Source organism: Salvelinus namaycush, chromosome 13, assembly GCF_016432855.1.
Source record: "Salvelinus namaycush isolate Seneca chromosome 13, SaNama_1.0, whole genome shotgun sequence".
NCBI classification, from domain to species: Eukaryota; Metazoa; Chordata; class Actinopteri; order Salmoniformes; family Salmonidae; genus Salvelinus; species Salvelinus namaycush.
In genome coordinates, this window is record NC_052319.1 from 17,341,910 (window position 1) to 17,413,998 (window position 72,089).

Below are 72,089 nucleotides of genomic sequence, written 5' to 3' on the forward strand. Positions count from 1 at the left end.
ACCACGCACCAGGCCTATAGTGCGCCTCGAGAGTCCAGTGTGCCCTGTTCCTGCTCCCCGCACTCGCCCTGAGGTGCGTGCCCTCAGCCCGGTACCTCCAGTTCCGGTACCACGCACCAGGCCTACTGTGCGCCTCAGCAGGTCAGAGTCGGCCGTCTGCCCAACGCCGCCTGTACTGCTCGTCTGCCCAGCGCCGTCTGAGCTGCCTGCACTGCTCGTCTGCCCAGCACCGTCTGAGCTGCCTGCACTGCTCGTCTGCCCAGCACCGTCTGAGCTGCCTGTCTGCCCAGCGCCGTCTGAGCCATCCGTCTGCCCAGCGCCGTCTGAGCCATCCGTCTGCCCAGCGCCGTCTGAGCCATCCGTCTGCCCAGCGCCGTCTGAGCCATCCGTCTGCCCAGCGCCGTCTGAGCCATCCGTCTGCCCAGCGCCGTCTGAGCCATCCGTCTGCCCAGCGCCGTCTGAGCCATCTGTCTGCCCAGCGCCGTCTGAGCCATCTGTCTGCCCAGCGCCATCTGAGCCATCCGTCTGCCACGAGCCATTAGAGCCGCCCGTCTGTCCCGAGCCATTAGAGCCGTCCGTCAGTCAGGAGCCGCTAGAGCCGTCCGTCAGTCAGGAGCTGCCAGAGCCGCCAGCCAGTCAGGAGCTGCCAGAGCCGCCAGCCAGTCAGGAGCTGCCAGAGACGCCAGCCAGTCAGGAGCTGCCAGAGACGCCAGCCAGTCAGGAGCTGCCAGAGCCGCCAGCCAGTCAGGAGCTGCCAGAGCCGCCAGCCAGTCAGGAGCTGCCAGAGCCGCCAGCCAGTCAGGAGCTGCCAGAGCCGCCAGCCAGCCAGGAGCTGCCAGAGCCGCCAGCCAGTCAGGAGCTGCCAGAGCTGCCCTACAGTCATGAGCTGCCCTCCAGTCATGAGCTGCCCTACAGTCATGAGCTGCCCTCCAGTCATGAGCTGCCCTCCAGTCATGAGCTGCCCTTCAGTCATGAGCTGCCCTCCAGTCATGAGCTGCCCTCCAGTCATGAGCTGCCCTCCAGTCATGAGCTGCCCTCCAGTCATGAGCTGCCCTCCAGTCATGAGCTGCCCTCCAGTCATGAGCTGCCCTCCAGTCCGGAGCTGCCACTCAGTCCGGAGCTGCCACCCAGTCCGGAGCTGCCACTCAGTCCGGAGCTGCCACTCAGTCCGGAGCTGCCACTCAGTCCGGAGCTGCCACTCAGTCCGGAGCTGCCACTCAGTCCGGAGCTGCCATTAGTCCAGAGTTGTCCCTCTGTCCTAAGCTACCTCTCTGTCCGGAGCGATTTCTCTGTCCTGAGCTACCTCTCTGTCCTGAGCTACCTCTCTGTCCTGAGCTACCTCTCTGTCCTGAGCTACCTCTCTGTCCTGAGCTACCTCTCGGTCCTGAGTTGTCTCCTCTATTTAGGAGGGGCCTTGGTGAAGGTTCCTGGACCATGGTCGGGGGCGAGGGTCGCCACTCAAAGGACGCTAAGGAGGGGGACAAAGACAGTGGTGGAGTGGTGTCCTCGTCCACCGCCGGAGCCGCCACCGCGGACAGATGCCCACCCAGACCCTCCCCTTGAGTTTTAGGGGTGCGCCCGGAGTTCGCACCTTGAGGGGGGGGGGTTCTGTCACGTTCCTGACCTGTTTTCTGTTGTTTTGTATGTGTTTAGTTGGTCAGGGCGTGAGTTGGGGTGGGTATTCTATGTTGTGTGTCTAGTTCGTCTGTTTCTGTGTTCAGCCTAATATGGTTCTCAATCAGAGACAGCTGTCAATCGTTGTCCCTGATTGAGAATCATATATAGGTGGCTTGTTTTGTGTTGGGGATTGTGGGTGGTTGTTTCCTGTCTCTGTGTTTGTGTTCTGCACCAGCTAGGACTGTGACGGTATGTGTTTTTGTTATTTTGTATAGTGTATTGTTTTGTGGTGATTAAATTCATTATGGAAAATTACCACGCTGCGTATTGGTCCTCTGATCCTTCTCGCCTCTCCTCGTCTGAGGAGGAGGACGACTTAGACTGCCGTTACAGGAACCACCAAGACTCTTCCTAGAGGTGGCCGCACGGCCAAACGGAGCAATCAGGGGTGAAGGGCCTTCGTCAGGGAGGTGACCAAGAACCCGATGGTCACTCTGACAGAGCTCCAGAGTTCCTCTGGGGAGATGGGAGAACCTTTCAGAAGGACAATCATCTCTGTAGCACTCCACCAATCAGTCCTTTATGGTGGAGTGGCCAGACAGAAGGCACATGACAGCCCGCTTGGAGTTTGCCAAAAGGCTCTCAGACCATGAGAAACAAGATTCTCTGGTCTGATGAAACCAAAATTGAACACTTTTTGGCCTAAATGCCAAGCATCACATCTGGAGGAAGCCTGGCACCTTCCCTATGGTGAAGCATGGTGGTAGCAGCATCGTGCTGTGGGGATGTTTTTCAGCGGCAGGGACTTGGAGACTAGTCAGGATCAAAGGAAAGATGAACGGAGCAAAGTACAGAGAGATCCTTGATGAAAACCTGCTCCAGAGCACTCAGGACCTCAGACTGGGGGCGAAGGTTCACCTTCCAACAGGACAACGACGCTAAGCACACAGCCAAGACAACGCAGGAGTGACTTCGGGACAAGTCTCTGAATGTCCTTGAGTGGCCCAGCCAGAGCCTGGACTTGAACCTGATCAAACATCTCTGGAGAGACCTGAAAATAGCTGTGCAGCGACGCTCCCCATCCAACCTGACAGAGCTTGAGAGGATCTGCAGAGAAGAATGGGAGAAATTCCCCAAATACAGGTGTGCCAAGCTTGTAGCGTCATACCCAAGAAGAGTCAAGGCTGTAATCGCTGCCAAAGGTGCTTCAACAAAGTACTGAGTAAAGGGTCTGAATACTTATGTAAGTGTGATATTTCTGTTTTTTATTTTGTATAAACGTGCAAAAAATTTAAGAAAACTGTTTTTGCTTTGTCATTATGGGGTATTGTGTGTAGATTGATAATAAAATAAAAACAAGTTAATCGATTTTAGAATAAGGCTGTAACGTAACAAAATGTGGAAAAAGTCAAGCGGTCTGAATACCTTCTGAATGCACTGTATGTGTGCTATCTGGGTACAGCTTTACTCTAGTCTAGCATTCAATTAAAATTGAACGAATATGATTTTTTTAGTTCTTTCTAGTTTGTGATTCTGCTGATGGCTAACCATATGTTTCACTCAACTGTTATAACACAGGCTTAATCTTCACAGCACTCCTGCAAATTCCATTCTATATGCAAGTGCATTTGATTTCACTCATCAAAGGGAACATCACTTTAAAGTGCTGAAATTCTATACAATTATCAGCTGCAGCATACGAGGTCAGTTCTGACTTGTTTCACAGGGATTGATGGAATTGATTTTTTCACGGCGTGTGCACTGCCTGGTTTTCTCTAAAAATGATTTAATCCTGTATATTTTCCCTGGAACAAGTTATGTCAAAGCTACTGCAGTCTCCACTGTGAGCTCATAATAAAGTTGAAAGCGTCTCTGAGCAGTCTCGACTCCAACGTTCTGCTTTAGTTTCCCAAGACTGTGAGCTGCTGACCATTAGAACATGTATTTTATTTAGTAGCTGCTAAAGTTGGCCAAGCGCATGAAAGAACTGCAATGAGAGCAACAACTTTAACACTTCCTCGATGACTTAACTGGCTGGCTAACTGGTTCCAAGTCAGCTTACTGTAAAATAAATTATCAAAGAAACCTCACTGGCACTCGGAATTGTCTAAGACCCAAAACAAACAACTACATGCATGGAACCCACATTAACTAACTTGTTTGAGCGCTCTCTTTCATTCTCTCTCTCTGGAGGCAAGAAGAGACAGTGGCAAGATGATACTTAAGCAACAAAGGAACATTCAATATCTTCTTATTCACACAGCAAATGTAGAAACAGTGAGACTGGCCACCTCAAATTATTCAAACGTTTCTCACCACAGCAAGGCTGTCACTAGAGTACATGTCCTGTACAGTAACTATTGTTGGTCTTACCTCACTATCTTCCTGATGAAAGTTTCAGATGTTATTGAACGGATGACAACAATAGAAAGCTCACAGCAGAGAGCCAGAGATGAGCAGAAAAATGGAAGTGTGTTAATGTACCAGGCAGCCTCTTTGATACCGTATCACTAACCGTGTTTGAAAACAAAGAACGTTCATGTACACTTCAGACAGACATTTTGCATCCTTAGAGATGCTCAACCACCATTCCTCAAGGCTCTACACACACCTGCAATATCATTTACAATGATGGGCGGACAGGGACACAAACACTTCTGAAAATCAGTCAGTATGATTGTGTTTACATGCTCCACTGAATCTGTAGTGTTTGTATGACATAACAGCATTTCTGAATGGTGTTTTAGTGTAACTTCAAAGTGTTGCTGATGTACGATGACTGTCATTCCCTGACTCTCAGCATATCATAACTGATCTGTGGTTTGTCTGTGGATAGGTAGGGAGAAGTGGGGGATGAGATGAATAGAGGAATATTACTTCACTTGGCCCAGCTGGTGATAAAACATCTGCTTGTAGACATAACAGACGGGTTTTGTTGCCGTCTTTTCTCATTTCCTGTCACTTGTCATCTCTTCTGCTGTAAAGCTCTGTTTCTAATGCATATTTATTCAGGCCAATCTCTGTCACTGCGACAGCAGTTTAATTAAAGGAACATTTGTGTGAAGGTTTTATAGATGTTCTATGTCTATGTCTAACCTAATTATGAGCTCAATGTGTTGTATTTACTGTATCAGCTGAGTGTTTAATTAATGTATTATGTGTTAATCTAGACTTCATGTAAGATTTCTGGACAAACCAGTTCAAGGTCTCTATGTTAGCCCCTTGCTAAGCTTCATTCATCTCAGAAACATACAGTATAATTTCAGGAATAGAAAGACATTGAGAAGGCCGAGGTAGCCTAGCCTACTGATTTATCTTCACATCTCTAAATGTATTCTCCCATTCAATAGATAACCATCACCAGAGTAATTTCATTTTAACGACATCGGATAGCCTGGCCCCTGTGTTTGATAGAACAGCAGCCTCAGCTTGATGGGAATGTGCTGACATTCAGTCTGACTCCAAAATGGCACCCTGTTCCTGGCACCCTATTCCCTATATAGTACACTACATTTGACCAGGTCCCTATGGGCCCTGCTGAAAAGTCGTGCACTATATAGGGAACACGGCGCTGGTCAAAAGTAGTGCACTATATAGGGAACAGGGTGCCATTTGTGACGGACCCATAGTGATGATAAAGCTAGTCTGGAAGGCCTGTGATAACTCTGTTAGCCTTGGCATTGATTTACTGGAGGTCTACTCTACAGGATTATTACATTGTCCCATGATTGAACATTTATATTTGGCCTGTCTAGATAGGCTAGCCAACTTTGTCTCAATGTGGAGAGAGAGATGGTGCTTTGTCTCGGTAATGTTGCTACAAATTGAGTGTAGTGGTACTGTAGCATTCATGTGGGTTCGCCCAGCAGTCCAAAAGGCTGACCACTGTGTTGTAATTGACCATACTCCCAGGTTATTCTTGGCAGGATACGAATGGGGTCCATCACAACGGGCCTATCTGATGCTAACTATTATACACTGACAGCTGGCAATCAGCTGGACTGAGAGTGTGGTATGTTAGACTACTATCTGGTACGTCTGGGGATATGACATGTCTGAAATGTGGTGTGTGACCCATACAGAACACTCTGTTGTCATCAAAAATCAAATTAAAAGGGGAACAACCCAGGATTTTACGAATGACAAGGTAGTTCCAGCTCCCTATCAGTAGTAACGTTTATGTTTGATTACCCACAGCAATGGGAGGGAGCGTGATTGGTTGCCATGGAGGCAACTCAAGAGTGAGTTTCTGTCAACCATTTTGTTTCGAGGATTTCTCTCCCTATTGATTTATGACATTATTTTCCCTCTGAGTGACCTGAGGCTGAATCAAGGCTTTGACATGGCAGGACTGGAGCCAATGTCTGCTGTACCATGAGCTCTGACAATGTTTTTTCCCCCTTCAGAATTAGAAATCAGTGGAAAAAGTGAAAAATCCCAATCAAGAATTCATGTCTATCAGTGTGTGACAGAGAATGAGAGAGCAAGAGAACTAAGAGTTTTGCTTAGAGATTCTCTTTCATGGCCTCTGTGGTACAGGATCAAGGCTGAAGGAGCAGCACTGCTGACTAGGAACCTGGCTGTGATCTCTCCTGTCTCCTCAAAGACTGACAAGGTCACAGGGTGCCACTGGAGGTTGTTCATTGACTGGGGTTTGGTGCTGTAATGTTTTGATATAGTGAACTAATTGATTTTCCTGTCAGCATCAAAACATTTACTTCATTGAAGAACGATCCTTCTTATGTGATCATTATTAAGGAGCTTTTCTTCATTCAATTTAAAAAAAAATGAATACTGTGTGACTTTATTCCACAGAATGAGATGGAAGTGAATGGAAGTGACTCCAGATGTGCTGCTATGGTTGAACGGAATTGGCTGAATCATCACCTCATTATCCCATAAATGAGTCAGGGATGAATAGAGCTGTAAAGCTTTCCAGAAATAGAAACATGGCTGTCGTTCGATAGGTAATTACTGCTTGGGGAATTAGAGGAGCAGGTCTGCTGTTTAACCTGAAACCCTGGGTAATAAGTGGATGAAGAAACGACTCCTCGGAGTGTATTCTTTACTCTACTAAGAATGGTGAAGCCGTATTTCAACTAAACAAGTTGTCTCTGCTTCCTGAAAGAAGCAAAAATTATCTGATGTATCTGTTCACACATTTAGATTTGTGTTTACATGTTGTCATTGAAACTGTTGCTTTGCTATTTCACCTTCCAGTGAACAGCTCAGGTTTGCTACTTTTGTGGCACAAAGTACAATGGTTACAGAAAGGGGAAATATACAATTATTATTGCTTAGTATTTCTTTATGAATGCTAATCATGGTTAAGTAGTCCATCAGTGTACAACCAGTACAACATGAGCATTTGCCTAATAACCAAGTGAACTGAGCTGGAAATAACTCTATGCCTTTAATTGGCAACCCTGAATATTAATGAGTTTCAAGGTAAATTGCTCACAAAAGGGAATCCATAATGGTTCATTAGAGTTAGATAAGATTGCAATACCTGAACCAAAAAGAAACAGGAGAAAAAGGGAAAATATTAAGGATGTGAGGATTAACTGTGTGAACATAAACAACAACACGTGCACCTGTGATAACATGAAACAACATTCAAATGCCACAAAACCCCCCCACAAATTCAGACTATCAATCAAAAGAGGTCCACCTCCTGATGATTTTAAGCATTCAGTGTTCATTCCCCTTCCACCAAAATACTCTCTGGCTGTGAATCCACCACAGGGGCACAGGCTTGGGGCACACGAGGTGACAGAAGTTACGCCTGTAAAGTCTCGCTGTGCCCGCCCCCAGCACCTCTACAGTATACTGTGACTTCACAACCTTAACTGGGGCTGAGTGACGGAGATGCAGCCTGACAGCATGGTGGGAATCTTAGAATTGGTGCCCACAGAAATGTCATTTTTCTTTTTCATCCCATTTTTATTTAACTTCCCAGCACAGCCTCGCTTGGGTTGGCCGGCAGCTAGGCTGGTCAGCTGACATAGCGTGCCACTGTGGTGGTGAGGGGTGACAGTGGTGGTTTAACTGTATGACTGTGTGGCAGTCTTTAGAACAAGGTTAAGATCATTGAATGGCATACTGTGAAAATGAAATGATCTGACTATCAGGTCAGGATGTTGTTAATAACTACCTACATTTGCAGTGGTTCCATTTCTCTTTATATATTTTTTTACTCTTACCCCTTTTTTCTCCCCAATTGGTAGTTACAGACTTGTCCCGACACTGCAACTCCCCTACGGACTCAGGAGAGGCCGAAGGTCGAGAGCCATGCATCCTCAGAAACACAACCCTGCCAAGCCTCACTGCTTCTTGACACACTGCTCACTTAACACAGAAGCCAGCTGCACCAATGTGTCAGAGGAAACACCGTCCAGCTGGCAACCGAAGTCAGCTTGCAGGCGCCAGGCCCGCCACAAGGAGTCACTAGAGCACGATGGGACAAGGAAATCCCGGCCGGCCAAACCGTCCCCTAACCCAGACTACGCTGGGCCAATTGCGCACCGCCTCATGAGTCTCCCAGTCAGGGCCGGCTTTGACACAGCCTGGGATCAAACCCGGGTCTGTAGTGACGCCTCAAGCACTGCGATGCAGTGCCTTGGACTGCTGTGCACTCGGGAAGCCCACCTTCTCTCTTTGAATGAGAGAGAAAAAAGGAAAGGCAGAGCGTTGTTCTCCTTTTCTCACAACAGAGTCATTGCATCCAAACACAAGGCAATGTTTAATTCACCAATTAGAATGCATGACCATAAGAACACGTTGCCCCTTAGGTTTGTGAAATGTTGTTTTCATGGTTCTGTAGCTGGGTGAACTCCTGTGGAGCAGTTTGAGCGTCAACAACAACAACAACAAAAAAATCATGGAAATGTATGCACTCGCATAAGTCACTCTGGATGAGAGCGTCTGCTAAATTACTAAAATGTAAATGTAAAATGTGTGGTGTAACATTCTTATTTGTCTGACATTCTTAAATTAAATGCTCTACAACAACTGTAAGAACTTATGAAACCACAGTCCAGTGAGGTTGTGTCCTTGAGGTGTTTCACAAGTCAAATGTAAGCGAGAAAATACACTATGTCAGCTTCCACTGATGTCTCTTCAACACTCTCACACCCCAACACTCTCTGTCAGTACAATAGATGACTGTGAGTTGGGTGTTATACAAGCGCAAGAACACTGTCATGTAAATAATAACTTCTGACTCTTTTCTTTCTTCAACAATATGGCATGAAGAGCTTGCAAAACTTTTGGAAAAAAAGCCATACTTATTTAATTCAAATGAACTTTAAATACACAATTAGCATACATACTGGGTAGGATCCCTTAGTTGGCTGTGACTTTTCGTTTTAAGCCAAACATTTCAAGTCAGTGGAGCCAAACCTTCATTACGAAGTCTGTATTTACCCCCATTCAACAATGCCTGTTGAGGAAAATAAACATGACATTGTACAATCCGAACTGTGATTGTCTGTATCAGAGCAACCCTGCCCAGGGCCATTTCTGTGGAAGTACAAGCTGTATTCAGCATCCAGCATCTCTGCTTGCACACAGGTTAAACAGGAAATCATTGCCGGTATTCTTCTCTTTGTCTGGGAGGGTGTCAGCACAGGCTGCTTTGTATGGACTCAGCTAGGTGCCTGTTGAAGGTGGGTCCCCCACATTGAGCTGCTTCCCAGCCTGGTCCTGGCATCAAACAGAGAACCAAGACAAAAAAGGCTTTGTCCTCAATAGCACCCTATTCCCTGTATAGTGCATTACTTTTGACCAAGGCCCATGGGGCTCTGGTTGGAAGTAGTGCACTACATAGGGAATATAGTGCCATTTGGGCAAAGACAAAGAAAGGATCTCACTCGTCTGAAGAAGTGACTGCTGGGAAATCAACTAAGCAGATACCCGATGCTGCTCACCTGCAAAATCCAAACGGACAGCAGTTTCTTTATGGGAAGAAAGGTCTGCTCACAAAGGAGGCACATGCTCACAATCGACTTTTCCTTTGACATTCTTCTGCCTTTGCGGCTGTATTATTGCAGATTTAGGTGGCTGACATTGGTAGCAGGTCGGCTTTAATACAGGTTGGGAATAATTCCTGGTGCCAGTGTTATCAAAGCCATGTGTATCCGTTGGGCTCCCGAGTGGCGCAGCGGTCTAAGGCACTGCATCTCAGTGCTAGAGGTGTCATTACAGACACCCTGGTTTTATTCCAGGCTGTATCACAACCGGCCGTGATCGGGAGTCCCATAGGGTGGCGCACAACTGGCCCAGCGCTGTCCGGGTTTGGCCGGTGTAGGCCATCATTGTCAATAGGAATGTGTTCTTAACTGTCTTGCCTAGTTAAATTTAAAAAAAATAAAACATTTATCTGTGAGTGAGCAGCCTCTCCCATTGTCACACTTTCAATTGAAAATGGAAAACAGAAAGGTGTTGGGAATAACTCACTCCAGCTGGGAACAAAACCTTTATGAAACTTTGCAAAGTCACACAGATATTCAAAAAGACACAAAACACACTGCATCCCTTAATAAAACACAGAATCCACTGGTTTAGCAACTTTAAAGCAAAATTGTACCATAGCCCACATCATTTTTTTTACAGTTACTATAGAATTCTGCAGTAAACTGTAGTATACTATAAAATACTATAATCCACACTCTAGTAGCCTTAGATTATGTGTAGTACTTGTATAGTAGAATTTTGTAGTATCCCTTGACCGTGTAGTGCTTACTATAGAATCTTGCAGTATACTGTAGAATATTATCCCTTGACCGTGTAGTGCTTACTGTGGAATATATATATTATACAGTGTATACTGTAGAATACTATACTACACACTGTAGTATCCATTGATTATGTAGTGCTTACTATAGAATATTGCAGTATACACTCGAAAAGGCTTCTTCGGCTGTTCCCATAGGATAACCCTTTTTGGTTCCAGGTAGAACTATTTTGGGTTCCATGTAGAACCCTCTGTGTAAAGGGTTCTACATGGAACCAAAAGGGTTCTGCCTAGAACCAAAAAGGTTTATCCTACAGGGACAGCTGAAGAACCCTTTTAGGTTCCAGATAGTACCTTTTACTGTAGAATACTAAACTCCACAATGTAGTATCTCTCAATCGTGTATTGCTTACTATAGCATTTTGTAGTATACTGTAGAATACTATATTATACACTGTAGTATCCCTTGATCATGTAGTGCTTACTATAGGATCTTTCAGTATCCATTCAGTCTGGTCCTACCAACCTACAGGTTATGGAAAATGTGCTATTTTTGTATTTGTCCAGTAGGTTTCCTCAAGGAGAAAGCCCCCACTATGTCCCCCTATGTCAAAGATAATAAAACAAAAACACTACAGTAAATACTACAGTAATGTCAGCAAAACACTACAGTAAATACTATAGTATACAACAGTAATATCCGCAAAAACAGTACAGTAAATACTACACTACAGTCATGTTGCCAAAGACTCCAGCCACCCAATCAATAGACTGTTCACTCTGCTACCGTCTGGCAAACGGTCCCGGAGCATCGGCTATCAGACCAACAGGCTCAGAGACAGCGTCTACCCTCAAGCCATAAGACTGCTAAATAGCCGTAAGACTGCTAAATAGTTCATTAATGGTTACCCGATCTTGCACTGATTCTATGCACAAGACTATATATACACGCTGACACACACACTACACTTGCCCTTGCACTCTCACACAAAACCCATACAGATTCACATACACTACATATGCATACACGCATACACACAGACACACACACACACAGACACACACACACACACAAATATATGCACACACACACACATTATTTTGATGGGGTGTCCACAAACTTTTATAAATATAGTGTACCATGTGACTAACAACATGTAAATGCTTGACTCATTAAAACTGCACTGAATCTGTGTTATTAGAGAGAGAGAGAGTTAGCCATTGTTTCCGTAAACTACAATGGTGTCCTCTATCTTGGTAGGCTACATTTACCCCGAGATGCTGTCTCAAACGGCCACCTTCTAGCTTGGTTACAGATGACAACAAAGACTATTCTGTGTCAGAATCCCTGTGTGTTCCACAGAATGTGTTCCGACCACAATGGAGGCTCTCGGGGAGAAAGAAAATGCAAGAATCTGTAATCGAAAAGTTCAAATTTTTGGCAAGGCATACTATGTAGCCTGACAGAAAAGCAATCAGAGTGTGAAAGAAGCTTGAGTCATAGCTTTCCTCAGAGAAAGAAACAGTTTAACTCACTCTTATCTAGCTGACTGTGCTTGAAGTCACTCCATTACTATGCAAGACCATGTTTCTTTACAGTGAAGACCACCATAGAAAGAAACTATTACAGCATCGGGCCCTTCGCTAACACATTCGCTAATACAGCAACACTCCATCACCACACCAGAATAATGTTATTGAGTGATATTTGTTATTTCGAAATACTGTATTATCATAAAGGACTCATAACATAGCATTATGTAGCTACTGTACACAGTGTACTCTACTGTACTTGCCCTACATGTTGCACTTCTTCAAGGCGAGATATCATCTTTTATACCTGCTACCACAGATACCCCAGCGCTGATTATAATTCCTTTCAGGTCGGGATTAAGATGAGTCTGCTGAGTCTCCTGTTGTGTTTGCTTCAGGACAATATGGGAGCATAGTGAGGGAGGCGCTCCCCTCTCAGCAGGCATGCACAACTTCAGCTGTATTCATCACTCTCAAGGTTATTGATATGCATTGCAGACAAACATCACAGTGGCTTCAGCACTACAGTCAGTGAAAGAAAGTGCAACCCTTCAACCCCTTTAAAGTGGTTATAAACATAAAAAGCAAAGAAATAAAAGTGTTGAGGCTAATCCAGACAGCTCATTCAATGTCCAATGAACACAAATAAAACGAACAGGAATACATTATAAGTTCCAAAGGATCCCAAAGTTATATATATTTTTTTACATTTTAGATTATCCTCTGATTTACTGTAAAAAAACAACAACAAAACATTGCAATTACAATAGGTTCTTTAATATTATTTCTCATAAATGGTGTAAAGTACTTAAGTAAAAATACTTTCAATTAATACTTAAGTAGTTTTTTGGGTATCTGTACTTCACTTTACTATGTATACTTTTGACAACTTTTACTTCACTACATTCCTAAGACAATAATGTACTTTTTACTCCATACATATTCCCTGACACCCAAAAGTACCCATTACATTTTTTTTTAGCTTAGCATGACAGGAAAATGCTCCAATTCACACCTACTGTATTAAGAGAACATCCCTGGTCATCTCTACTGCCTCTGATCTGGAGGACTCACTAAACACAAATGCTTCTTTTGTAAATTATGTCTGAGTGTTGGAGTGTGCCTCTGGCTATCCTTAAATAAAAAACACGAAAATGGTTCCGTCTGGTTTGCTTATTATAAGGAATTTTAAATAATTTATACTTTTACTTTTGATACTTACGTATATTTTAGCAATTACATTTACTTTTGATACTTTAGTATATATCGTCATTTTCTATTAAGGCATCTTTACTTTTACTCAAGTATGACAATTGCGTACTTTTCCCACCACTGCAGCTGCGTTAGCTTCTCATCTGTAATACATGAGAGACTTGGTCTGATGCATAATGGGCTAAATAGCTTACTTGCGCAACGCCCTCCTTGCCTTGAAATAGGAATGACTCTCCTCAAACTCCTTCAAACTTACCCTGTCTGTGGACCGTTGCGTCTCATAACTGGTCTGGAGCTCTCGTATACAGGACTGGCTACGACCCTTGGATGTCACAGTATTTCACTCTCCTAAGGGATCATGTTAATTATTTAAAGGTTTTCTATTTTGACAATTTTTTAATTACTGTGCGGTCGAGACGTTCTCATTTCAGAATAGATTCTTCTGCGCAGCTGACTGATGCAGTCCGCTCATACATTTTGGGAATCATACAACCTTCGGATTTTCTATTGATCCCGACTTCATTCTTCTTTAGGATAATTTATATTTTATGGAAAGAAGGCGAGCCATATCACACACCGTTACAAAATGGATTTAAATCCAAGCATAAAATGTAAAATAGTGGTCGTTGGGGATAGTGAATGTGGGAAAACCGCTCTACTAAATGTGTTTGCAAAAGATTCCTTTCCAGAGGTGAGTTTTATGTGACATATTTTTATATTTATTGGCATGATAATTGCGCGTTATCAATCAGCTCGCAACTTTTTTATATGTCTAAACTGCATTGATGTTGATAATGGATATTGTCTTTCATTTGTAGGGCTACATTCCCACGGTGTTTGAGAATTACACGGCCAGTTTTGAAATCGATACGCAGAGAGTTGAACTCCGTCTGTGGGACACTTCAGGTAAGGACCCTTTGCGCATTATTCGCGTTCTGAAAACGTGCGTCACTATCATTCCTGCTGTAGCTACTAAATACCATGAAAAATCGAGAGTTTTCGACATCAGAAGACAAGCATGAAATCCTGATATGCATTACTGGCCACATTATATGCTTTACAGTAACTTTCAGCCACTCTGAGGAGAACAGTCCGATGCTGCCTCTCTGGAATGTGAGGGAGAGGGTTAGATAGGGAGTCAGATAACAGTTATGGAAACCTTGTGTACACCACCAGCATTCTGTAGCCTACATCTGAAACCACCCACCCTCACACCCTTGAACATGTAAGACTGATCATGTGGGAAGTCAGACACTGGTGTTGAATCTGTATAGAATTGTACATCAGTCTTGGGAAATCACCATCTATTAGGCTACTTTCTGACATTTATTTTTGTCATCTGCACTCTGAGGTAATGGCAAACCTTGCATTGGCGCCTGTTTTGTATGCCACTCTAGGGGTAGATTTGTGATATATTCTTTCAGCTGTCTATTAGGAGAAAAGCTGATGCTAAAGGGCGGTAACAAAACAAGACGCTTATTTTCCCCTGGCCAACATACACAGATTTTCAATCCGAGAGCTTGCATTACTTGTTTAATAAAGCCGCTCCCCCTCACAGCCTGACACACAACAGGAATCACATATAGAGGTCCCTGTGGGATCTCCTTCCAGCCCCAGGTCTGGAGGTAATTACCTTCTATACTACAGCCTCAAAGCCCTTCAGTCTGTCTGGGTGATTGTGTGGCTCCAGTGGGGTGGAGAGTGGTTAGTAAAGGGTGAGGTAGTGCTTTGGGCTGCCTCTGTAGGGTGGAGAGGGGAGTCTAGAGAGGGGGTAGCAGTGGGATGAGGGAGTGCTTTTGGCTGCCTCTGTAGGGTGGAGAGGGGTCGAAGGGTGAAGAGGGGGGTCTAGAGAGGGGGTAGCGGTGGGATGAGGGAGTGCTTTGGGCTGCCTCTGTAGGGTGGAGAGGGGTCAAAGGGTGAAGAGCGGGGTCTAGATAGGGGGTAGCGGTGGGATGAGGGAGTGCTTTGGGCTGCCTCTGTGCAGTGTGGTGTAAAAGGGGTAGTAGTGGGGAGAGTGAGAGACTGTTCTGGGCTGCCTCTCATCTGCTCTGTGACTTCCAGCTGATTGTGGCACACCCCTTGGGTTTGTCCAGGACACGACTCAGTGATTACACCACAGCTTCAAGAAAAGCTGAGCTCACCACACACACCAGGGCTGACTGACACACTCATCTATTGTTCCTGTTGGGGACCACCTTGGATACACCAGGGAAGGTTGCATTACACACACACAAACCAGACCTCACCACATACACCAGGGCTGACACACCTCTAAGGACTTCCACTGAACCGGCAGCCCCCTCTCTTGTCACAACATGATGGTGTGATAATGTTGATTTGGTGGAATTGTTTTGATAACCTTGTGGATAGCGTGGCACGTTTTGAGCTATATGATAGTGTTGTTTATTGTTATCACAAATGAGTCTCATGTGGAAATTGGAGTACCACAAGTACTGTATATGGCGCTGAAATGGATAGCTGACGTTTTACAGGCTCCTGGCTATTTTGTGTTTTTGTGCACTGATCTTAACTTTTTTTGTACATAATGTTGCCGCCATCGTTTCCTATGACCGAAAAGACATCAGAACAGGGATCACTAACTTCGATTTGGATGAAGATTTCTACTTCAATGAGTCGCCGGGGCAGGACATACTGCTCACCCCAGACCAGGCCCTAATCCCAGAGACTCGGAAAAGGAAAAGATGGCGTAGAGAGGCCGACGTGCGGGCACCTTCTATTGGCGGATGTAAAAACACTGGAGAACAAACTGGACGAGCTCCGTTCGAGACTATACTATCAACTGGACCTAAAGAACTGTAATATCCTGTTTCTCAGCATCGTGGCTAAACAAGGACATGGATAATATACATCTAGCTGGTTTTTCTATGCAATGGCAGGATCAAACGGCAGCATTGGGTAAACTCAAGGGGGAGGTGTGTGTCTTTGTTAACAACACCTGGTGCGCAATCTCTAATATTAAGGAAGTCTCAAGGTTCTGCTCGTCTGAGTTAGAATACCTCATGATAAGTTCTAGACCATACTATTTACCAAGATAATTTATTCTATATTTTTCATAGCTGTCTATTTACCACCACAAACCTAGTGGTCCGATGAAGCGGATGCTAAGCTACAGGACTGTTTCTCTAGCAGAGACTAGAATATGTTTCAGGATTTATCCGATGGCATTGAGGAGTTTACCACATCAGTCACCAAATGTCATCCCCACAGTGACCGTACATACATACCCCAAACAGAAGCCATGGATTACAGGCAACATACGCACTGAGCTAAAGGCTAGTGCTGCCGCCTTTCAGGGAGTGGGACACTAATCTGGACACTTATAAGAAAAAAGTAAATTATCTGCACGACAGAAGTCAATGTATATCTGCTGATGGAGTTCAGTCAAATTTTCTTAACATAACTAAAGGAGTCCCACAAGGCTCAATACTAGGCCCTTTACTGTTCACTATTTACAATAATAATGTCGGTCTGTCCCTGAATAATAATAACTGGGGCTTACATCTCTATGCGGATGACACAGTTATTTATTCCTGTGCCCCCTCACTGTAACAGGTCATTCACGATCTTCAGCTTGGCTTTGATTCAATTCAATAATTGCTCAGCAATCTTAAATTAGTGCTAAATGGTGATAAAACCAAGACCTGTGTATCTGTACCTTGAGAAGAGCCCAAATTGAGCTAGTCCCCAATTATAAGTATCTAGGTATTTGGATTAATGATAAACTGTCCTTTGTCCTCTTAAGGATTACCCCCTTTTTTTCAATTTTCGCCTAAAATGACATACCCAAAACTAACTGCCTGTAGCTCAGGCCCCGAAGCAAGGATATGTATATTCTTGGTACCATTTGAAAGGAAACACTTTGACGTTTTTGGAAATGTGAAAGGAATGTAGGAGAATATAACACAATAGATCTGGTAAAAGATAATACAAAGAACAAACCAACCGTTCTTTTGCATTCTTTTGTACCATCATCTTTGGAATGAAAGAGAAAGGCCATAATGTATTATTCCAGCCCAGGTGCAACTTAGATTTTGCCCACTAGATGGCATCAGTGTATGTGCAACGTTTTAGACTGATTCAATCAACCATTGCATTTCTGTTCAAAATGTTGTATCAAGACTGCCCAAATGTGCCTAATTTGTTTATTAATAACTTTTCATGTTCAAAATTGTGCACTCTCCTCAAACAATAGCATGGCATTCTTTCACTGTTATAGCTACTGTAAATTTGACAGTGCAGTTAGATTAACAAGAATTTAAGCTTTCTGACAATATCAGATATGTCTATGTCCTGGGAAGTTTTCTTGTTACTTACAACCTCATGCTAATCGCATTAGCCTACGTTAGCTGAACCGTCCAGTGGAAGGGACACCGATCCCGAAGAAGTTTTAAAACACACATTGATAAACTGACTAAAAAGTTGCAGGTAAAGATTGGTTTCTTATATAGAAATAAATCCTGTCTCACTTTTGAAAGGGAATATTGTTCAAGCAACACTTCCAGTAATTGACTATGGCGACCCAACCTACATGCAAGCAGCAGCCTCATTAAGTTTGCTGATGACATGACGGTGGTAGGCCTGATCACCAATGACGATGAGACAGCCTAAAGGGAGGAGGTCAAAGACCTTGCATTGTGGTGCCAGAGCAACAACCTCTCCTTCAATGTCAGCAAGACAAAGGAGCTGATTGTGGATGACAGGAAACGGAGGGCCGAGCATGTCTCCATTCACATCGATGGGGCTGCAGTGGAGCAGGTCAAGAGCTTCAAGTTCCTCGGTGTCTACATCACTAAGGATCTATCATGGTCCACACACACCAACACAGTTGTGAATAGGGCACGACAACGCCTCTTCCTCTTCAGGAGGCTGAAAAGATTTGGCATGGACCTTCAGATCCTCAAAAAGTTCTACAGCTGCACCATTGAGAGCATTTTGACTGGCTGCATCACCGCTTGGTATGGGAACTGCATGGCATCCGTCTACAAGGTGCTACAGAGGGTAATGCGTTTGGCCTAGTACATCACTGGGGCCGAGCTCCCTGCCATCCAGGACCTATATACCAGGTGGTGTCAGAGGAAGGCCCTAAAAATGGTCAAAGACTCCAGCCACTCAAGTTATGGATTGTTCAATCTGCAATCGCACGACAAGTGCTACCGTTGCACCAAGTCTGGAACCAAAAGAACAGCTTCTACCCCCATGCCATAAGACTGCTAAATAGTTGGTTAAATAGTTAAACAAATAGCATTGACCCTTTTCATACATTTTTGCAAATGTTAATTTTTACATAAGTGTTCAGACCCTGTACTTAGTACTTTGTTGAAGCACCATTGGGAGCGATCACTGCCTCGAGTCTTGCATGACGCTACAAGCTTGGCACACCTGTATTTGGGGAGTTTCTCCCATTCTCTGCTGATCCTCTCAAACTCTGTCAGGTTGGATGGGGTACGTTGCTGCACAGCTATTTTCAGGTCTCTCCAGAGATGTTTGATCGGGTTCGGGCTCTGACTGGGCCACTCAAAGACCTTCAGAGATTTGTTCAGGAGCCACTCCTGTGTTGTCTTGGCTGTGTGCTTAGGGTTGCTGTCCTGTTGGAAGGTGAACCTTCGCCCCAGTCTGAGGTCCTGAGTACTCTGACCAGGTTTTCATCAAGGATCTCTCTGTACTTTGCTCCGTTCATCTTTCCCTCAATCCTGACTAGTCTCCCAGTCCCTGCCGCTGAAAAACATCCCCACAGCATGATGCTGCCACCACCATGTTTCACCATAGGAATGGTGCCAGGTTTCTTCCAGGTGTGATGCTTGGCATTCAGGCCATCTTGGTTTCATTATACCAGAGAATCTTGTTTCTCATGGTATGAGAGACCTGTAGGTGCCTTTTGGCAAACTCTAAACGGGCTGTCATGTGCCTTTTACTGAGGAGTGGCTTCCGTCCGGCCACTGTACTATAAAAACCTGATTGGTGGAGTGCATCAGAGATGGTTATCCTTCTGGAAGGTTCTCCCATCTCCACAGAGGAACTCTGGAGCTTTGTCAGAGTGACCATCGGGTTCTTGGTCACCTCCTTGACCGAGGCCCTTCTCCCTCGATTGCTCAGTTTGGCCAGGCGGCCAGTTCTAGGAAGAGTCCTTGAGGTTCCAAACTTCTTCCATTTAAGAATGATGGAGGCCACTGTGTTCTTGGGAACCTTCAATACTGCAGACATTTTTTGGTAATCTTCCCCAGATCTGTGTCTCGACACAATCCTGTCTCGGAGCTCTGCAGACAATTCCTTCAACCTCATGGCTTGGTTTTTACTCTGACAATGCGCTGTCAACCGTGGGACCTTATGTAGACAGGTGTGTAACTTTCCAAATCATGTCCAATCAATTGAATTTACCCCAGGTGGACTCCAATCAAGATGTAGAAACATCTCAAGGATGATCAATGGAAACAGGATGCACCTGAGCTAAATTTCGAGTCTCATAGCAAAGGGTCTGAATACTTATGTAAATAAGGAGTTTCTGTTTTCGGTTTGTCATTATGGGGTGTTGTGTATAGATTGCTGAGGAAAATGTTTTATCCATTTTGGAATAAGGCTGTAACTTAACAAAATGTAGAAAAGTCAAGGGATCTGAATACTTTCCGAAGGCAATGTTCTAATAGATAGGTACTAAAGTATATCCCCCCTGACCCACCTCATTGATAGATAAGCCATATGTTGAATGATGAGAGATGTCTTCGTTACGTTGATTGCCATTGTTACACTGTTCATTATTTGTCTCACAGTGACAGATACAACAGTATCTCTTTGTATACTTTCCTCCAGCTCTGAAATGCCCATTTCTAACAGTCTGTGTAGTAGGTTACTGTGTAACTGTAAATCCCCCATTTTCATCAGCTCAATCCTACAACACTATTTGAATGTTTCCATAGAAAACCATTCATACCAGAAGTTAGACATTCCACATCTCTCACGCATCCTGCTCGAGCCGTTTATAAGACTTTAAGTTTAGGCTATGAAAATAGGGGTCTGTGGCTGTTTGTTTAACCTACAGGATCTGCTTCGCAATACCTGAAAATATTTCATAATTGTTTACATCTGCTGGTGTGGATTTGTTTGTGAAAAACATTCAGGGAAGTGGTAGTCCGTGTCAGACCACAGCGTATGCTTCATAGGCATTCTACTCAAATGTCCAAATGAGCCCACTTGTATACAAGTGTACTCCTGAGAATTCAAACTGGGTATGATTGTGTTTAGGTAAATTAAAAGTTCAAATTAAAAAAGACAGATGGTGATGGTGTCATTGGTGTTTTAGTCCTTGTACTGGTGCACATTGAGATCATCTGGATTCCATTTGTGAATCAAAACATATTTCTGGTTTGGGTGGGGGCGTTTGTTGTAAAGCCAGCTTCAGAAGTAGTGGATTCGGTTTTGAGGGATTGTTATGATTTCTTGTCATGATGTGAAATAGCATAATTGCCCCTACATTCTTTAGAATTCAATGGCACAATTCAGAAACCTAGGTTATTCTACACTACTTTGTATTCTAAAGTAAAAGCCCTTTGGCATGGAGCTTATAGAGAATGACACAAATATCTCTTCAGAATGAGGAACTGTTTCCTACAATGGAGACTATTTGAAAGGTCTATGATACCCGGAATCCTTGGAACGACCCTACCCTAAACCCTAACCTTAACCCCTACGCTAACCGTAACATAACCATAACCATAACCCTTACCTAACCATAACCCTAACCTTAACCATTTTACATTCCAACCTCAATGGGGTAGGGACATCCCAAGGATTCTGGATAGCACATACACTGTTTGAAGTATGTGTGAGATATGACAGTTTCCTCCCTAGACAGTAGGGATTAAAGACAGTATTTAAACAGTATTTAACGTGGGTGAGGGAAGACCCCCTGTAGACCACTGTACCTTGGGAAACTAGACAATCCCCACCATTTCTCACAGAGGGACAATGGGGAGAGGGGAGTTTCCTGACATTGGTGTTGGTTTGGTTTCTTTACCTGGATGCAACGTGACCCAGTCCACCACATAACGGCCCCAAGGCTTCTCTGTATTCCATAGTACACCCAATACTACCAAAGAAAACACTGAGGTCGCCGTAGGGCACTGTTAATTTTGTCAACAAAAATAGTGACTAAAATATTAGTCAAGAACCTATTTTTCAGTGCCAATTAACGATACTATAGCTGACTAAATATACCCAAGAAAAAACTATAACTAAACAAAAATTATTTTTAATTTCATACAAATTATCTCTGTTACTAAAATTGGACTACTAAGTGGACTGGACAAGAGTTTTTGGAGAGATTTTCAGTGTTAAGCACAATAAAAATTAGCAGCACAGATGCACAGCGCAGTTCTGTTCAGCAGTGGGAAGGACTCGTCACACCTGACGAACACAGCCTACGTCAGCTGGTGACCTGCGGGGGAGCAGGTGACGAATGTGTGCAGGCAGGGTCCCCTCCATCTCTGCCTCCGATTATACATATTGCGCAGGCGACTCCAGCCTTCTAGTTAGCTACCCTTTGACACAAGCTGCTTTTCAAAATTAATAACAATAGCAGCATTGAGTTTAATAGTAAAACAACAGTCTAGCTGTGTTTTTCTCTCTGTTGAGTAGGCTATAGAAAAGTAGTCTGACTTGGAATTTGTAGTCTCGCTCAACCCTCCCACTTTTCCCACTGCATTTCATATAGAGGTTCTGCAGCCAATGTAGCCAAGCCTCCCTCTTTTCTACATAGAAAACATCTTGAATCTAGCCCTTTGGCTACCGTTCAAAAGACATGACCCATAATAACGGCGCTACCTTTTTTCTTTAGGCGGGCCATATTTTACATTTATTAAGCATATTGAGGGCCGTTCTAAAACTGGGCTACGTGCGGACCGGACCATTAACCATTTGTTTAGGCCACCCCTTGTTCAGCAGGACGAAACATTTTGGAACATTCAGATAGAAACAGGTTATGTATACTAAACAAAAATATAAAACGCAATATGTAAAGTGTTAGTCCCATGTTTCATGAGCTGAAATAAACGATCCCAGAAATGTTTCATGCTCACAAAAAGCTTATTTCTGGCAAACGTTGTGCACAAATTTGTTTACATCCGTGTTAGTGAGTATTTCTCCTTTGCCAAGATAATCCATCCACTTGACAGTTGTGGCATATCAAGAAACTGATTAAACAGCATGAACATTCCACAGGCACCTTGTGTTGGGGACAATAAAAGGCCACTCTAAAATGTGCAGTTTTGTCACACAACACAATGCCACAGATGTCTCAAGTTTTGAGGGAGAGTGCAATTGGAATGCTGACTGCAGGAATGTCCACCAGAGCTGTTGCCAGAGAATTGAATGTTAATTTCTTTACCATAAGCCGCCTCCAACGTAGTTTTAGAAAATTTGGCAGTACGTCCAACTGGCATTACCACAGACTACGTGTAACCATGACAGCCCAGGACCTCCACATTTGGGTTCTTCACCTGCGGGATCCGATGAAACTGGGTTTGCACAAAATGAGAATTTCTGCACAAACTGTCAGAAACCGTCTCAGGGAAGCTCATCTGCGTGCTCGTCGTCCTTACCAGAGTCTTGACCTGACTGCAGTTCTGCGTCGTAACCGACTTCAGTGAGCAGATGGCATTGTGTGTGCCGAGCAGTTTGCTGATGTCAACGTTGTGAACAGAGTGCCCCATGGTGGCAGTGGGGTTATGGTATGGGCAGGCATTTATTTACGGACAACGAACACAATTGCATTTTTATTGATGGCAATTTGAATATACAGAGATACCTTGACAAGATCCTGAGGCCCATTGTCGTGCCATTCATTCAGAGCCATCACCTCCCATTTCAGCATGATAATGCACAGCCCCATGTCGCAAGGATCTCTACACAATTCCTGGAAGCTGAAAATGTCCCAGTACTTCCATGGCCTGCATACTCACCAGACATGTTACACCAGATACTGACTGGTTTTCTGATCCATTCCCCTAATTTTTGTTAAGTATCTGTGCCCAACAGATGCATATCTGTATTTCCAGTCATGTGAAATCCATAGTTTAGGGCCTAATGAATTTATTTCAATTGACTGATTTCCTTGTATGAACTGTAACTCAGTAAAATCTTTGAAATTGTTGCATGTTGAGTTTATATTTTTGTTCAGTGTAGAACAAACATTCCTCTCTGACATTTTGAATAAGGAATAACGTCAGCTCTATTCATGGATTTTTTCTGCAACGTCCGATAACGTTTTTCAACTGAACGTGGCCCTGGTAACATTACAGGTACCTATATGCAAACATATGCAAACATTTGGAAAGAAAGGAAAAGGGATAGAAAACAATTTATTGACTAAATTCATCTTGCCATTATGCTATGTCTAACTTTATTTTGAGTTGAAGTGGACACAGTGACTCAGACTTGAGCACTTGGACCAGGACTCGAGCACTGGGACTCGGACTTCAGCCATAGGGACTCGTGACTCGACTATTGGTGACTTGGACTCGAGCACAGTGGACTCAATTCGGACTTGAGGTGTAGTGACTCGACTACATCACTCGGCGAAACAGTCAAAGTCATTAGCCCCCGTTCTACTTTTGGACATCAATGTGGCTGCTGTGTCTGTGGAACGTTGATAACAATGGCAATGACGTGACTGAGGTTCAACCCATACTACTTTGCCAATCATTTGTGGACTCTCTCTCTCTCTCTCTCTCTCTCTCTCTCTCTCTCTCTCTCTCTCTCTCTCTCTCTCTCTTTCTCTCTCTCTCTCTCTCTGTTTGTTTGTTTGTTTTGTATGTACTGTGCAATATCTCTCTAGGCTGAATATGGAATTAGGATTTTATTATGTTTGTCATATTTCTGCTGTTGGGAAGAGAATGGGATGTTATGCAGAAAACTATGTTGGTAAGACAAGGCTATGTATGTTTGTGCACATGGAAGTCAGTGATATATGTTTACTATAGGTTAATGAGGCAATACAAATGTAATGTGACTAAAATGAAAGAACATTTAGTTGACTAAAAGGGCCCACTGTTTTCCTAATTTTCACAATAACTAGACAAAATCATTATTCAAATGACAAAAATGTGACTAAGACTTAATGATATTTTTATAAAAATGACTAAGACCAGACTAAATCTAAAACAAAAAGGGCCAAAATGATCACTGCCATAGAGTTATGTTTAAGATGTTTAGTGTACACTAAGTATGTCACAAGTTTTTGAAAATATATCCTTTGCTGAAAAAATTATAAAATAACTTTCACTTATCCTGTTTGGAATGGAAACCACTGCAATCTGACCCTGCTCTGCAAATAACCATGTCATTGTTTGAGTCAATGCATCTGTGGAATGGGAAATGTTTGTTAACTTGACTCACTTACCACATAGATCCACTTTCACTTTACAACAACATGGTGATGTTTTTTTGCAGGCTCTGCATACTATGACAATGTGCGGCCTCTCTCCTACCCTGATGCTGATGCAGTCCTCATCTGTTTTGACATCAGTAGACCAGACACCCTGGACAGTGTACTGAAGAAGGTGAGTGTTATGTGGTGATATAGCCTACTCTTGTCCGTGAAGCTGGCCTGTCCCAATGGCATTTTCACTCAGTCCCCTTGACCCATGACCCTTTCTGAAAAGGCCTCCATTTGTGTTTGTGGGGGAAGTGGCCTTTGAAAATCCCTATTCTGCTGAAAACTAAGGCTGTATCAATGAGAGAGGGGTCTAATACTAGGGCAGCACCAATGAGAGCGGGGGAGGATTGTGAAAACAAACTCACGTGAGGCTCAGAAGTAGTCTAACAGGCCTTGTTCACATGTGGTCTCCAAGACATGGCCATTGTGTGACTCAGTGCCCTTTGACCTGGGATGTCACTAAGGCTCAGTATTGTGCCAGCTGAGAGGAGTGTGGTCCAGTGAGAGGGGGAGTGATCCTTCCTCTGGAGAGAGCATAATCACCAGGATTTTTCTCTCTTTAATCCCCCTCCATAGGGTTCCAATTCTAGACTAATGTTGATCTCTCCCTTTTCTTTCACCCATATAGTGGAAAGGAGAGATTCAGGAATTCTGTCCCAACACCAAGATGCTGCTGGTGGGATGCAAGTCAGACCTCCGCACAGACCTCTTTACCAAATCTAACAGTGGACATACGCCAGTGTCCTATGATCAGGTGGGTGTCGTGTCTTTCTAAATTTAATTTAAAATCATGAGCTTAAACATAATCATGTGTTAAAAGTGCTGGGAACAATTCGTACTAGACAGCTCTCCAGCCTGATATCTTTGTGTTATTCTCTCTCTCTCCATCTCAGGGCTCCAACATGGCCAAGCAGATCAGTGCTCCCTACATCGAGTGTTCATCCCTGCAGTCTGAGAACAGCGTCAGAGACATCTTCCACGTGGCCACGCTGGCCTGCGTCAACAAGGGCAACAAGAACGTCAAATGCAACAAGTCCTCCAGGAGCACCAAGAGGATCTCACACAGCAGACCAGACCTGCCCACAGTGGTGTCAGACTTCCAGAAGACCAAAGCCAAGACCTGTGCTGTTATGTGACTGCATGGGCTGTGATTGGAATCTTGGATTGAAGGACAATGTTGAAGGACATTATAATGAGCATATGATCTTTGGATAACTATGAAGGGCTTTGTGCACTATTAGAAGACTATTGATCTCCACAGCAATTGCCAACTGAATGAGAGACGGTGTTTAGGTAGCGGCAGCAACTATGCTGTGGTATGTTATGTACGTTATCTGTGGTTGTACCCTGCCTTTTTACAAGTTAAATGAAGCATAACACCAAGTAGTCAATGAACTTACATGAACTGGATGTCTTCACCTGGAGTTAACTGGGATTTATCAGTCAGAACTAAGAACTGACGGATGTTAGTGACTTGATGCCACAGAATCTGAGAAAACTTATCTTGGACTTTGTTCATGAACTCTCTGGGGAATTCCACTGAAATGACACAAAGGAGCTGTACTTAAATTCTCAGTTTGAACTGGAATACCATGGTGGAGAATGCAGGCAAGGTTGTAGAATCCTGAATATTGAAAAGCTTCATTTTCAGAAGTGTTCTAGGTAGCAGTGTTTTGGATCATATGTTCTTAAAAGCAACCAAAATAGTTTGGGGGAGAGACAGTGAACCATATGAGATACGTTTGTGTGTAATGTTCTGAGAAGCACAGATGATAACCAGGATACTGTTACCCTTTCTCCAATCCATGCTGTTGAAGGCTCCTGAATGTCATGTGTCGTGTGTCACCCTTAAGGCTACACCTTCCTTTTCTTTACTTTTTACTTTCTCATAATTTGTTTTCTAAATCTGTTAATTCTAAGTTACTCTGAGATTTATTCTAAAACAACGACAAACTAGTTCATTTCAGAACTGTCAATTTCCCATGTTTAAATGTACTGTAGTCATGCAAATGTAGTAAAGGTTAGATTTGATGCTTATAAATGTATAAGCCCATCATTGATGCCTCAATGCAGCATTTATTGACTTATGGGAAGTACACATATTCAAACTAAATTCTCCTATTTAGGCTTATGAGAACTACTAGCCCTGTGCAAGATTTTAGGGGCAATACGTGACATTTGGTTGGGAGGCCCCCCCACCTTGCCTAAAATTTTAGTGCCCCCCTCTTGATCTGTAACTCACATTTCTATGTGAATTTGGTTGGGTCGCCCAAAAAGGTACATATTACAGCTTTAAATGTTATTTCCTGCAATTCTACACATTTTGCCATGGAGTGTAGAGAAATTTCCTGCATTTCAATGACAAACCTGTGAAGAGGCGACTCCGGGATGCTGGCCTTCTAGGCAGAGTTCCTCTGTCCAGTGTCTGTGTTCTATTGCCCATCTTAATCGTTTCTTTTTATTGGCCAGTCTGAGATATGTCTTTTTCTTTGCAACTCTGCCTAGAAGGCCAGCATCCGGAGTCACCTCTTCACTGTTGATGTTGAGACTGGTGTTTTGGGGGTACTATTTAATGAAGCTGCCAGTTGAGGACTTGTGAGGCATCTGTTTCTCAAACTAGACACCCTAATGTACTTGTCCTCTTGCTCAGTTGTGCACAGGGGCCTCCCACTCCTCTTTCTATTCTGGTTAGAGCCAGTTTGTGCTGTTCTGTGAAGGGAGTAGTACACAGCGTTGTACAAGATCTTCAGTTTCTTGGCAATTTCTCGCATGGAATAGCCTTCATTTCTCAGAACAAGAATAGACTGATGAGTTTCAGAAGAAAATTCTTTGTTTCTGGCCATTTTGAGCCTGTAATTGAACCCACAAATGCTGATGCTCCAGATACTCAACTAGTCTAAAGAAGGCCAGTTTTATTGCTTCTTTAATCAGGACAACAGTTTTCAGCTGTGCTAACATAATTGCAAAAGGGTTTTCTAATGATCAATTAGCCTTTTAAAATGATAAACTTGGATTACCTACCACAACGTGCCATTGGAACACAGGAGTGATGGTTGCTGATAATGGCCCTCTGTACGCCTATGTAGATATTACATTAAAAATCAGCCGTTTCCATCTACAGTAGTCATTTACAACATTAACAATGTCTACACTGTATTTCTGATTGATTTGATGTTATTTTAATGGACAAAAAAAATGCTTTTCTTTCAAAAACAAGGACATTTCTAAGTGACCCCTTTTGAACGGTAGTGTGTCTTTGGCCTTACTGCTATTAGCCCATACAAACGCATTGAATAACAGATTCACAACATGGACAGATAGTTCCCCCCAAAAATCTAAAATAATTTTGTTCTGAAGTGTCTGTCCTATATCTGAGAGATATAAGACAGATCAGGAAACATTTGTTATTATATAAAAATATTTACATGTATTGTTGGCACTAAAATAGTCTCCATATACAGTTGAAGTCAGAAGTTTACATACACCTTAGCCAAATACATTTAAACTCAGTTTTTCACAATTCCTGACATTTAATCCAAGAAAAAATTCCCTGTCTTAGGTCAGTTAGGATCACCACTTTATTTTAAGAATGTGAAATGTCAGAATAATAGTAGATAGAATGATTTATTTCAGCTTTTATTTTGTTCATCACATTCCCAGTGGGTCAGAAGTTTACATAAACTCAATTAGTATTTGGTAGCATTGCCTTTAAATTGTTTAACTTGGGTCAAACGTGTCAGGTAGCCTTCCACAAGCTTCCCACAATAACTTGGGTGAATTTTGGCCCATTCCTCCTGACAGAGCTGGTGTAACTGGGTCAGGTTTGTAGGCCTCCTTGCTCACACATGCTTTTTCAGTTCTGCCCACAAATTGTCTATAGGATTGAGGTCAGGGCTTTGTGATGGCCACTCCAATACCTTGACTTTGCTGTCCTTTAGCCATTTTGCCACAACTTTGGAAGTATGCTTGGGGTCATTGTCCATTTGGAAGACCCATTTGCGACCAAGCTTTAACTTCCTGACTGATGTCTTGAGATGTTGCTTCAATATATCCACATAATTTTCCTACCTCATGATGCCATCTATTTTGTGAAGTGCACCAGTCCCTCTTGCAGCAAAGCACCCCCACAACATGATGCTGCCACCCCCGTGCTTCACGGTTGGGATGGTGTTCTTCGGCTTGCAAGCCTCCCCCTTTTTCCTCCAAACATAACGATGGTCATTATGGCCAAACAGTTCTATTTTTGTTTCATCAGACCAGAGGACATTTCTCCAAAAAGTACTATCTTTGTCCCCATGTGCAGTTGCAAAACATAGTCTGGCCTTTTTATGGTTGTTTTGGAGCAGTGGCTTATACCTTGCTGAGAGGTTATGTCGAAAAAGGACTCGTTTTACTGTGGATATAGATACTTTTGTACCTGTTTCCTCCAGCATCTTCACAAGGTCCTGTGCTGTTGTTCTGGGATTGATTTGCACTTTTCGCACCAAAGTACGTGCATCTCTAGGAGACAGAACGCATCTCCTTCCTGAGCGGTATGACGGCTGAGTGGTCCCATGGTGTTTATACTTGCATACTATTGTTTGTACAGATGAACGTGGTACCTTCATTGCGTTTGGAAATTGCTCCTATGGATGAACCAGACTTGTGGAGGTCTACAATTTTTTTCTGAGGTCTTGGCTGATTTCCTTTGATTTTCCCATGATGTCAAACAAAGAGGCACTGAGTTTGAAAGTAGGCCTTGAAATACATCCACAGGTACACCTCCAATTGACTCAAATGATGTCAATTAGCCTATCAGAAGCTTCTAAAGCCATGACATCATTTTCTGTAATTTTCCAAGCTGTTTAAAGGCACAGTCAACTTAGTGTATGTTAACTTCTGACCCACTGGAGTTGTGATACAGTGAATTATAAGTGAAATAGTATGTCTGTAAACAATTGTTGGAAAAATTACTTGTGTCATGCACAAAGTAGATGTCCTAACCGACTTGCCAAAACTATAGTTTGTTAACAAGACATTTGTGGAGTGGTTGAAAACGAGTTTTAATGACTCCAACCTACGTGTATGTAAACTTCCGACAACAACTATATACTTCCATAAATGTTTTCAACTGGTAACGGGGGACCTTCAGACGAGTCTTGTGAGGCCTGTTGGCATCCTAGAGCGAATGTACGTATTCGTGAGAGTCTCACCCTTCCATAGAGGGGTCATATTAGTGTGTAGCCCAAACTGTTCGGACGCTACAAACAAAAGTTGGCAGATCAGCTGTGTCGACTTCAGACGAGTCCCAAAACGGAGAACAACATTGTGAAGTGTGACATCGGCAGATGTGGTGGATTGAGTTGCATCAAATCATAAAGAGTCCCAGATTTTGATGGAGATTTTTTTAATGCTAATTGGATTTACACAGGGGCGCGGACATTGAGTTCTAGGGGTTAAGAACATTTAGGCCCATGGAATCAATCAATCAATCAAGTTTATTTTATATAGCCCTTCGTACATCAGCTAATATCTCGAAGTGCTGTACAGAAACCCAGCCTAAAACCCCAAACAGCTAGCAATGCAGGTGTAGAAGCACGGTGGCTAGGAAAAACTCCCTAGAAAGGCCAAAACCTAGGAAGAAACCTAGAGAGGAACCAGGCTATGAGGGGTGGCCAGTCCTCTTCTGGCTGTGCCGGGTGGAGATTATAACAGAACTATGCCAAGATGTTCAAAAATGTTCATAAGTGACAAGCATGCTCAAATAATAATCATGAATAATTTTCAGTTGGCTTTTCATAGCCGATCATTAAGAGTTGAAAAACAACAGGTCTGGGACAGGTGGCGGTTCCATAACCGCAGACAGAACAGTTGAAACTGGAATAGCAGCAAGGCCAGGCGGACTGGGGACAGCAAGGAGTCACCACGCCCGGTAGTCCCGACGTATGGTCCTAGGGCTCAGGTCCTCCGAGAGAAAGAAAGAGAGAAGGAGAAAATTAGAGAGAGCCAAGATTTTCAAAATGTTCATAAATGACAAGCATGGTCAAATAATAATCAGGAATAAATCTCAGTTGGCTTTTCATAGCCGATCATTAAGAGTTGAAAACAGCAATCACAGTCAATTCCGGTAGACACACATGATCCAGAGAGTGTTGAACTTTCTGGATCATGTTTTTTTCCTGTGAAATAAGTTACAAGATAGGATTTGTCATTTAGTTAGTGAAGAGAGACATCTACTGTGAGTGACATCCTGCTCTTTCTGCCTGTCACGCCATCCTTGTTATCAGAGCTGTGACTTTGCTGAAGGCTTTCACGCTCTCCTCTCCTCTGTTCACACGCTGTGGAAGTCTGGTCACATGATGACACACTCTGGGTGAACCATAACTATCCCTCAGCTCAGCTGTCTCTCTGTCCTATCAACCCGTTCCCTTTTGATGACAGTTCTTTTGATGGCGGTTTCCATAGACACTGTGTCAGCTTCTTAGGGATAATTAATCTTTTAGGGGCATTAAGAGTTGGTCTCCTCTTTTTTTCTGCTTTGCATTGACATTTGGGTGTTTTTTAAATAGTTTTACTTCAGAAACCCCTCACCATGCCAGAACAAACATGTAGTTTGGACTATATTTGTAAGTTAATTATGGATAATATTATTGTTGTTTCCAAAGAGAAATCTGAGAAAACACACAAACAATATATACATGAATGAGAAACAATTACCTTGATCACATCAAATGTGACCTGTGGTGAAGCTTCCAAAACATGGGCCAATCTTCCCCAACAATACAATATACACAGAGTGTACAAAACATTAGGAACACCTTCCTAATATTGAGTTGCACACACTTTTGCCCTCAGAACATTCTCAATTCATCGGGCATGGACTCTACAAGGTGTCGAAAGTGTTCCACAGAGATGCTGGCCCATGTTGACTCCAATGCTTGCCACAGTTGTGTCAAATTGGCTGGATGTCCTTTGGGTGGTGGACCATTCTTGATGCACACGGGAAACTAAATGAGCGTGAAAAACCCAGCAGCTTTGTAGTTCTTGGCATACTCAAACCGGTGCGCCTAGCACCTACTACCATAACCCGTTCAAAGGCAATTAAATAATTTGTCTTGCCCATTCACCTTCTGAATGGTGCCCATACACAATCCATGTGTCAATTGTCTCATTCCCTTCATCTACACTGATTGAAGTGGATTTAACAGGTGACATCAATAATGGATCATAACTTTCACCTGGATTCACCTGGTCAGTCTATGCCTTGGAAAGAGCAGGTGTTCCTAATGTTTTGTGCACTCAGTGTGGCTGCCACAATGATACATTAGGATATGAATCCAGGTGACTTCTGAGATGTGACCTATTAAGATGTCATTATGGGGAGGTCCTTAGCTTAGCTATTTTTACAAACAATATATTGCTGTTATTTGTCGGAACAACAGTTTACAATAACCAGGTTTAAAGGAACATATTGCTCAGCGTGTAACATCATCACAGAGTCTCTGCATTTTGGCAGGATTGGTCTGGTGTTGTGGTGCTTTGTGTGACCACCTCCCTAATAGTGCCCCATTCAAGGTGATACGAAAGGTGACCTAGGGAAATCTGTGCTGCGTAATATGGAGGAGATGGCCATTTTTATGCTACAGCATACATAGAGAAGTTATAGTTTCAGCTTCATTGAAATATAATGGCCCATTTGGCTTTTGTGAGCGTACAAATCCATTCTATGGGGCGGCAGGTAGCCTAGTGGTTAGAGTGTTGGGCCAGTAACGGGAAGGTTGCTGGATTGAATCCCCGAGCTGACAAGGTAAAAAACTGTCGTTCTACCCCTGAGCAAGGCAGTTAAACCACTGTTCCCCGGGCGCCAAAGACGTGGATGTTGATTATGGCAGCCCCTCGCACCTCTCTGATTCAGAGGGGTTGGGTTAAATGTGGAAGACACATTTCAGTTGAATACATTCAGTTGGGCAACTGACTAGGTATCCCCCTTAATGCTATGGAGATTATGGTGAAATACATTTATGCTCACTTTTGTATTCATTGCAGTTAGATTCAGGGTCATAGCAAGAGATTGTCTCACACCGATCTAAATTGCAAGCTTTATTTCAACACTCCAATACTTGTAGTAGTATTGTGAAATAGCCTATCTTTAAAAGCTTATTCAAATTAGTTCATTTGACTGGTTTTTCAGAATTCTAACTTGTGCCATAACATAAACTGAAGAACATCTGGTTGCTTGACATGATAGAGATGCCATATAAAACTTATGGCTATGGTTTGTATCTGTTCAATTCATTTCTCAGCCTTGGAGAGATTAAACCACATAAAAATGTCAGTTAAAAGCAAGTTCAAGTTTAAATGAATGCTCATGAATCTTCCTTATTTCCTATTATTATGAATGGTAGGCCTCCTTTGAAAAGTAATCATATGGAACCTGAATCGTCACCGAGAGGTATTTGTGATTAAAAAAATATAGCGCCGATTTTGACCTACTGATAAAATGCTTATTAGCCTCTTAAAAACAAAATGCTTGTTTGCAGATATTTGTACCCCCTAATTCAATTATATTTACAAATTGATATTCAAGTTGATCCCTCTACAAAGGTATCGATAATGTGTTATAATGACTAGATGAAGATACATTGGTAACACCCTGGGTTTGCCATTTGTTCTGGTACGGTGCATCCTTCACAAGCTGCACCAGTGTTGTGTGATGATGACCTTATACTGCATAACCTTGTAAACGCATCTGGCTTCACAGCCCACCTACCACGCACTCAGATTTGGCGAGCAGATGTTTCACACAGCAACACCACATCTCATAAAGCTTTGACCCATGTCAGCAAAATGGAAGAACGGATGGTCAGACCTAGCGCTCTGCTCAAATTCCATCAAGGGAGATGTGTGAATGGAATCGGACAAAAGAGAGCTCTCCTCTGAATAGGCTTGGCTGAGTGAATGGGGAAATATTCAGTTTGGGCTGAAGAGAAAATAATCCCCCACAGACACACCCAGATTTCTTAAGACACAACGAAGACGGCTGTTGAGATAGGTTATAGCCTGAATTCTCAAATTCATTTCTTGTTTGTTTTTTTCAACGTGGAAAAATGTTAAGTAACAAGCTAATTCTTTACCTAGTATAGTGCAAATATGTCTGGTGCCAGAATTATATTTAATAATCTGCTTGGAAAAGTTTGACGGTGTGAAAGATCACAGTGGATTTGATTTATATGAGAAACTTTACTTTTTGCAGTTTACAGTCCAGCTCATCTTAGTGTCAAATTCCTGTTGCCATATAAATCTGTCAATCAGATCAGGGGGTACATAATTTCACAGCCACTTCTCAGTAATTGGTAACTATAGCAGCTTTCCCCAACAACATCTGCCTCCGGCGCTTGACAGTAACCATAATATATTCTATGATTAAAGCAGTAATGTGAGAAAAGATAATCTTATTTGAACTGCATTTTGCACGGATGCAGCGATATTCCACCCATCACACATTTCCACTCCACTGTACCCCTCCGGACCTTTTCTCTTCCCTACTGCCCTGCTTTGGTGAAATCTCCCAGGATCCTCCACTGCAGGGCTGAATTGGGCTGTAGGCTCCTTTTCCTCTGGCTGGGAAACTGGAGTTTAATCAGACTGCACCAGCAGAGAGGCTATTTCCTCGCACTGACACACACACACACACACACACACACACACACACACACACACACACACACACACACACACACACACACACACACACACACACACACACACACACACACACACACATACGCAAGCAAACACACACAACAGGCATTACAGTACCTTAGGCAGCTTCAGAAAGAGACTGTAGGAGTGAAACTGCTGCTGTCTTATGGATGCAACTGCAGGAAGAGTCAAAGAAAACACTATGGCCATTTCCATGTAAAGGACCCATGAGCACCAACATGTGAAGTTCGTAGAAGCACATCAAGTTTGGTGTCAAATGAAAGCTGAGTCTCTTTTTTGATTTTATATTAAGGCATGCAGTATATACATTTTTCAACAACAACAAAACTATCCTACAAATTGGGAATAAACAAAGTATTTAATGTCAAACAGATGGAAAGGGGGTCTTAGAAAACATCTACCAGAGAAACTCTTCAAATGTGTAAGCAATACATCAAAACACAAGAATGTTGAAGACCCCCTGTGAACTAATGTCAACACTTATATTTTAGCTTAGGAAAAACATTTCTGCCTTATGTCATTTTAAGAAACATTGTTTTGTGCCTTGAAATTCAGTCACCAAAAACCCACATATTTTGAAGATATTTTCTAATTTCTCTCCCTCACGAGGGAGGATAATGAAAGTTCACAGAAGTAACAAGGTAGACCTATCAATTAGTTTGTGTTTTTACTGATATCAATTTTGTTTATTAATTATTAAGTGATTAAAACTTGAAATTCTGTTACCAAATTGGTAACATAATTTCTGGGAAAAATCTGAAATGGAATTTCGGCAATTGAATGGGCTACAATGGGAAATCATAGTAGTCACAAACCACAGTTGGGTCACCTTCTACTGTCCTCCCTTCCATTGGCATTCTGTTATGTTCAGCTCATAACTGTTTTCTTTATCTTTCTGTCATCTGGTGGTCAAAGCCGGAGTGTGAAAAGCCTGGACAACCTCTCCCTCTCTCTCTCTCTCTCCCACTCTCTCTCTCTTTTCTCTCTCACTCATTGATGCCACCTCTCCTGACTCTTAGCTGACACCTACCCATGAGCCCCCTCTCTTTCCATTTACTGTAACCAGCATCCTCACCCACTGAGCACTGACCGACACCGGACGTCCATGGACGTTGAAAATAAGTTTAAATTTGGTACACCCTGGCCTTGATTTCAACGTCCACAGAAGTTGTTTTTTGGTCCGGTCCGGACCAGCCTTGATTTCAACATCCACAGACGCCTGGACCGGCTTTCATTGGACCAAACATTGTACCAAATCTGAACCAATCATAGACGTCTATGTTTCACAGGTTTGGATAGCACAGTACAGCATATTACAGTGCAGTAGAGCATATAAGTACCTGTAGTACAGTTAAGAAAAGTAGAGTATAGTTCAGTACAGTACAGTCCTGTACTGTACAGTAGAGTAGATTGGAGAATAGTTCAGTACAGTACATAGTAGAGCAAACTAGAGTAGAGCACAGTATAATGTACTGTACTGTACTGAACTATACTTTACTGTACTGTACTCTACTGTACTGTACAGAACTATATTATACTGTTCTGTACTCTACTGAGCTCTACTCTGCTGTACTTTGATGTTCAAACTTGTGAAACATAGATGTCTATGATTGGTTCAGATTTGGTCTGGTCCGGACCAACCAAATTTGGTCTTGTTTGGTGTCAGAGCTCATTAAAATAGTGTGTAGAATAATACACAAATATGCAAAGCAGGATATTGCATATTTCTACCTTTACATCCCTATTTAGGAATACATCACCATGAAGGGAATGACATTCATATCCATAATTATGCATTTCTGTGTAGTACAGATCAGGGACCCATTATGAAATTCCGTTATCACAATTCTGTTACCGGGTGTAAATCCACTTCACTTACTGTAGTGCAATAACCAAAAGAGATGTTTTCAAACTCAAGATGCCATGTTATAGCCAACACCCCATTCTTTCTGCAAACATCTTAGAATCTTAATTCGAAGCAGATATTTAACACTTCTTTTGTACATAATGTTTCTGCCACCATCTCTTGTGACCAAAAAAGAGCTTCTGGTTTTCAGAACAACGATTACTCACCTCGGAGTGGACACAGATTTTTTAAGAGTCAGACTTTAATGAGTCAGACGCGAAGGATATGCTCCTGCTCCCGGACCAGGCCCAAATCCCTGTCATTCACATGAAGAGGAGACGCCGATACAGGGGACGCAGATCCGGGTGCCTTGTGAGAATTCGTCGGCCAGTGGGTAACCAGCTTTTACCATCCGTCCTCTTGGCCAACGTACAATCATTACAGAATAAACTGGATGAGCTCCGTTTGAGATTATCCTACCAACAGGACATTAAAAAATGTAATATCTTATGCTTCACCGAGTCGTGGCTGAATGATGACATGGATAATATACTGTTGGCTGGGTTTTCCGTGGATCGGCAAGACAGAACAGTTGCCTCCAGTAAGACAAGGGGTGGTGGTCTGTGTCTAATTGTCAATTACAGCTGATGCCCGATCTCTAATATTTAGGAAGTCTCAAGGTTTTGCTAGCCTGAGGTAGAGTACCTCATGATAAGCTGTTGACCACACTATTTACCGAGACAGTTTTCATCTATATTTTTCTTAGCTGTCTATTTACCACCACAAACCGATGCTGGCACTAAGACCACACTCAAAGAGCTGTATAAGGCCTGAAGCAAACAAGAAAATGCGCATCCAGAAGCGGCGCTACCAATCGCCGGGGACTTTAAAACTTAAATTCGTTTTACCACATTTTTACCAGCATGTCACATGTGCACCCAGAGGGGAAAAAACGTTATACTATCTTTACTCCACACACAGAGACGCGTACAAATCTCTCCCTCGCTCTCCATTTGGCAAATCTGACCATCATTTTATCCTCCTGATTCCTGCTTACAAGCAAAAACTAAAGCAGGAAGTACCAGTGACTTGCTCAATATGGAAGTGTTCAGATGACGCAGACGCTTTGCTAGCACAGACTGGAATATGTTCCAGGATTCATCCGATTGCATTGAGGAGTATATCACATCATTCACTGGCTTCATCAATAAGTGCATCGATGACTTCATCTCCACAGTGACCGTATGTACATATCCCAACCAGAAGCCATGAATTACAGGCAACATCCGCACTGAGCTAAAGGCTACAGCTGCCGCTTTCAAGGAGCGGGACACTAATCCGGACGCTTATAAGAAATCCTGCTATGCCCTCCAACGAACCATCAAACAGGCAAAGCGTCAATACAGGTCTAAGATTGATGCTCGTCGGATGTGGAAGGGCTTGCAAACTATTAAAGATTACAAAGGGAAGCACAGCCACGAGCCCCAGTGACACGAACCTACTAGACGAGCTAAATTACTTCTATGCACACTTCGAGGCAAGCAACACTGAAGTATTCATGAGAGCACCAACTGTTCCGGACGACTGTGTGATCACGCTCTCTGTAGCCGATGTGAGTAAGACCTTTAAACAGGTCAACATTCACAAGGCCGCAGGGCAAGACGGATTACCAGGATGTGTACTCAGAGCAAGCGCTGACCAACTGGCAAGTGTCTTCACCTACATTTTAAACCTCTCCGTGACGAGTCTGTAATACCTGTTTCAAGCAGACCACCATAGTCCCTGTGCCCAAGAACACCAAGGTAACCTGCCTAAAGGACTGCCGATTCATTGCATTCATGTCTGTATCAACACCATCATCCTAGACCCATTCCAATTTGCATACCGCCCAAACAGATCCACAGATGGCGCAACCTCTATTGCACTCCACACTGCCCTTTCCCACCTGGACAAAAGGAACACCTATGTGACAATGTTAAACAATTTGTTTTTACATAAAACACTTTTACGATTTTACCGAAATTCTGTTACCTAACTTTGCATCTGCACAATACTTCCAGTAAATGTGTTTTTGTCAAATGTGCAGTGTAAATTGTTAAAAGTAGTCCTTGTGCATATGGTTTGTTAAACTTAGAAAATCAATGGTTTTTGTTTTGTATACATTTTAAGTGAAAAACAGTCTCAGCTCAATTCCGTTACCATGGAATTGGCATTATACAAAATCTCTGTACATTAAATTGCTAAGTGTCTTCTGTGTTGAAACTTTGCCACAAATTCCTGTCTGAAGTTGCCTCCCTTCCCCCCTGTTTCATATAAGCAGGTTTGATGTCATAAACCAAAGAGACTGTCAGTGATTATATTTCAGTGGGGAATCCTGCTCCACTCTGAGGGAATGAACAGCAACACCACAGAGGAGCAGAATCTCCCTGCAGCCGTCGGCAGGTAAGACAAGGAGTGCATCCTTATAAGAAACTTCAGCTCATAAAAATACAATCAATATCAAGGCATCTCTTTGTGACAGGGGAGCAACTGTGAGCACAACATAAATAACAATTTTACCAGGCCAAGGGAAGAAAGAAACAAAACAAAGACTGACAGTTGCTAATTGTTGTGTTCAAAACACTGTGGAAATAACATGACCATGATCATTGTGAGTATCAACCTGTGAAACCATAATCATCATAATAAGCATAGCACATTGCTCATTACAGCAGATTAATCAATAACCTTGAGAATGTGTATTGAATAGGACATAGAGAGCCTCTGGCGCTCTATCCTCCTTCTGGTATGGGCGACCCGTCACTCACTGCAGCCATATTGACTGGACGCTAAAACAACAGGGAAGTCATTGTGTGAGAAGAATGTGAATCACCTGTGTGTGTTATACCCCTTAAAGGGGAAATATATTAATGAATCACACAGAGATGTACAGTAGCTTCAGCTTCAAGTCACTTGTAGTGAGTAGGTTATACCTAGGAATTCCTAGGTATAACCAATCAAACTCAGATCAGACATCATTAGAGTACACAGATCGTATTATAGCAATCAGATAAATGAATAGTATATTACTTACTGGTACACATTACGATTCTGTATTATTATTTCGTTATTATTAAGACACATTTAATTCTATCACACACTCCCCTTCAAAATTAGCTATCGTCTCAATAAGTTCTGTATGAATGTGTTACATTCAGGATTTTTTTTTTGACATTCTTTGAATTTACATTCTTTGTATGGCTCTTTTGTAAGTATTTGACCGTATATGGCTCTTTTAAAATATTTTTTTCTTATATATGGCTCTTTAGACATTATTGTGTCTTGTATGGCTCTTAACATATCAGCAGGAACTTTTTTTCTCTCTCTCTCGCATAGCAACATGAACTTTTTTATACCTGAGTTACAGTAGTACTCAACTATATCATAAGTCAATGAGCTTCTTTGTTTCTGTACTCGGCCCTAATATAAGCCCATGAGCACTTTCATATGCTTTACATACTAAACAGCCTATTTCTGTATTAGCCAATACTTCTCTCTTTTAGATTCTATAGATATACTGCTGGTAATGGTATGGTTGAACAGGAGTTGTCACTGAGACCATTGCTTGTGGGTTTGCATAGTGCACAGGCTGGTACTGGTACAGGACATTGTTTGTTGGTCCTGCATTGTAATAGGTTGGAGTTCCAAGCTTGTCATACATGAAGAACTTTGGCGTTCTGCGTTCTCTCTTAGGCAACTGAGACTTTTGCTCTACTTCACTGTTGCAGTCACTTTGAGCTAATGACAAAGGAGCTGGAATTTCTTCGTCCACAGGTCAGTCCATTCACTGTTCCACTTCATCAGTCTCTTCTGGCAGAGGCATTGGGTTGTCCACAGGTGTGTCCTGTTCGGGTCAACTGCGTGTTCTGCAGGTTCTACACCAATACTTTCGCTTCTTTCTGGGTACGCCCAAGATGGTATTTCATATCTGTAGTATTTATCATCGTCGTCGTTGTCCTGTTCAAGTTCTTTCATTTGTCCGTTACTTTGGCTTGTTCCTCTTTTATTTGGCTTGAGTTTTGCTGTGATTAAACTTCCAGAGGCAGGTGGTCACATGGTAAGAGCAGGTTGCAATGCAAGTCTCTGGACTGTTCTTTTCCTTGTTTATGTTTCAGTTCGTAGATCAGAATGTCTTGTGAGCTGGGAAGCCCCGTGTACCCTTTTAGGAATTCCTAGGTATAACCAATCAAACTCAGATCAGACATCAATAGACAACACAGATTATTATCAACATTCAGATAAATGAATAGCATATTACTTACTGGTACACATTATTATTCTGTGTTATTATTTTGTTATTATTAAGGCACATTTAATTCTATCACAAGTATCGGCTTGAAATGACTCTGCCGGCGACATGGGCATCAGATTACCTTGACAAGCCTGGTGATCCAGTCTGTTTGTGGTTCAGCCTGTTTGAACTGTTCTCTGTGTTCATTTGCTGTCATGTACGGCATGACAAGTGGCAACAATAAAAGAGTTGGCTACAGCATTTTGGGACCAGCAGGCTAAGCCTTGACCATAGAGGTGGCATGAATCAGAAATGACTGTCATAATCAATAAAAGAGAGTCAATAGTGGGCAAACACACATAGATCCCCCCAGGTGCTATGCATTTGCTGCTATGCATTTGATAGCCATAACCATAATACACTGCAATTGGATTTCAAATATTGATTGGGGAACTATTTGCTGAGGAATGTGTTTGTTTTGTATGTGCAAGGCTACCTTGCAAGAGAGACCCTGGTCTCAATGCTGACCCCCTGTTTAAATAAAGTTAAAAAATAATTATTATTATTCACAACATACAGTAACTGCCTGACATACAAGACCATAATAACTGTCTGAACGAAGAGGCATTTCTGAAAACCAGCTCTGCTGACGGTATAAAACCGGTAGACATGACTTGTCATAACTTGAAATAAAACAGTGCGTTTGTGTGGGTTCAGGACATTGTACTGTATTCTACTGAACTGTAAATCTAACGAGGGTGTATATTAACTGTCAGTGAGAGCTGACATCAGCTTCAGGACATACCATACGAGTTGTCTAATACCCTAAAGAACTGTATAATAGCTCTCAGTGAATGTTGTGTCAAGTTAACACCAGTACTGAGGAGTACATTAAGCTACAGTGTTATACTCTTACAAAAAAAAATGCTATGTAGAACCTAAAGGGGTTCTTCGGCTGTCCCCATAGGAGAATAATTTGAAGAATACTTTTTTGTTCCAGGTAGAACCCTTTTGGGTTCCATGTAGAGCCTTTTCTATAGGGGGTTCTATATGGAACCCAAAAGGTTTCTTGCTGGAACCAAACAGGGTTATACCTGGAACCAAAACGGGTTCTCCTATGGGGACAGCCGAAGAACCCTTTTGGAACCCTATTTTCTAAGAGTGTATGTTGTTTATCGGTTGCTTTACTGGTAGCTGCTACACCGATCCTGGAGTAACTTCCCCTTACACTTGTGTACATTATTGACCTGTATATGCATGTTCTGTGCATGTGTGCATGTTTTTGACGATAATGACAACGCCACCAATAATATCTGCAGTTTTTTCAGTTAGTACTCAATTTCACCTGGTTGCTTGCACGTGTCACGCCCTGACCTTAGAGATCCTTTTTATGTCTCTATTTTTGTTTGGTCAGGGCGTGAATTGGGGTGGGCATTCTATGTTTTGTGTTCTATGTTTTCTATTTCTGTGTGTTTGGCCGGGTAGTTGTTGAGTAGTTGTTGAGGCAGCTGTCTATCGTTGTCTCTGATTGAGAACCATAATTAGGTAGCCTTTTCCCACCTGTGTTTTGTGGGTAGTTGTTTTTCTGTTTTTTGTGTCTGCACCAGACAGAACTGTTTCGGTCGTTCTCTTTGTTGTTTTTTTGTTATTCAGTGTTCAGTTTTATTAATAAATCATGAACACTTACCACGCTGCACTTTGGTCCACTTCTTCATGCAACGATGACCGTTACAGCACGTTAGAGTTGAAGTAATATATTGTAATAATATTTGTATCTAAAACACAGCTGGTAAATTCCAGTTAAATAGTCCCTCGAGTGACATTTCATCTGATAAGAAAGGCTGGGTGCCATCCATGCCATGAATGTATGTTTGCTTGGTCAGGCAAATGCAATGATCTCCATCTACAGTGAACAGAACACATTCCTCTAAGCTAAGGTCTGGGATGCTTTTGGTGAATTAGATAGTGATAAAATGTATCTACCTATTGTCGACATTGTGGGTCCAACCACCAACCGTCACAGGTCAGATTTAGAATTTTCTTTTGCCAATTAAGCAAAAATGGTTGCAGTAATTTTGATACAGTGATTATTTATTCTGTATGGTTCAGTCTGGAATGCAAAGGGGGAAATAAAGGATCTCTTATTAAGTAAGTAGGTGTTGTATCTCATCTATTTGGAGACAACACAATTAAATCCATTGCCTAGAGAACCTGCCACATTGCTCCCCCTATCCTCCATTATTGGCTTTGTTAGCTCACAAAATTCCTTGCCAGAATGCGTAAATATTGATTTCCTTTGTTTAAAAGATTGAGCCAAGACACTGAAATAAAATAGGTTGTCTGAAATCGTTGACCAAGGCAGGTTGTTTTCCCATCTCTGTTGACATAAAATAATGAACTCTCTTTATCTGACTCGCCACCCAAATTGGAGGTAACCCTTTGTTTGCCTGTAATGACTGACCCTATTATAGGGGAAATGGGATGCTTGCTTGTGGGATCAAAAGGACAAGCCAGATCCCATCACCATTCACCCTGGCAGAATAAATGGGGCTGCCTGCCTGTCACTAAGTCAAACCATTGTAGGCTCCCTTGGTTCCTGATCTTTAAGTGCAAACAGTCAACGGCCACTTAGTTTGTTTGCCGTCATCAACATGTCTTAGGAGGACCTAGGAGGAAATTGAGGTTCACTGGCATGAAAAAATGGTGTAGTTAATTTATACAGGCAAAAAAATGAATAATAATATATATGGATATTGTGAACCTGAAAAATCTGATACAGCTTTTTAAATTATCCTTTATTTTCTTGTAATTAGAGAGGACTATACAGTGCATTCACTGTTTTTGTCAGTACTAAACTTTTGACTGTGTGTATATCAAAATATGAGCACAATAACTAAATCTCTGTGAAAAAGGCCTAAGCTTAAAACATCCCAAAGCACATCAATTGAGTTGATGTTTGGTGGTTTTATAATAAAGATTTGCAGTAGCAATGTAGTGGGGTTGACGATTCTGACATTTTTCCGCAGTGGAGACCCAGATATGTCATATAAACGTGATCTGTTGGAGAAAATAAATGTTTTCTGACTGGACAGCATTAGAATTCCAGCACAGTAACAGGCTATTTCTCCCTGGTTGGTGCTCTGTCTAATTGCTTGTCACATTCTGTAACATAAAGATATTCAGCTTTTACTGAATGCTCTGAGGTTCTCTGAAGTCTTCCAGCCTGGTCCCAGATCTGTATGTGCTGTATGACATGACAATAATATTTATGGGAGTTGGCTAAAGCTCATACAGTACAGATCTGGGACCAGGCTAAAGGAGACCTGGGAGGTGCAGATAAATAACACAGTGACATGGAAATGCACCTTGGGATAAACCACACACTGGTATGTTTGTATATGTTTTTATGTACTAATGACTGAAATATATTTTTTTACTTTTTGGATTTTATCATTGGATGGTGTCTATTGTTGCCATATGAATGAATGCTGTTTCATGATAAGTACATTTTAATAACTCACTAATTTGATGAAGTACAATCAAATATCATCATGTCAAACTTTATCTGATCATCTTTAAACCGTGTGGATGAAGTTTATATTCACTGAGTGTACAAAACATTAAGAACACCTTTCTACAGCCTCAATCCCATGTTCCCTCTAAGCTGGGCACAGCAGTAGCCGAGCTGCCCCCAGGACCGCAATGCAGAGCGCAGAAGAAATATCAGCCCAAGGAGAGAAGCACAAGATTGAACATCACTCAACTTTTTAGAGTTTTCCCTGTTAGTTAACACTATCAATGTTTCCCTTTACTGTGGCAATTGTGATCGAATCAACCCAATATTAGCCCCTTTAAATGTTAAATGCAACATACCGAAACAAAGCAAACTATGCAAGATATTTTGTTGCAGGCAGAACGCATCAGAGCAGGATTCTATTGCACGACTCAGCCCGTACTCTACACAGACCAGCACAGGCATAACCAATCAGAGCTGCAGTAGGCCTATAAGGAAATAGATCATTGCCATATATGGATCTGCGCCATTTACTTTGAACTGGACTGTGTTTACAGCTGTGGACTTGAGTACGTGTGCTTGTTTTGAGATCAAAGCAAGAGCTGCATGCAGCCACATGTGCACATTTTGTTCATATCCTTTGCTAGTTAGTGAGTTATTAGCCCAGTTATAGATCATTTGTAGTCAGCAATAGGGGAGTGATTGCTTCCTACAAGAGCACAAAATGTGTACATTTCTAGACATCTCTGAAAAACAAGTCAGGTAGAGAGCTTTGTTTTGTCTTAAAGGGACAATGTTGTATTTTGAGACAGGCTTGAATAAGCTAAGTAGACAATAAGCAGAGGGTAGAATCATTTTTCTGATTCTCTGTAATAATGATATAATGCATTTTATTTTGTAAAGTGGTTTCTTGCATCAAACACAACATTTTCAGTCACGTCCTTGTCTGATGGACAAGTGGATAAACAGGTTAATGTCAAGTCCTGCATGGTTTTTTCAACAGTCTCATGAAATGTAGGTCTACGTTGAACACCACACATTTGCTTCTACTGTAGGCTGAATGAGAGAACATATATTTCCCTGTTAAAATGTTATGAGATGCATTTTCTCAATTTTCTCCATTGTTTTTGATGGTAGGCCACTCTGGTAGGCCTACAATATGATCAAATAGCCACAGTAGCCTACATGGCCACTCTTAAAACTGTAGCTTATAGCGGGTACAGTCTACACCGAATTTTCACAACATTCAAGTTTGCGCTCAGCAGACCTGAAATTAATTATAGGGAACATTGATGCTGACCCATGTTTACTCCAATGCTTCCCACAGTTATGTCAAGTTGGCTGGATGTTCTTTGGGTGGTGGACAATTCCTGAAGCATAAGGTCAATTGTTGAGCATGAAAAACCCAGCAGCGTTGCAGTTCTTGACACACTCAAACCGGTGCGCCTGGCACCTATTACCATACCCGTTCAAAGGCACTTAAATATTTTGTCTTGCCCAGTCACACTCTGAATGGCACACATACACAATCCATGCAAGAATTGTCTCAAGGCTTAAACATCCTTCTCTCCATCATCTAAGTGGATTTAAAAAAGTGAAGGGATCATAGCTTTCACCTATATTCACCTGGTCAGTCTATGTCACGGAAAGAGCAGGTGTTCCTAATGTTTTGTACACTCAGTGTATAATAATATATGTGTTGACAGACAGGGTGTTGAAATTCTGGTCACGATCTCCAGCCCCTCTCAAATAATAAAACCTGCCATTCCCATGTCATTAGCAGTCTGTTTGAAAAGCTTTGCTATAGGCTACTGCTGCACTCCATGATAATACCCACTACAATCATAAGCCAGTCAAGAGCCATTAATTTTTCATTGAGCACCCCATGCCTCTCCACAGAGGCATCATGCCCATAGGGGGCACAGGAGCACATGCACCCTCAAATTTGTCCTGTTTAAAAAATGTAAAATAACTGCTACTTGTCACTTAGCAATTTTATGAAGTTGGCTCTAGCTAGCCCAGATAGATTCCCAATCTCCCAACCTTATAACTAGCTACCAAAAAACTATTTCAGGCTATCAAGTTAGAGTAGCTAGCTTGTCTAACTATCTTAGTTGGCATGCCTGCTGGCAAGGTTGGTAGACTTTAGAAAAGCAAGCAATAACTAAATAGTTATATAGTTTCCATGGCACCCTACTAGGGAGTGGCAGGCAGCCTAGTGGTTAGGGCTTTGGGCCAGTAACTGAAAGGTTGCTAGATCAAATACCTGAGCTGACAAGGTCAAAATCTGTCATTCTGCCCCTGAACAAGGCAGTTAATCCACTGTTCCTAGGCCGCCATTGTAAATATGAATTTGTTCTTAATTGACTTCCATAGTTAAATGAAAAAAGTTGCAGCCTAAGCACAGAGCTCCTGCAAATGTGTACATATTCAATAATTTTTTGGGTGTTTTCAATTGCTGTTTTTAAATCAGCTCTTTTGTTTTTGGTAACATTTAGTTTATATTGCATACATCTGACGTTTTTGAGCCACGGATTTGAAGATTGACTGACAGATTAAGACTTTTTGGCATCTGGACACAGAACCATCTTTTTTGTTTCACCTGGCTGCCAATTCCAGATCTTTACAAAACATAATTTGATGAGTCGCCTGAAGCATGAGAGGAATGGCAGATGGAGGATACAGCAGTGCTGAGACAGAGGGCGAGTAGAGAGGACGACTGGCTACTATTCTGACTCTTTGTGTGGTGGGCTTTCTGACGCCACGAGCTGCTGAGGCATCACCCAAGTGGCTGCTCCACAGAAAGAGGAGAAGTCCAGTGGATGTAAGACTCTATAAGATCATCAGCAGACTCCATCACCATCATCTACCATCCTCTGACCAGCTCCCTTCGCTCAAGCCATGAACTGACCCTCTCCATCTTCGGAGGACGCAGCTTTCAAAAGATTTGGCCTCTATTGGTTGACCTGTCATGATATATTGCTTGTTAGTTTATTTGCTCTTGAAGCGCTTTGAGATTCTACAAAAAGTGCCATGGAAATGTAATACATTCTTCTTATTATTATTATTAAATGTACTGAATAAGAATCGCATTCCTTTCAATCTTTTATGCAGATTTTAGCAGAGAAGCATATTTAGTTTATTTAAAAAAATAACCACCAGTCAGTGGGACAGATCAATAAATATGCTTAGATATGTAAAAAAAAAAAAAGAGACATATTTGTACATAGAATTAAGCATAATGGTTATGGCTCTAGACTGCAGGGAAAAGTTGTTTCAGGGGTTTGAAAAATCACAATTCTCCAATTTACAGACGGGAGGCATAGCCCTCCTACAGACCACCCTCCAGCTATCCTCACATACTTTGTGCCCCCTCAGATGTTTAGGGTGCATGACGCCCCTACTCTCCGACAGACAAGATCCAGAAATCTCGCTTGATCAAAAGCCGTGCACAATTCTGTGAAGCAAGATGTTTGAGATGGGTATAGTTGAAAGGCTCTTCAGATCGAGAATCTGACAGACTTGTGGATAACAGATCCTATTTTACAGATGTGAAAGATAATTTTTTTTACAAATCCTTAAAACATCAACCTTTTTTTAAAAAAAAAAGCAAGATTATCATCAACATTTTCATAGATTATGTAACTAGATTTCTCAATCAAAATCAAGCCATGACAGTTTTGATAGGAATGATTTCAGACTAAACATTGACTAACACCATCCTTAAACAGAGACGTACAGTAACATGTTTGCTTTTGATTCTTCCCTAGACTACCATTCTAAATTGCCTGCTTAAATGTAAACGAGTCAGTGCCACTTTTAGAGGTCGACAGCTACATTTAAAACACACAGCTTGTATAATAGGTTCATCAAATCAGGGATTAACCCCAGAGAAAGACTATTGATTCATTAATCCCATAACCCCTTGTCCACTCTCAGACAAAGGTGCACAGCATTATGGATTTTCAATACATGATAGCACACAGATGCTATCGAAAGTAAATATGCATTGCAATTATAGTGTTACCATGGCATGTTGTGCATTGATTCAAGAAAACACATTTGGCGGAAAGGGGTGTTCAAACTGCACATGTCAAGCACACCTCCCACCCACAAAAGTACCAATTTAATGTTTATTGAGAGGGGGAGGAGGTAATTATGGTAGAGAAATAAACATTCCCCTACATGATCTATTCAGGCTGAGTAAATAGATAGGGTCAGTCAACTATGAATTTCTACAGAGCAGAGCTGTGACATTTTCCATAAGGTCAAATGTTTTATGGCATCAATAGTGAAATCCAATACGAGGTTACTGTAACATAACGCCCTTCCACCATCACAACAATTACTCAGAGTGAGATTGTGTGTTTTGACTAAATAAAACGACAAATAAATAGCCTATGTATTTTAATTAATTGTTTGATGAACAACCATTTCGAAAGGCATTTAATTCCTGTGCATAGCATGTTGTAGTGTATTTGACAAGACATTTGGCTTATACAAGCTATTTATTCTAATACCATAGCATCTATACATAGTACCAGGAAACAGATACTCAATGGCAACACAAAGAGAAAATCAAGAATTAAGAGGGTAAATTGCAGGGTGGGGGTTGAAGGTTAGACGTGAATAGCTTCCCATGTTATGAAGTATACTATAGTTCCGTCACTATCTACTATCAGGGAGACATTGGGGACATCTGATCTGCGCTTCGATGGTTTGATTCATGCCCCACAGAGGACAATAAGAACATCCTCTGTGCTGTTACATGAGGAAGCAAGACAGGACAATAGGCTTTTTCCATCAGGACTACCTTAATGACATTGCTCACCACCACTCTGTCAAATGACAATTACGGCATTCCTCCATGGTACAAACAGGTTAATCAGTCTTATGAGCAACATCTCTAGCGAGGCCATGTTCAATCTAACATGTGTGTAGAATGGAAGTATTGACATGGACAATAGTCAGCATAATTAAACCCAAATTCAATCTATCTAAGGATTGATTCATATCATTGCTTGAGTAATATAATAATTTCAGCTCCCTAGGGCCTTATCTGAGTTACAAAAAATGTGCAGCCATGTCACATTCCTCAGAGTGCGTTAGTTGATGTGTGTCCAATGAAGTTATCAGCCTGTGTGTATAGTGTGCCATTATCTAAATAAGGTTAATTTGTGACCAACAGACCAGAAGAAGAAATCTCCATAATCAGTTTGGCTCTTATCTGCATATTCCTTTAATTATTCAAAGGAAGAGGAAACACATTAACTGCAGTTACATTATAAGCCAATTAGTCCTGTTCCTCCGTCAGTGCGTGTGTGTGTGTGTGTGTGTGTGTGTGTGTGCGTGCGTGCGTGCGTGCGTGCGTGCGCGTGCGCGTGTGCGTGTGCGTGTGTGTGTGTGTGTGTGTTGATCTTTGTGAACCTCTCCGAGGCATCCTCTGGATCATGTGTATTGATCTGGTGAAGAAGGGAGGTGAATAGATGTCTAGGCACACTCCGGCCCCAGAGGATTGGCCGAGAGCAAGACAGGAGTCTGTCTGAGGGCTGCTAAGGCTCATGGGAAATTAGAGTGTCTTCCAGGCAAAATACAGGAAGCATACACTACAGAGCATCAGGTAGTGAGAGCGTTGTGAACCTTGAAATATTAATGTCCACCTCTCAGGGGATATTAGTAACCTTTTGGCCTCAGGAAATGCTGATTTGTGTCTGCTGTCTTTGATCTTTGGAAACCTTCTATATTTCCATTTATATGAAAACGAGAAAAGTAATTTTTCCTAGGAGTAAGAAGTTGAATCTTTAATTTTAGCCATTGGGACCTTTACACTAATTAAGAATTTAGTAATGAAATACTACTGTAATAATTTGCATTTAGTGAAAAGTTGAATAGATTGTTTCCAGGTCAACACACGTACAGTACTCATACAGGCTGCAATTTTCAACACACTAAAAAGACAGATTACAGATGTCATATTTTCAGTTGAGTGATGCTGCTCCAAGAAAAATGTTCTCTTTCTGTCCACAGCTTGTTTTGAAATATAGAAATAACCAATTTCCCCTCTTTGAATGTATCTTTGCTTTTCTTTCCTCTCTTTTCCTCCCTCCCCACTCTTTTTAGCGAAACCATTAGGGGTCTGTTATGATTCCCTGACAGTCTTCATTAAAAGTAGAGTACTTTGAGTGAACATTTCAAAGAAAATGACATTAAAAAAAGGCAGCAGTACTGCTGTCATCAGGGGCCATACACTAAAACATTAATACTTTGTGGCTGTGTGTAAACACATCTCTATTGCCTTCTCTTTAACCTCTGGACAGACTTGGCTAACTCAACTAGTGGTATCTGCTGACTCAGTGAATCTGTGTGTATTCTGTGTGTATTCCTCAGAGTTCTTCACGGTTTACAATACCTTTCAGGCCTCTGGCCGGTCATCCAACCACGATCCCTCACAGCTGCACTGGACTCATTATCGCACTCCATTATCTCACTCCATATCTTACATACCTTACATTACTGCTTTGTCTGCATAATGCAGGACATTATATGACATGACTTGACTGGGCTCCAGACCAGAGCTCCTCTATCTGCCAGAGTGAGTCTAGGGCCAGAGGACCCACCTAGCCCTGGAGAATATGGGATATGCCGCGCTGTCCTGTCTAAGGACTTGACCGGGTCAGGAGAGTTTCTCCAGTACTATTCCCACTTTCCACTACAACCTTCATACAAAGCAGATTGCCTATAAACGAGCCTGACCTCTAACTCACATCCTGTAAGGACCCGTCAAACCACCAGATATGGAGGAATTGAGAATTACATTTTCTAAGAATGATTACCTGCTATTGAGTTAACTTTGACAAACTCTCCATTTGTCAAAAAAAGATTCCACATTCAAATGTTTATAACAATGTGTCATGGTGGTAATATGCAGAATATGTGGTTTGCTCATAAGTGATGAAAGGAAATGTAATCCTTCACATTTAAATATTACATAAACATCCCTTATTTCTGTTTACATATCACCTCTAATACGGCAAACATTGTTCCCCTTTTACACAGGGGTGTGTGTATGTTTCTGTCTGTGTGTTTAGATTGGTAGCCTCTCTGCTGGTGCAGTCTGATTAAACTGCAGTTTCCCAGACAGAGGCAGAAGAGCCTGCAGCCCAATTTAGCCCTGCAGTGGAGGATCCTGGGAGATTAACCTGGATACAGGGGTAGATGTAACGTAGTAAAGTTAAATCCAGGACTCTCCAATTAGCATGATATGTTATGTTTTGTATGGTATGTATTTATTTGAGGATGTCCATCATCCATTTTTTATGATATGTTATGAATTACAATTTGTATGTTAAGTTACAAATTTCAATTGGTTCGATATGTTAAGAATTGCAATTCGTACAATATGTTACCAATTTGCAAAATGTATGATGTGTTACAAATTCGAATTTGTTGTGGCCCAGTTCTTCCATGCTAAACAGACATGTCACCCATTGAGCGTGTTTGAGATGTTCTGAATCGACGTGTACGACAGCGTGTTCCAGTTCCCTCCATTATCCAACAACTTTGCACAGCCATTGAAGAGGAGTGAGACAACATTCCACAGGCCACAGTTTGATCAACTCAATGTGAAGGAGATGTGTCGTGCTGCATGAGGCTCACAACAGATGCTGACTGGTTTTCTGATTCGTGCCACTACCTATGTTTTTAAGGTATCTGTGACAAACAGATGCATATCTGTATTCCTAGTCATGTAAAATCCATAGATTAGGGCCAAATGAATGTCCTTATGTTAACTGTAGCTTAGTAAAGTCTTTGAGATTGTTACAAGTTGCGTTCATATTTGTGTTCATATTTTTGTTCAGTACATAAAGATAAAAAATTGTGAAGAGGTAGGCATTAATATGTTTCTATCAATGCAATAATGTGAAATGCAAAGTCCTTATTCCCTTTTTTGCTTGATGCATTTTAATCATTTCTAGCGTGCTTTAATATCTTGAACATCCAGGTGTTTCTTTGGGAGATTATTTTTCTTTATTCTTTCCTGGAATTTCTTTTCCATTCACTGGGCTCTGTCTGAGAGGAGAATATGGCCATTGTAAGAATCCATTCACATGTCCTAAAAGAATGTGGTCCTAATCCCGTTCCCACCCCAAGACAATACGCTATTCCTTCTCCCTGAAAGATTCCCCAAAGCATCTATCCTTCATTAAACAGCCACTATGCACAATATTGGACAACAGCGGGAATGCATGTCTCCACCAACGTTTTCAATATGATGGATGTCCCACCAAGCCTTTATTAATATAAGTCTAGGATTCTAGCTGGACTGGGGGGGATCACAGATCAAAGACTGTGTTGGATCTTTATATCATCGACTTCAAATGGAAATCCACCATTATTTACTGGTCTCCAGTGAGATTCCAGTAGCAGAGGGCCTTGGGCAGAATGGAGGGACTGACTTGTGATCATACTGGGAGGGCAGGGACTCAGCTGGTACCCATAAGGCCTTTGAGGGAAACAGGGGAGTTGAAAGGCAGCTGTCATTCATACAGTAGACTGCTATTTACCAGAGAGAAGATGGAAGACAGGACACAGAGACAGCTAGAGACTACAGATCTGCAATTCTCATTTTGTAAAGGGAATGACAACATTATTTTCATGTCTTGCAGACTAATTCTAAAAAAAAAGAATCTTGAGTTGAGGAGTTCATGTTCTATAGAACCTTTTGACAGATTATACCATCGTATGTATACCTGTCATGTTCTATTAACACATTATTCTATACAAATAATCGCTTTATTTCATATAGTGCTTTGCAAACAGAACCTCAAAATTGCTTTAGAAAAACAAACAAAAACAAATCCAGGGAGCTGTCAGTTCATGGGAGATGGTCTTCCACAGCTGGATGATGATGGCATTCAGGACAGGAGTAGCTTGAGTGGAGGTGGTGTTGATGGTCCAGCCAGGGAGGGAGAAACATTGGTTGGACAGGCAGGCCGGGTGCTCTTCGTCAGACACCTCTGTCTCTGAAGTCCACAGCTACTTCTCCTCTTTAGGTAGGCTGGAACAGATCCACCACCCAAAAGTATAGCACACACCTGGGTGATGCTTCGGCAGCTATAAGTGCCTGAGAGACCACCACAACTCAGCAGTAATCATCAACCGTTTCCTACGAGGTGAGCCTCTGTCATCCCCTCACACTAAGGTCCACATCCTTCCAGACAGCCGGTGCATCATTCAAATGTAGATTAGCCAGCTAGCTAGCTAGTTAGCTATAGCTAGCAAAGCCAAGTAAACAGACTCAGTCGTGCAAATCCATGGGTTACCACCAGATATTGTAGCTCAACCCTCAACAGGTTATCAGAAACCGAAACAAATATTAAAAAAATGTATATATGCTTCAAGCATGCTGTCCTAAATTGCTTAGGTTGAGCACACTCTGTATGAGCCATCCATCGTCATTCAAGCATGACTGATTGACACAGTGTCAAGTTATTTTTCAATGTATTCCCAAAAACCTGAAGTCCCCATCCAAGTAGCTATGTGACTGTTTTCAACACATAAACTGTATTAGCCTTTTTTTTAACAAGATAAATAAACGTTCAATCAGTACTGAGTGACTGAAGAGTAAAAATATTGTGCAACAAAAGCTTCCAGTCATCACCGCTGTCCATTTAAATGGATGCATCCAGGACAGGGTTTGTAGCGTACTGTAACAGTTCATATCACTGCCCTGGGATATGAAGGACCTGGGTTCGTCTCTCGGAGGAGACATTTTGACCATTCTCTTTCTTTTCGTGACCATTCTTTTTCGACCTTTCTCTTCTGACAGCCCCCTCCCAATCCCGACACACACACACACCGGCACGTGGACGCACGGTGTGTGCTTATTTTCAATTATTAGGTGTGGCAATGGACAGAGAGGAATACATTGATGCCCTAATCCGTCAGATGTACTCTATCCCTACGGTACATCCCAGGGACACACTGCTTAATGGCTGCGTGGCGGTTTGTGTTCCCTGAAATGCGTACACCAGCTGATTGACGCAGCACCGCCTCTTCTCTATGCACTTATTAAGTGTATATATCATTAGGCTGTATGTCTTTTTTGATATAGGCCTATTGTAAATGTGTATTTTTGTAGCGTCACCATATTCATTGGAAAAATAAATACAAATACAAACTTAAAGCTACTTATTCATTTGATAGAGGTAATGAACCGCCCATTGATCAGCACAGCAATTGATAAGAACAGGACCGTGTTTGCAAAAGAAGTGATTCTGAGCTGATGTCAATATTACACAGGTAAGCTAACGGTTACAGAAATCAGGAACGCAGACAGGCTAGCTCATTATATCTGTATGAGTGACTGTGTCCAACACACCTCCACCTGTTGTTATGTTGGTCACCTACTGACTGAAAACAATTATGTTATTATGAAATATATTTTTTATCTCAATTACATCTATGCTAAAATAATGGCTTAAGACATTGCTTACACATTGTTTAAAGTACAATAGATCAAAATAGCTATTGTAGTAGGCTTCAAGTTTTAATGTAACGTGCACAAGTAAAGTGAAATGCCTTTCTTGCAATCTCCAAACCCAACAATGCAGTAATCAACATAGCATTAAAAATAACATTAGGTAGAACAAAAACAAGAAATATAAAAATAAGAAATAAGAAGAACACAAGAAAGTAAGAAGCTACATACAGGGTCAGTTCTAAAACCATATTTACAATGTACAGGGATACTGGAGTGATAGAGGTAGATATGTATTGGGCAGTGGAGGCTGCTGAGGGGAGGACGGCTCATAAAAGTGGCTGGAACGGAGCAAATGGAATAGCACCAAACACATGGAAACCATGTATTTAATACTATTCCACCTATTCCGCTCCAGTCATTACCATGAGCCCGTCCTCCCCAATTAAGGTGCCACCAACCTCCTGTGGTATAGGGATGAGGTGACTAGGCATCAGGATATATGATAAACAGAGTACCAGCAGTGTAAATTATGATTGTATATGAGTGTGCTCCTGTGTGTAGAGTCAGTATAAATGTGTGTTATGTGTGTGTTGGAGTGTCCGTGTGCGTGAGTGTGAAGAGTCCTGTGAGTGTGCATAGAAACAGTGCACAAATATAATTTAAATTTAAATGGTCAACTCAGATAGTCTGTGTAGCCATTCTGTTAGCTATTTAGCAGTCTTATGGCTTGGAGATAGAAGCTGTTCAGGATCCTGTTGGTGTCAGTTTTGGTGCACCAGTACCGTTTGCCATGCAGAAGCAGAGAGAACAGTCTATGACTTGGGTGATTAGAGTCTTTAAAGCTTTACCGGGCCAGTGATATATTGGGCTGTCCACACCACCCTCTGTAGCACCATGCGATCGAAGGCGGTGGTGTTTGCAATACCAATGCTGCAGCTGTAGAACTTTTTGAGAATTTTAGGTCCCATGCCAAACCTTTTCAATTTCCTGAGAGGGAAGAGGCTCTGTCACGACTGTGGGTGTGTGAGTGGACCATTTGAAGTCCTTAGTGATTTGGACACGAGGAACTCAAAGCTCTCAAACTGCTCCACTGCAGCCCTTTTGATGTGGACTGGGGTGACTTTTATGTAGTCCACGATCAGCTCCTTGGTCTTACTGACGTTGAGGGAGAGGTTGTTGTCCCGGCACCACACAGCCAGGTCACTGACCTCCTCCCTGTAGGCTGTCTCATCATTGCCGGTGATCAGGCCTACCACCGTCGGTTCGTCACCAAAGTTGATGATGGTGTTAGAGTCGTGGGTGAACAGGGAGTACAGGAAGGGACTAAGCCCCTGTGTTCAGGGTCAGCGTGGCGGAGGGGATGTTGCCTTCCTCACCACCTGGGATTGGCCCTTCAGGAAGTCCAGGATCCAGTTGCAGAGGGAGGTGTTCAGTCCCAGGGTTCTAAGCTTGGTGACGAGAGTGGAGGGGACAATGGTGTTGAATGCTGACCTGTAGTCAATAAAAAGCATTCTCACATAGGTATTTCTCTTATCTAGGTGGGTGAGGGCAGTGTGGATCGCAATTGTTATTGCGTCATCTATGGATCTGTTGAGGTGCTATGCAAATTGGAGTGGGTCTAGGGTGTCTGAGATGATGGAGATTATGTGTGCCATAACCAGCCTTTCAAGGCATTTCATGGTTGCAGATGTGAGTGCTAAAGGGCAGTAGTCATTGTGGCATGAAGCCTTAGTCTTCTTGGGGACAGGAATGATGGTGGTCATCTTAAAACATGTGGGGATTACAGACTGGGACAAGGAGATGTTGAAAATTACAGTGAAAATGCCTGCCAGCTGATCTGCTCATGCTCTGAGTACGCGGCCTGTAATACCGTCCTTCCCGCGACCTTGCGAGTGTTGACCTGACTAAAGACCTTACACACATCGGCCTCGGAGAGCGAGATCACCCAGTCCTCTGGATCACCCAGCACTCACGCACAGTATAGTGTTGGTATTGTCAAAGCGTGCATAAAATGCATTGAGTCTGTCTGGAACAGATCATGTCTGGGTCTTCCTTTGTAATCCGTAATGGACTGTAGCCCCTGCCACATGGGGTGGATATCAGAGCCTGTGTAGCATGACTCCACCTTATTCCTATATTGTCCACAGTTCAATGCTGTGTGCTGGAAAACCTTGGTAGACCATGGGTGGAGTAGGCATTGTGATGCTCATGTGAATTTCCAGACCAATGACTACTTGTCACTTAAAATGTTGTTTTTTGTTTTTAATACTCTTTCTCTCTCTGTGTTGCTGTAAATGGAATGAGAGAAGTAGATGAGAAACAGAGAGAGAGAGAGACACAATTAGGACATATATATTGTGTGAGAGAGAAATCAAAAAGATAATGCCATAGAGTTGGCCTTATTAGAGGGCTTTCCTCTCCAGGCCAGTGACCCAATGAGGATGCATCATGATCCACATGCGTTCCAGATGGCCTGCAGGCTAACTGGGTTAATGTGCTATTCTTGGATGCATATTCCCCCTGCATGTGCTCCAGGGAGCTCCACCACAACCAACGGCTAGATCTGTGAGCTGTTACTGTATGTTCCTAGGTTACCACCAACAGAGAGTTACCTATACCAGATACTGTACTACATTTAGAAACCCTAGTAGACACTGTGTTAGTCCATACAAGCTTATTTCAGATGGGATGATCGAATAGTTATTGAAGTAAATGTACTTGAGACATGCGATAAGTCGATGTAGATCCACTTTTAGTAGTGTTATTTAAATATATGGGGTCAGAGAAGCAGCTGTTTGACTTTTGAGTGTCACTGTTGACACCTCAATCAACGCAACTATCAAGCGAACAGGTGTGAATGGGTGTCTGTCTATGTAATCATGATAAACCATCGCCTCCCAAAGAAAACCACACCCAGTTAGAGATCTTCAGGGCATACATCCCCAGGTGTGACGAGACTCAGCTGTAAGGCAGGCAAACGTTATGATAAGACAGGGACCATTGTCACAGAGAGGCCTAGTGTGGTCCCTCAGTTGTGCTGTTCAAACACAGCCCATTGATATTCACAGAGCTGCTGATAGGAGGTGTTTGTGTTCAAAACATGACTCAGTTCATTAAGCAGGTGGAGGTAGTGCTAAGAAGGATGCCTAAGGGTGATCCAACCTACTCTGAAAACACTGCATTGTTTTTACACTATACTATCTAGTTCTGCTATAGCAGTGTTTGCCAAACTATGTCCTGGGCAGACACCAAGAGGTGCACATTTAGTTTTTTGCCCTAGCTCCATACAGCATATTAAAATAATCAATGCTTGATGAGTTGATTGTTGAATCAGCTGTTTCGTGCTAGGGCAAACGCTGCTGTAGCAGCATAACTAGATAGTATAGTGTAAAACAATGCAGTGGGGGTCCCAGGACCGAGTTTGGGAAACGCTGTGCTGCAGTAGTCTTTGTTACTATACTAATACAGGAGAGCTATTGGAAAACTCTGCCATATCTCTTTACATTGTTTAATCATCAGCTGGAGGATCCATTCTTCACCATATGAAGATTATAGCCTACTCTCTCCACATTACATGAGAGATAAACAAGAGTTCTGACATCTGTTGTCTGACTTAGCCTCTACAGTATTTTGCTTGTGGGCGAATAAAGACTGAATTGTAACACTGATTTCACTGATGGACATGGACAAAGACTAACACTGTTGAACATGACTTTGATGTGTGTGTCTCTGTGTCTCTGCTTTTGTATATGTGAATACACACTTGTGTATACATTCTGCACATGAGTCCACGTGGTGCAGTCAACACGGCCACACATTAATCTACAGATCACCTCTGGGGAGAAACCATTTGCCCTTCATTTGCCTGGAATACACCAGATTAATCACTGCATATAAAGCACAGCTGCTAAACATCACCCAGCTGCTTCCCCAGAGAGAGAGAGACAATTCAAATGTCCCATTGTGTCCATCTCATCAGATAAAGAAGAGCGGAGGCCCCTGTCCCCATGTCCTAAATTAAGGTTTGCTCAGGTCAGTTTGGTTGGTTAAAAAGCAAAACATTTCAATCTCCAGAATACAGAAGACATTCCTGCTGCGTGGACACAGGGGAAGTCCCCCACTGAGACCTATAGGCTACACTCTTAGCCCCTTTTTTTCTATCTAGAACCTAAAAGGGTTCTTCGGCTGTCCCCATAGGAGAATCAATTGAAGAACGCTTTTTGGTTCCAGGTAGAACCCCCTTTGGTTCAATGTAGAACCCTTTTTCTAAGAGTGTAGCCGTTAGAATGTTTCAACAGGCCCAGCTGCTAAGGGTCACACACGCACGTATGTTTGCACGAACACACACACACACACACACACACAGAGCCAGGCTAGACATTAGAACGTTTCAACAGGCCCGCTGTTACAGGTCACATCCAGAACATAGGCCCCATGGTCCGGGGAGGTCTTGTAAAAGAGCATTATTTGTTTGGGCTATGCATTAGCCATGAAAGACTGCTTGTCTGGGAAGTCACTATGGGGCCAGGGACAACATACCTGTACATTACCATTGTAATAATATACATCAAATGCTATAGGCCATAAAGCCATAGACAATAACTACACATAAGAAAAAACTCCCTTAACTTTAAAAAATAACGTTGTTTCTTTTCCTGTTTATGAGATACAGACAAGTTGTTTCGCATGACATCTTATTGCTTTTTTTGTTGTTTTATTTTTAATATAATCATTATTTATTTTGTATATACAGTATACATTTCCAATCAATAAATAATACAATTCATGACTTTACAATATTTTTTAAATACATAAACTTGCTTTGCCTGGTGGGGAAATTGGCCTGGATGAGCTCAGCTGTTTATGCTTATCATGCATCTCTTATCAGTGAGTTGGTTTGTCTGCTTGATCTCACTACACTGTCTAGCTGGGCTGCCCGTTGTTATCTTATCTAAAGTGCCTTCCCTCAGCTCACCCACCAGCCGCAGCATTCATTTGCAGTGTGTGTAAATAGCAGGTGACCCTGGGTTCAGATTTATATTGGATGTACTGCAGAACACAACAACTATAGAACAAACAAACTTGTTCTCGGTTGAATATGTGTCATCATAGGATATCACACCTTACATCTCCATTCCCGAGCAAAGAGAAACAGGGACCTCTGTGTTTGTTAGTAATTGCCAATGCCAAAGCCATTATTGCACAGCCAATGAATCAGAGGGTGTAACAAAGGTTTGGCCATTATAAATGGCTATGCTGCAATAAGATACATACTACATCCTCTGTAGAGTTGTATCACTTGAAATTATGAATGTACTCTTATCTCTCGAAAACTTAAATGCTGTCTCCATTATGCTATTTGTGTAGTCTGGAAGTGACCAAATGTCCTATTGTAAAAGTGGTATAGAAATTACTGTTATTTTAACCAACTGTGTGGTAGTCTAGGATTTCATAAAGCAAGTGCTGCTGAGTCCCATCTGGCTGATCTTGTCATTGTTCAAGACATTGATGAAGGATCCTGCTGGTAGATCCATACCACATTGACCAACCTGGGTGGTAATGCAGGTCAAACATGAGGCAACTGCTTCTATCTATTCCAATCACCTGCCCTTTAGCAACGATCAATAGCAGTTTTTACATTGTCTGCGGCCTGCCTTTGGTTATCAATGAAGAGTTCAGTACAGAGGTTGCATTCCCCCTGACAATAGACAACATTCACAGAATGTAGTAAAACAGCTCTGCAGACGAAGAAGATACACAACAGAAACACATCAACAGACGTCAGTCCTGTAACAACAGACGTGACAGACAGACAAGACAAGACAGAGAGTGTCTGACTGTCTTGTCTGTCACCTCAGTCACAGGACTGGTGTCTGTTGATGTGTTACTGTGGTGGGTATTCTCCATGCGGCAGAGAGAAGAAGTGTAGATAGATTGGGTGAAAATGTGCAGCCGCTCTGACTGGGATGGAGAGAAGATAAGAGGGGGGCTTACAGGGGCTTAGACTGGGAGGCTATTTTTTGTCATCCACAGATCTCGCTCTCTCACACTCACATACACACAAATAGCATATTGCTCATTCCGTAATAGCCCAGCGTTCGCACCTGTCATTATGATTTTATTATAATGGAGAGAAGGACTGAAGATTATTCAAATTATGCACCACCAGCTTTCTGGGAAGTTCTGAGGCAAAATACCAAAGTCTACAGACAGAACAAAATACCAGTGGTGAAAGTAAAGCAGCTCTGACTCTTTTCAAACCTCCCCAATCTTCAGCAAGTGCAGTGGTATTATCGCTACAGAAAGGAGACCGAAAATGGGCTTAAATCGGACTACTCCTTGCCTTACAAAAGGCCTGGTTTGTCATACAAAAACACTACTATACAACTCTTTATTTGATGCAGCAAGCTATTGGCCAATGGGCGGGAAACCAATTTAGCTACAACGAGTGAATTGTAAGAAGACGGTGAAATGTAATAGAAACCAACCATAAATTTATAAAGCTAACTCTAGTATTTCCAGTTCATAGACTTTACTGAACCTGTATACGAGCTAAGTGTCGGCACCTCTACATTAAGCTAGGCAGGCTGTTTTATTAGATTGAGGTCAGCTGGTCACTAAAACCAAAATGTGATAATTCCATCAGTCTCCATTATCAATAGAATGAGCAGAGACCAGTGAGGTGGTTTGTTTTAACCTGGGCATGGTCTCCTAAGGGGATAATCAATATGAACCTAGTCTTGCTACTTTAGCTAGACCCACCTTTCCTTTGTGGTCGGATGCCGAAACTGCACTTGAAGGACTCACCAAGGTCTACGCGCATCAGTGTAGACACTCTGTAAACAGAATTGAATTGATTACTGTGCTACATTGGGTGGTCCTTTCATTGTTATTATAATGGCCTGTCATACAGTCGGTTGCATTTAGAATGTAAAATCAGTTAAAAACAATTCTTAAAATTGGTCTAGACATTAGTCTAGACAGTAAATTTATATGTATTTTTTTTATCAGTGACGCACAGCAAATTAAGCACGCATACACTGTGGTGTTGTGATTTGTGGCATAGAAAAACATGAAGTAAAATTATAAAACATATGTGAGATGATACGGTTGCTGATTTAATTAAACTCCTGTTATGGGGACAGACAGAGATAAGGACTGTGAGGGTGACAGCAGTGGAAATGACTGTTTAAAGTCTGAGGCAGACAGAGAGGCTGACAGACAGGTAATGGGGGAGGACAAGGATGACAAAATCAGGCATGGACTATGTCCCGAATGGCACCCTATTTCCTACACAGTGCACAGCTCTTGACCAGAAGCCTATGGGCCCTGGTCAAAAAGTGTGCATTATATAGGTAATAGGGTGCCATTTGGGATGCACACCCCAGCTTTCATCTTCAACACAGAGGACAGAATGACATTGCCATCTCCACGTACGTTCGTTTACCACTCAGCTCCATACCTCCCTGCTGAGATTAAACAGTTATTCCAGAAAGACTCTGTTTGATCACTGATGCTGACAACGTCATTGTTCTATGTGACATGAGTCAGTTTCAGCATGGTTTAGTGGCATATGTTTGTTTTATATTCAAAACAATAACAACATTTCAAGAGGGTGAGAATTATTCTGCAACCCTCAAAACCAACAACATATCTGGATTATATAAATCAGAGGCATTTGTTTGTTTACGTCACTTGTCTTACCCGTCCTTCACCATACTGTGTAATCATGGCTATAATCATGGAAAATAACATGCAATTCATGTTTTGGGGCAGTCTACCAGCATAAATGGTTATCTCACCAGTACAAACATTTACATCCTACTCAGGATCAACGTAAAAGGTTAATACAGACGTCCGATTTCGCTATCACAGTCCAAGGCAATTAGTCAAGGTGAAAGATTCTCCACTAACCATTAACACATCTCTGGACCACAGCCACACAGTAGAGACAGACATGTATTTTCCCATTTGAAACACAGTGGGGCTAAATTCATAGCATTACCCAGGGGACTATTGGGTGACCTTGCCAGAAATAGAGGTGAACTCTGTCCATCTGAGCCAAATGAGTCTGTCAGGAACCATTTCAGCCTCACAGCTTCCCTCTACATTTCTACGTGCTTTGTAACACCTTACAAAATGTGTACAAAAATGGGCTATCGATGAAGAAAATTGAGAAAGCAGGACGTGTTAATGAATGTTGACAGGGAAATATTGTCTTGAGACAGTTAATCCTAAACAATTCTTAGAACCCCAAATGACCAAAAAGAGATGAAATAACTCACTTTTCATCATGAAACTCTTATTACCCTCTTCTGATGATGAAGCTAAATTCAGACAGCGGTTATATTGTTGCTTCTCAAGGGACCTTGACACAAAAAGCCCTCAAGTTAATTATCAAGGGTGGTTAATGAACTTTAAAATAGAAACCAAAGCTTTTCTGTATCTGATGATCCAAATCTACAGTAATTGGGCCAAATGGGTAAAAACAGAAACATAAAAAGGACTATTGAGGTTTCGGGCTATTTTACTGTACCCAAAGTGCTATACTGTACATTTGGGTAGTATAAAATACATGGCATTTGATTCAACATGATTTTTTATAACATCTCAAACCATATCTGTTTACTCGACCCCACAGCCTGTCTATGGTGGAACACTGTCTGTGTTGCTTGTTTTATTTGTCAGTCTAGTATATCCAGCGAGTACCAAAGTATTTCATTGCTGTCATATTGTGAGCTGTAACAGGGCAGAGCTTGGCTCTTCTCTGCCTATCACCCAGGGCAAAGGTGACCTCCCGCCAGGTTTAATCCCAGCCAAACCAGATCAGAAGGTATGGTTTAGAACTTACTGGAAGTGTTCTGGTATTAATGTGACAAAGACTGAACTGAATGACATTTATGTCACCACGGCCTGACAAAGAGGAGTGACCCGTATTCTGACAAGAGCAGCCTGCAGAATCCTGTGGCTCAGACGTGACATTCACATATATGTGTGTGTTTGTGTGTTTGTGTGTGTGCGATTTTAAACCAGACTTTCGTGTTGTTACACTCTTGTGACTAAAGGGCATGATCAGACTCAAGGTACTGTGGTAGAAATATTCAACTGTGTCTGTTTGAGTATTTACATAATTATCCCTGTCGGGGTCTTTCTTTCCTTGTCACTGATGGAGAAACGTAATGACATCTCACTGTGAGACTGCATGTGGAGCAGCTGTGCTGTCAACGAGCCAAACAAATTAAGGAGAAGGTAATACACACATGCACACACATAGAGAGATGCATTGACACACACACAGACTGGGAGAATAATCAGAATTGTGATTTTATTTTGATTAATTATTATATATATTTTTTAACTTTATTTAACTAGGCAAGTCAGTTAAGAACAAATTCTTATTTTCAATGATGGCCTAGGAACAGTGGGTTAACTGCCTGTTCAGGGGCAGAACGACAGTTTTGTAACTTGTCAGCTCGGGGATTTGAACTTGCAACCTTCCGGTTACTAGTCCAACGCTCTAACCACTAGGCTACCCTGCCGGCAAACCTCGACTGACTGGTTAGGAATGAGCGACAACTGGTAATACTTAACCCTTAGTGGCCTAGTGTACAACATTTCTAGCAGTGTACTAGCAAGGTCATAACAACAGTCATGATAACTCACGACAATTACGACTCCACCACATGGGTTGAAGTACTCAAAAGTTCCTATAATTCACTCAGAGTATTAAATCTGTCTATTATATTTACATGAAAAATAGAAAGACATATGGGAATGATAAAACTTTACGCCACAAATCTATATCATGGTCTGTGTGAACGCTCTATTGAAATATTTAATGGAATGTATTACATTTCTCTCTCTCTCTCTCGCTCTCTCCTTCCTGTCTTAATAAACACACCTCTCATACCTCCTATTTCGTTACTCTCCATACTAATAACATGGCTGACTCTGTGGCTGTCCATGTTCTGCGTTTCTGAAATAATGAGGACATTAGGAGGACAGGATTAAGTGAGCTCATCTGAATTATTCAAACAGCGGTGATTTAAGGGTTGAAGGTACTTTAGGTATAGATATGCTGTCCACTCAGTCATACAGACTTCTGCCATAAGGCTTAGCTAACAACTTGGTCTATCATGCTCTCCATGCCTCATAGCCTCTTTTAGGGATGAATGAATGGATAAAGTCAAAATTGAAATGTTTGAGTGTTACATCATTGAGCTGGTTGTTATTTTCAAAGCTGAAAGGAGACAGACATACCTGTCTGATAATCAAATTACAATCAGCCTGTCATTATTAAGCATTCCACATATTCACATCACTGCCTCATTTCAAAGCCAATGCCACTGACCCGCAATGACCATGATGAGTTATGAAATCTGATCTAATTGCTTAAGCCTTGTCTGTGTGTAGACAGTATTCTCTCAACTTTGACTCAAGCAATTGATCGGTGTCCAGGATTAACTGGGATTAGTGCATTCGGTCAATTGACCATTCAACAGCCTTTACACTCAGTTCTGGAGACACACTGAGTACCCAACCGACTGACTCTTTTCATAAGAGCAATCTTCTCAACTCAAGGGTCATTAACCAGAAAGCTAAGAAGACAAATATTTCAGCATTCATCAAAGACATTCGGACAGAACTTTGTATCATTCGATCTGTTTGGCCAAGTCACCTCTAGTAGTGAAATATTGTCAGCACATGTTGCCCGTCTGTAAACACCTTGACCAAGGTCTTCAGAAATGGAAACCACCTGTGCCTGAACCACCAGAACATAAAAATGTCATTCAAGAATCATGGAGCTCTAGACTTTCACACGGCGGAGCGGCACATCAGAGAGCTTTTCCCTCAGGTATCATCCCAAACGGCACCCTATTCCCTATGCAGTGCTGCAGTGCACTACCTTTGACCAAGACCAAGTGCACTATAGTGCACTATAGAGGGAAAAGGGTGCCATTTGGGATGTAACCTCAGCCTTCCAGGGAAGGCAGGTTCATGTTGGGTCAGTGGCAACATATTGTTCTGGTAAATGGCCGGTCCCTTGGTGACGCCCAGTTCCTTATCATTACCAGGTCCACATGGGACTTATCAGAACCAAGATACAGGTTGGCGCAGAAACATGGAGACCATCAGCATAGGGAATTAAGCGTAAGCATATGAGTAGGGCTTTTTCTCATGGGAACTATACTTGTTGCCTTACAGTTACTGATATGCATCAATAGGTCTGCGGATTTCTAGGAAATGGAACACCTGGACTGATCTGCTGTCATGCGTATTTGACAAATTTCAGCATCAGTTGTAGCCACAGGCAGTCACATTGGGCCCATTCAAATCTAGTGTTCCTGGAACTGAACTAATGATATCATGCATCAGCAGAACAGCTGAAAAACTATTTGCAATGACTTTAGTAACTCAAAAATACTGTACACATGATCAAATAGAGCGCATGCATCTTCCTATTAAAAGTATAGACTGCTAGGGTGAAGTAAAAGGAGTTAATCTCTAAGACAGTGAAACACATACCCAACAGGCTATCTAGTGGCGGTGCAGACGCATTAATAAATACCCAACAGGCCATCTAGTGGCGGTGCAGACGCATTAATAAATACCCAACAGGCTATCTAGGGGCGGTGCAGACGCATTAATAAATACCCAACAGGCCATCTAGGGGCGGTGCAGACGCATTAATAAATACCCAACAGGCCATCTAGGGGCGGTGCAGACGCATTAATAAATACCCAACAGGCCATCTAGTGGCGGTGCAGACGCATTAATAAATACCCAACAGGCTATCTAGGGGCGGTGCAGACGCATTAATAAATACCCAACAGGCTATCTAGGGGCGGTGCAGACGCATTAATAAATACCCAACAGGCTATCTAGGGGCGGTGCAGACGCATTAATAAATACCCAACAGGCCATCGAGGGGCGGTGCAGACGCATTAATAAATACCCAATATGCATATTCATTACATCATTTTCATGCAAGGAACCAGGGGAAATTTGTTTTCATTTGGATGAGATACTGTAGAGAATTTCAATATAATGTTTGGCTTAAGGCAAAAAATAGCACTTAATTGCACTTTGCATGTCCCAAAATCTATGGCAATAGTGCCCAACATTTGCCTATAGGTCTTCCAATGTTGTAATCTAAAAGTCAGTGGTGTAAAGTACTTGGTGTTTATTGCAATGGACCACAGAAGGAGGCAGGTAGCTGGGTCCAGGGGCATCCAAAAGGGCAACAGTACAGGCAGGGAAAAGGCTAGTAACGTAATCCGGGAGATCAGGAAATATGTAGATAACAGGAAATCCAATAGGCTAAAGTACAGGCAGGGAATAGGCAAAAGCTGTCATTAGTGAGGCAGGCAAAAACTATCATACACGGGAGGCGTAAATCACGGGAAACACCAGCGCTCTGAAAGCCATGTGTCACAAAACAAACAATACCTCACAGTGATGGGGTGCAAAGAACTGAACTAAATAGTGTGTGATAATGACATACAGGTGTGTGAACAGGTGATTAGATTTCAGGTGATTGGGATCTGGAGATTGAGCTGCGTTCAGGAGATCTAGGTGTTTGAGAGTGTGAGTTGGAAGCAGACGTTACAGTACTTAAATAAAAATACTTTAAAGTAACAAAAAAGTATTACAAATTATGCACTCACTACTGTAAGTTGCTCTGCATAAGAGCGTCTGCTAAATGACTAAAATGTAAAATGTAAGTACTACTTAAGTAGGTTTTTGGGGTATCTGTACTTTACTTTACTATTTCGATTTCACTACACTCCTAAAGAAAATAATGTACTTTTTACTCCATACATTTTCCCTGACACTCAAAAGTACTATTTTTAATGCTTAGCAGGACAGGAAAATGGTCAAATTCACGCACTTATGAAGAGAACGCATGGTCATCCCTATTGCTTCTGATTTGGCAGACTCACTAAACACACATGCATTGTTTGTAAATTATGTCTGAGTGTTGGAGTGTACCACTGGCTATCTGTACATTTTAAAAACAAGAAAATGGTGCCGTCTGCTTTGCCTAATAGAAAGTTACTAGTAAAAGTGAAAGTCACCCAGTAAAATACTACTTGAGTAAAAGTATCAAAAGTAAATGTAATTGCTAAATTATGCTTAAGTATTAAAAGTAAAAGTATAAATAATTTCAAATTCCTTATATTAAGGTACAGTATCTATACTTTTACTCAAGTATGACAATTGGGTACTTTTTCCACCACCGCTAAAAGTACATCGTATCCAGGTTGGTAGGTTGGCAGGTTGACAGATGGACATACAGTATGATCAGGTGGATGGACATATCATCCACCGCAGATGGCAAACACCTGGTATAAAACGGGCAGTTTGTTAATGGGTTTTCTGAGGTGCGTATCGGGCTGCAGGAATACAAATTAAGTGAGTCGGCCCTGTGTGTGTGTGTGTGTGTGTGTCTATCGTTGCATGGTCCAGCATTGTGGTGTTCTGAGCTGCAACTCACTGGTGTTCAATAATACCTTTCTAAGGAACGACACCCTCTCAACAACATGGTGCTCAATTTATGTGCTAACCCACTGAAAGAATTAACATTTCTAAATGCTGCCGTTTCACTTTGGCATTTGCATTTAGATGTGACTGTTTAGAAGAAAGGCCATTGCATTGCTGATGGACCAATTCCATTGTTTGAAATAGGTTATCATCAGCAGGTGTCTCTGAAAAGATGGTCCCTTTGAAAAAGTCTCCTGAGTTAGGGTTAAGGTTAGAGTTGAACCGGGGTGTGGACATGAAGCTAGGGTTAGGGTCAGGAGGTTGCATAACCCTACTAGAACCCTTCCCATAATATCTCTTTACACTAGTACAAAATAACTAATCTGTTGGCTGTAGTTAAAGACCTAAGAGGTCACTCTCAGTTGATAACGACTCCAGCACAGTGGGAGGGGAGGAGAACGCTTGCAGAGACCTATAAGGATTAACTATGATTTACTGTAGTTTGTCATTATTTGCTCATTAAAGCATTCTGTGCAGTGTGTAGGTTGCTGTATGCTGTAATTTTTTTTAACAGAGGAGAGGTGTTGACATGCCTCCCTCAGGGCTGCAGCCGGAGTGAGTGTGTTTTGTGTTTGGTGTTCAAAGTGTGGAGGAAGGACAGGAAGTCAAAAATAACAAACTATCCCATCCTATTGATGGCAGCTGGAAATATGCTGTCTGGAAATGGGTTGACCTGGTACTGTAGCTAAAGTTGCAACCCAACTGAAGTTAATTTAATCTACAATAAGGAGGAGTTTATCATCCATTTTTAGGGCCCTTGCGATTTTCCTGACCTCGTGCCCTAACTCTAGGAAAAACTCTGGACCTTATCCAATGCTAAGGAAGGGAAAACAATCATGTACGTAGTATACGGTATAGAGCACTATTCTAGTCCAAGAATAAGACAACAATGAAAGCGTTCTATGAATGCCTGGCATCAAGCCAAATGCCTTTGCTATTGAAGGAAAAAAAATGGTGCATGATGCCATCCATAAACAACACCAGGAACACACATACAGTGTATTATTAATACAGTGTGTTTATGAGCTGTCTGTGGGGCAGCTCATAAACACACTGTATTAATATTACACTGTCAAAACTCAGCATCTAACACCACTTCGCTAGTCAGCTCCTCTTACTTCTGTCTCACATTCTCAACAAATATAACTGCCTGACTGGCACCACAGAGAAATGCTGGTTATGCTCCTGCTGCCCGGGCCCATGGCATGGCAGCCTCCCTGAGATCCCTGAGCTGCTCCACTGGGCTGGCACACTGTTGGAGGATTAGCAGATCCCTTTTCATATGAGGACCCCAGGGCAGCCAGATCAATACATGTCTGTCTTGTGATGGCATAAAGACTTTCAACGACCAAAAAAGCCAACACGATTACAAAAATAACTCTCAAAAGATGATGAAAGCATGTGGTTGTGTATCAAATAGTACATCCACATTATCATATTTCGGATCACTCTGCATTAATGGGACTGATTGTGTGTTTGACATTACGTTTAAGTTCATAGCTCTTTTGGCCACACAAGGTGATTAGAGAGAGACTTGAAACAGCTTTAACAACCCATAAAAGCCAGAGCCTGAGACGCTTTCGTTGTTTTAATGGCACTTATCACAGTGTGGGTCATCATTACCACTATTGTGCATGTGCGCAGTGGCCTATGAAAAATGTGCTTGCGGGGAACTTTCAGATTTTTAAATGCTGAAAGCGGCGTGTTTCAGGGAAAATCAAAGGCCGCTAACTTCCAGGCACTAATCATTACCTCATGCTTTGGTAACACGAGTGAATTCCACCACCTCAACATTTAAAACTGTCACAGTTCAGACATACAGTTGAAGTCGGAAGATTACATACACCTTAGCCAAATACATTTAAACTCAGTTTTTCACAATTCCTGACATTTAATCTTAGTACAAATGTCCTGTTTTAGGCCACTTTATTTTAAGAAACCTGTCGAACCAGCTGAGGCGTGAGAGCCTGATGAGCCGGCTGAGGCATGGGAGCCTATTGAACCAGCTGAGGCACGGGAGCCTATCGAACCCGTTGATGCATGGCAGCTTGTTGAGCCAGCTGGGGTATGGGAGCCTATCGATCCCGCTGAGGTATGGAAATGAGGCAGGGGAACCCGTCGAACCCACCGAGGCATGGGAATCCAACAAACTGGCTGAGGCCTCCCAGGTAGCTCCGGTTTTGACACCCGGACCCGACATCACCTCCAAAACCAAAACAAACAAACAAAACACTCCCTGATGCTTCCCTTTGGTGAGGAGTCATTCTGTAACAATGTGCGCTGAGAGTCAGGAAGCAAGTTCAGGGAGGGAGTGACTTAATCAATAAACAAAACACAAAACAAGAAACACAAACAACGTTCAGACATGAAACAGAAACAATAATGCCTGGGGAAGGAACCAAATGGAGTGACATATCTAGGACAAGTAATCAAGGAGGTGATGTAGTCCAGGTGAGTGTCATAATGCGCTGTTGCGCGTACCGATGGTGACAGGTGTGCACTATTACAAGCAGCCTGGTGACCTAGTGGCCGGAGAGGGAGCACACGTGACAGCTAAAAAGGTGTGTTTTAAGATCTCTTTTCAATCTGTCCACAGTTTCGGTCCCCCTCAGGTTCTCTGGCATGCTATACCAGAGACTGGGGCATAATAACTTAAGGCTGCCTCTTGGTCCTAGGCTTTGGGATAGTTAAAACTTAAAAGCATATCTGACATGTATTGGGGTGCACAATTGTGGATTGATTTAAAAAGCAATAACTGATTTCTAAAACCCAGTGCAGAGACCTTAAAACTGATGTAATGAGTGCTCTGTGTGTTTTGCAGTTGACCAATGGCTTTCTTGGGTAGACCAGACAGGCATTACAGTAGTCAAACCTGCTTGTAATAAAAGAAATGGCCGCACTGTGGCAACGTTCCTCAGGTGGTTAAAAGCTATTTTGGTCACATTTCTAACGTGTGATTAAACATTTTGTTCAGAATCTAAAATGACACCAAGGTTTTTTACCTGGTGTTTTATCTTTATTGCTTGTGAATTAAAACCAGATTCTCCCTCTGTGCTTTGGCACCAACAATAACTACCTCGGTCTTGTCTTGATTTAGCTGCAGGAAGTTGTGAGCCATCCAAGTATATAAATCACTAATACAGTCAAATCATTTATCCATGGAGCTGAGATCCTCTGGTGACACAGCAATGTAAAGTTGTGTATTAGTGCGTAGTAGTGAAAATCAATGAGTGTTTTCTGATAACGTTGCCAAGGGGTAACATATATAAACTGAACAATACCGGACCCAAAATCGAACCTTGTGGAACACCACTTGTGAAATGTATTATCTCTGAGTTATGTTCACCAAGGGTAACAAAAAACTATTGGCTGGTTAAATAGGTCAGAAAACAATTTAGAACTGGACCAGAGAGGCCAACCCACATCTTCAGTCTGTCCAAAAGGACATCAAGGTCCACAGTGTCGAATGTAGAACTTAGGACAGAGAGCTGTTTGTCATCAGTGTTGGCTATAAGATAATTTACCGCTTTATCTAAGGCTGTCTCTGTGCTGTGGTGGGCACTAAAACCAGATTGTAATTTTTCTAAAATACAGTTGCCGCTTAAAAAATCATTTAGCTGTTTGAAAATGAATTTCTCCTGAATGTTGCTTAAGAATGAAAGGTTGGAGATTGGCTGAAAATTATTAAGAGCTGAAGAATCAAGATGACTTTTCTTCAGAAGGGGTTTCACCATTGCAGTTTTTAGTGCAGTGGGGAAAGTGCCTGTGAACAGGGAGAGATTAACAATAGCTTTCACTTCTTCAGATATGCAATGAAAAACTGTTTTGAGGAAGGTCATGTGGATAGGATCCAGAAGGCAGGTAGCAGGCTTAAGTTGTGATATCACTTTCCTGAGCATGTCTGTGTCAACCAGGGAAAATAAATCCATAGTGCCTTTGTATAGTAGGCTAGGGCACATATTATCAAACTTCTAGTCAGATCTTGCTTGACTGATACCCAGGCTAATGTTTGTTATCTTATCTCTGAAATATGCCACAAACTCATTACATTTAGATGTGGAGGAAAGTTCAAGGGATAGGATTTATCAGGCCATCAGTATATTAAAAAAGCACTCTCTAATTATTCTGATTATTAGTGATCAAGTTGGGAAAACAGCATTACAGTACAGCTAGATGTTGGGCTAACC

The 72,089-nt window shown here is 42.1% G+C and overlaps 1 protein-coding gene and 1 non-coding gene across 2 annotated transcripts; both read left to right on the plus strand.

The window, feature by feature from the left end:
- Positions 1 to 10,891: 10,891 nt before the first annotated feature.
- Positions 10,892 to 10,944, plus strand: LOC120058599. The gene has a single exon (XR_005478044.1). It is a non-coding gene; the product is annotated as a U7 small nuclear RNA (small nuclear RNA).
- A 2,421-nt stretch (positions 10,945 to 13,365) lies between these two features.
- LOC120057900 (rho-related GTP-binding protein RhoE-like) lies at positions 13,366 to 26,598 on the plus strand. The gene is made up of 5 exons (XM_039006375.1): positions 13,366 to 13,787; positions 13,915 to 14,002; positions 24,557 to 24,666; positions 25,171 to 25,296; positions 25,436 to 26,598. Exons 1-5 carry the CDS (start codon positions 13,683 to 13,685, stop codon positions 25,676 to 25,678), a joined length of 672 nt encoding a protein of 223 aa, XP_038862303.1. The 5' UTR covers positions 13,366 to 13,682; the 3' UTR covers positions 25,679 to 26,598.
- Positions 26,599 to 72,089: the final 45,491 nt, after the last annotated feature.

Excerpts from the sequence above, each read along its gene's own strand:
- LOC120057900 (XM_039006375.1), top strand. The coding sequence starts at position 13,683 with ATGGATTTAAATCCAAGCATAAAATGTAAAATAGTGGTCGTTGGGGAT. Across the intron at positions 14,003-24,556 it reads CCGTCTGTGGGACACTTCAG|GCTCTGCATACTATGACAAT; the intron begins GTAAGGACCCTT and ends GTTTTTTTGCAG. Across the intron at positions 24,667-25,170 it reads TGGACAGTGTACTGAAGAAG|TGGAAAGGAGAGATTCAGGA; the intron begins GTGAGTGTTATG and ends TCACCCATATAG.